Here is a 72,089-nt window from a genome sequence, read left to right on the forward strand (position 1 = left end):
CCAACTGACCTTACCCCTGTAACCAACACACACATTTCACTCAGTTGGCTCCATGCCCTCCACACTTTCTACTGTCATGCGGTCCTGTGAAATATCTCCTGCAAAATAACTGCGAAGCAGTCATATTACCAAAATGGTTGTTTGCCTACATATGAGACAGCATGTAAGTAAAGATCAGGTTTACTGACTTCTCAGTCCCTATGCCATCCTGTTTTTTTCTTCTTCTAGGCAAACTATGACAAACATGCAAAAGGATAAATGGATCTCCCGAACAACAGATCAAGTGTTTCTGAGTTCATCTTGCTGGGCCTTTCCAATTCTCAAGAAATTCAAATATTCTTTTTTGCAATCTTCTTTCTTGTCTATGTAGCCATCATAGTAGGAAACCTCCTCATTGTGATCTCTGTAATAATTGACAACCATCTTCACTCCCCCATGTATTTCTTTCTGGCAAATTTATCATTTTTTGACTTATGTCTTTCTTCTGCTACAACTCCCAAAGTGATTGAAGACTTCCTTAGAAAACACAAGACCATCTCCTTATGGGGCTGCATGGCCCAGATGTTTTTGGTACACTTCTTTGGGGGTGGAGAGATGTCTCTTCTGATAGCTATGGCCATGGATAGGTATGTTGCCATATGTAAACCCTTGCACTATAAGACCATCATGAATCGCAGGGCTCTTATTGTACTTCTACTGCTCTCATGGGCAGTTGGGTTCATACATACCACAAGCCAGATGGTTTTCACCGCCGGTTTACCTTTCTGTGGTCCCAACATTGTGGACAGCATTTTCTGTGACCTTCCCCTGGTCATCAAGCTTGCCTGCACTGACACCTATATCCTAGAGCTCTTGGTGATTGCAAACAGTGGACTCCTCTCCCTGGTCTGCTTCATTTTCTTGCTCATATCCTATATTGTCATGCTGGTCACCATCTGGCAGCACTCCTCCAGGGCATCCTCCAAGGCAGTGTCCACACTATCTGCTCACATCACTGTGGTCACTCTCTTCTTTGGTCCCACTATCTTCATCTATGCTTTCCCATTCAGTAGTTACTCTGTAGATAAGTTTCTTTCTGTGTTTTACTCTATAATCACCCCCCTCCTTAATCCAATTATTTATACTCTGAGGAATCAGGAAATGAAAGCAGCCATTAAGAGACTCAGCAGCCAGCATCTTGGTTCCTGGCTCACTTCCTAAGTAACGTCTATAACAACTGATTATTTGTCATCTCTGCTATTTGGGGATTTTGAGTCTTACATATTTATTGGAATAATTACAATGAAAATGTTAAATACTATTTATTTCCCTCAAAATTCATAGAACCATTAATGTCAGTTTTATTAAACATTTAATGGAAAATATTCATTAACACAGATTCTATATATAAATAAATGTGCATTCACTAATTCCTTGTCAGGATTTAAGGAAGCAACCCTGTTGAATGTTTAAAACACCTAATTATAAATATTCTTACAAAAATTTCATATAGTTTTAATGACTCAGTATGTAAAAATAGGTAACTTTAGTATGACAACACATTATATGGTGTTTAACATCAATTTTTCCCTAAAACTGTATTTAGTATCATAATAGGTGTTAAAATATCTGTCATTATATGTCAAACCATATGAAGTCTTCACAGAGGAATTGCGATTTGAATGAGGGTTACTTTCTCACCCTATAGCCTCAGTATACTACATATTTAGTAGAAGGTAAAAATATGCCTAAAAATAAATATTTTCAACATATCTCTGAGTACTTGAATAGTTTTCAAAGAATCACTATCAACTGAAGTTTTAAAAATTAAACCATGAGGTGCATCTGAGTGGCTCAGTGGGTTAAAGCCTCTGCCTTCGGCTCAGGTCATGATCCCGGAGTCCTGGGATCGAGTCCCACATCGGGCTCCCTGCTCGGAAGCGAGCCTGCTTCCCTTCCTCTCTCTCTGCCTGCCTCTCTGCCTACTTGTGATCTCTATCTGTCAAATAAATAAATAAAATCTTTAAAAAAAATAAAAAATTAAAATTAAAATTAAACCATGAACTGCTTAGTGTATCTTGCTCTACCAGATCACATGGACACTCATTTTTTTAAAAGTTAATTAATTAATTATTTATTTATTTAGAGAGAGAGAGAGAGAGAGACAGCAAGAGAGGGAATACAAGCAAGGAGAGTGGAAGAGGGAGAAGCCTCTGAGCAGGGAGCCTGATATGGGGCTTAATCCCAGAAGCCTGGGATCATGACCTGAGCTGAAGGCAGAGGCTTTAACCCACTGAGCCACCCAGGCGCCCCATGGCCCCTCACTCAATGCTTTTTCAACTGAATGTCATCATTCACGAAACATTAAAAAAATATTTACTAGGTACCAATCATTGTCCAATGCAATATAGATACATGGTTATAGATATAGACCTGGTTCCTGTTCTGGAGAGAGTAACCAAGGGGAAGGATCTATGTTAGGGGCTGTGGTCTCAGAAGACCACTTTAAAGGGATACATTGATACAAACCAGTTAAGAAAACTTCAGAATTATAGATTTGAGCAAAGAAAAGAGCCTTCCAGACAAAAGGGCCAGTGTAAACAGACACTGTAAAGTGAGCGTTTGTTAAGTATTAAAGGTAGACTTTGGTGAGGGAGATTGATGAATAAAAGGGAGAAGATCTATGCTGAGATTTTATAGAAAAGAAAACCAGAATTTTCAGGCCTAGTAGATTTCTCTTTATTGTCAACGTAAAGCCGCTAATGTGTTTTGAGAATAAGGAGGATGGGATCCAACATACATTATATTATGGTATTCCTCTGTCCTCTTAAGTGGAGAATATAACGTAGGTAAAGTGAAAGCAGAGGGAATAGTTAATGGACTGTTTAAGGTAGGAAGCCTGAATTTATTAATAATACAAATATTGAGTTTGTGGAATCTATAAAGACTTCCAAAGACAATTAGAAAATCTAAAATTATTTTAACATCTTGGGGACCAAGATGGCTTTTTTGATGTCTTTTTAATATATTTTTAAATGTCTCAGTTTTAAAAATATTTTAACATTTTGTTTTATTATGAAAACTTTTGAGTATAGTTCACACACACATTACATTAGTTTCAGGTATACAGCATAGTGATTTGAGAAATTTTATGTATTATGTTACTATGCTTACCAGAAGTATAACTCCATCTGTCACCATACAACACCATTACAATATCATTGACTATATTCCTTATGCTGTGACTTTTATTCCTGTGACTTGTTCTTTCCATAACTGAAAGCCTGTATCTCCCACTCACCTTCACCTTCCTGTCTTCCCAACTTCCTCACCTCTGGCAACCATCAGTTTGTTCTCTGTATTTACATATCTAATTCTGCTTTTTGGTTTTTTGTTCATTTGTATCATTTTTTGGATTCCACACATGCGTGATGCCATATGGTATTTATTTTTCTCTGACTCATTTCACCTAACATAACACCCTCTAGGTTCATCCATGTTGTTGCAAATGCAGTATTTCATTCTTTTTATGACTGAGTAATATACCATTGTGTATATATACTATATCTTTCTTACCCATTCATCTAGCGATGAACACTGGTTACTTCATATCTTGGCTATTGTGAACAGTGTGTCAATAAATGTAGGGGTGCATATATATCTTTTCAAATTAGCATTTTCATTTTCTTTAGCTAAATTGCTGGATCATACTGTAATTCTATTGCTGGATCATACTGTAATTCTATTTTAATTTTTTTGCGGAATCTCCATAGTGTTTCTCTTAGTGGCTGTACCAATTACATTCCCACCAACAGAAGAGTTCCTTATTTTCCACACCCCCACCAATACTATGTTTTGTCTTGTGATTCTAGACATTCTGACAAATGTAAGGTGGGTGATATGTCATTGTGGTTTTGATTTGCACTTCCCTAATGATTATCATATTGGGCATCTGTGCATGAGTCTGTTGACCATCTGTATGGCTTCCTTTGAAAAATATATCAATGCAGGACCTTTGTCCATTTTTATTCAGATTGTTTGTTTTTGTTTTTGTTTTTTTCTTTTTTGGTGTTGACTTATATGCATTCTTTATATATTTTAGATATTAACCCATTATTAGATATATCACTCCCAAATATCTTCCCCCAGTCATTAGGTTACTTTTTTGTATTGCTGATGGTTTCCTTTGCTGTGTAAAAGTTTTAAAATATACCTTGAATATCAAACTTACATATTTTCCCTCCTTATCCCTTTTTCTTCCTTTTTAAGTATATCTGTCCTATTTGAGTTTGGCACTAGACCATGTACTCCTAACAGTTCAGCTTTGTTTTGAAAAATTCTATGCATACCACCCTTATCAACTGATTTGGGTAATCAAGTCAGGACATACAATATCGGTCTAATATTATTTTCCTAATTTCCATATTAAAGAATCCTTTTCTTTCTTGCAAAAATCTCAAATGCCACACTACACTGTGGCATATATCTCCTTAGCAAATTTTTTTTTAAAGATTTTATTTATTTGACATATGGAGATCACAAGTAGGCAGAGAAGCAGGCAGAGAGAGAGAGGAGGAAGCAGGCTCCCTGCTGAACAGAGAGCCCAATGCGGGGCTCGATTCCAGGACTCGATCCCAGGACTCTGGGATCATGACCTGAGCCGAAGGCAGAGGCTTTAGCCCACTGAGTCACCCAGGCGCCCCAGCAAAATATGTTTTAAAGACTTATTTTTCATGGCAATTCTAGTTGCTAATGGCTGCAGGGGTAAAATAAATTTTAAAAACTGTTAACTAAATTGAATTTAAATTAAAAAAATTCCTAGGCTCAGTCAGAAAGAATGAGAAACCTATTGGGAATGTCTTCTATAGACTTTGGAAATGAATGTGGCACCACATTTATCATACATTTACTCCCCTTACTTTCTTGTAATCTTTTCAAGAGTATTCCAGTTAGACAAACATGGAATAGCTATAATACAAGGGACACAGAAAAATTTCTGTGGCAAATGAACTCATGAGCAATCACACATTGTCACACTGCTAGCCTTTATTTTATTTATCTATATTGTTTTACTATAAAATTTTTACTATAGTTGCCTCCATGATCTTTCTTTCATAGTCTTGAGTCATCAAGTTCTATATAATTGTAAAGGATGAAAGGATTCTAAATGTTTAGAATGGTTGGTTGAATGCTAAACTCCACTAACTCATCATTTATTGCTTACCATGATGAAAGCCTCTCCTTGCTCATTCTTTGTGTGTGCTGGCTTACTTGCTCTCTTTCTCTCCTCTCTCTGTTCTCTCCCCTTCTATGGTAAAATGAGGTTTTTTTCCGCTATTAACTGGTCTCTAGTATATAAATTTCCTTATATGCCTTGCTCACTGTAGATTATTTTAATTTTACTTGAATAAATGCATTCAGTTACTAATTATAAATATTCATATTGATGAAATCTAATTAATAGAATTATAATTTCCTCAAGTCTATCATTTATGATAGATCATTTTCTATAAGTGTGCATATCCTTCCCCAACCAAAACACTTGAGTTAGTGGTTTTTCTGGAAAGCACTTACTAGAGAAAGTTCATGTGGCTGATACACTTGGCAAATTACAATCCAGTTAAATAATGAGCGAAGTCCTTGTTCTGAACTCTTGGGAACACCACCATGTTTATTTCAGCAATTCCCTTTAGGGAACTGGTCACCAGCCTTCATTTTATTTATGTTTCTTGTCCTTGTCCTTTTTTCTGTTTTTGTTTTTGTGCCTTCAAATTATTGTCCTGTATATTCATGAAGGCAAAAAAGATAAACAATATATATTCAGGATCTAACTGTTTCTGCACATCTTTGAAGAGGCCACTCCTCAGAACCGGTAGGTTTAAATGGCAGTGCTAACAAAAAACTACAATTGTATTTTTTAATAAAGGAGGAGTTCTTTTATAAGAAACTTAGAACTGAATGCAAGCAATATTATTCTGATCATGAGGGCAACAGTAAAAGATCATTTTGGTCAACTAGCAATTTTACAATGTATCTACTTTCACTAAGAACAAGAGCCACATTCCTGATTTGAGGGGTCAGTTTTATAGTTCAAGTTTGTATTCTGGGATTATAAACAAATTAGTTATCACTATGGGATAAAAAGGCAAAATGATTTAGAATATTAAAAGAATGGAAAAATTAGGTTCCTCCTTGGCTAAGTATAGCATCTGTGATAAATCTGAAACATAAAATAATAAAGTCTCATAGCAAGAAAATAAGAAACATCAATTTCATATTACTTATCTATGCTACTACTTTCCTACACTGAGTATTTATTTCAACACAGAAAACACATGAAATAAATAAGATAAATGATTAATTTAATTCAATTAAAAATTTTTTTTCCCCTCAAGTACACTTATTTTGTTCACCAAAGTCATTTAAACTTTCATTCAATATGATTACCTAATTGTGCTGCTAATAAATTTCTTTGGTAATTTTGCAACCCAAGGACTATTTCCTATTCTTCTAAACACACTGGACTTTTTTCTACTTACATTTAAAGCAATTAATTTTAATATTTTAAATTTGATCAATATGTGAGAACAAAGCCTTTTTTACATCTTAAATGCTGAGCCTTTTTCTATTAAATGTACAAGTTAACTTTTTAACTAGAAAATATTTATAATGGTTATTCCAACAGCAAATCTGATTTTTCCATTCCAAACATTTTTTGTGATGAGTGAATATTACCCTGGCATGGGTTATCTAATCTCTACATGACTTAACTCTCTCATAAAAAAGACTCATAAAAAAACCCTCATGATCAATACAAACTGTACAACTCTTATTCTTATTAAAAGTTATGTATGTATTTCTACATACACTGTTTAAATATTTTTGCGTAAATGTATAGAAAAGACATTATTACTAAATATAGACACTCAGTACTGGACATCAATTTTTTTCCCTAGGCAAGCCACCAAAGTTGAAAAGAGGGCACTGATTTTTCATCCTTAAGTCACATAAATGTCACAGAAAGGGCTAGGCTCTCCAATCACAGGTTATCCGTTCTCAGACAAAGTTCCTGCTAGAGAGAAACCAAACCACGCTTGATTCTTGTTTCTCTTTTAATAAAATTTTCAGTGTGGTTGGCTTTGCTTTTTTAATTCACATTTATTCATTCAATTATTTTTTATTTCTTTTCAGTTCACTGTATTTGTATAATATACACCACTCAAAAGTTTAAATTTTCCATTTGAGGTTTAATTGGCTCAAGTTAGGAAGAATTTTCTTTTCATTCTCTAATTTATTTCTACTTGTCTCTGAGTAGAAAAAATATATTTTAAAGATATTTCATCTTTGATCATATGTACAAATTGTCATATTGAATGATTTCATTTATAATAACATATTTTAATCCATCTATATGTACACTTAGCTGTATATATTTTATACAGAGATTCATGAAATTCCAAAATATCCTAAATTAATAAATATTGGTTTTTGCTTATTATTTTCCAATTTTGCTTATTGAACTATAAAAATTACTTTTATAATTCTCGAGATTTTTTCCTTTAGTATTTTTGAGTCTGAGGACTGCACTGTTTTGAAACTACACATAACTAGTATGTGACTCAATTACTACATGAAATAGAACGCCAATGATGGTAATAAGTCTTTATAATGAAGACAAATAGGTAATTATATCATTAAATTTAATAGAGAAAACATTCATTTAGACTAAGTCTTTTTTATCAAGTCTTCCATAGTAAAATTCTTCTGTGGTTCTTATTGGTTTGGGTAACTTTATAATCACCAAAAATGAGATAATGCTAAAGACAGAATTTTGTGAATGCACATACATAGTACCTGTGGGTATACAATGAAATACACAAATGTAGTCCATATATGTTATCCTTGGGAGTCTCATAATAATCTGTGAGGTTGAAGAGTAGGTATTGCTTTATGTATATAGAAAAATAAATAAATGTTTAAAAAATTAAGACCGTATTTCCCTAGTAAATGTAGAGGCCAGGACTAGAATGTAAATCTTGACTCTTGGTTCAAGGTTTTTTGTTTTTGTTTTTCCCTTATTCTGATAGTTGGGCTAAATAACAACATCTGAGTATTTTATGAACTATTAAGTTAAAAAAATGTATATTCAGAGTAGATTTTCCACAATCTGTTCTGGGGCTCCAGAACTAGAACATGGTATATGTATTTGTGTTTATGTGTGTATGTATGATTCTGTAACTACATCTGTGTCTTTGGTGTGTGTCACTAATAGTTTTTAAAAAAGAAGAAAACAGGAAAAAAAAAGCTGGGACCAAAAGATCTAAATCAAAATGAAAAAGTATTCTTCTCCTATCCCCCTAACCCCCCATGTTGCTTCTCCATGTCCTCATATCAGGGAGATCATATGATAGTTGTCTTTCTCCGATTGACTTATTTCACTAAGCATGATACGCTCTAGTTCCATCCACGTCCTCGCAAAAGGCAAGATTTCATTTCTTTTGATGGCTGGATAGTATTCCATTGTGTATATATACCACATCTTCTTTATCCATTCATCTGTTGATGGACATCTAGGTTCTTTCCATAGTCTGGCTATTGTAGACATTGCTGCTATAAACATTCGGGTACACGTGCCCCTTCGGATCACTATGTTTGTATCTTTAGGGTATAGGGGAAGAATAAATGAAACAAGATGGGATTGGGAGGGAGACAAACCATAAATGACTCTTAATCCCACAAAACAAACTGGGGGTTGCTGGGGGGAGGTGGGATTGGGAGAGGGGGAGGGGGCTATGGACATTGGGGAGAGGAGGCGAACCATAAGAGACTATGGACTCTGAAAAACAACCTGAGGGTTTTGAAGGGTCAGGGGTGGGAGGTTGGGGGAACAGGTGGTGGGGAATAGGGAGGGCACATATTGCATGGAGCACTGGGTGTTGTGCAAAAACAATGAATACTGTTACGCTGAAAAAAATAAATAAAATCGGAAAAAAATGTAAAAAAAATGAAAAAGTATATAAAAGCGATCAGTGTCAGCTCAATATGGGAATACACACAAGGTAGAAGTGGCAAAGATACATGAGCCAGTGTAAGAGTCAAGAAGAAGTCTGCACACAAGTATGAAATATCAGAGAAAAGCAGTGGGTACAAAAGAAGATAAGCATGTAGGAACCAAGGAAACATTTACTTGTAAAAAATCTAATGGTTGGTCATAGTCCACCTATAAACTGATTGCAAAGGGACAAGAAAGCAAACTTCAGCCAAGAACCTAGCAACAAGAGACTGATGCAAATAGGCAAAAAGGCTAAACAGCAAAGGTCAGCAGTTTTGTCCAGAAACCAAGGTATTTAAGACAAAGAGCTCTACAGAAGAACAAAGAGGAGGTGGTAGTTGAGGAGGAGGACGAGGTGTAGGAGGGGGTGGAAGAGGTAGAGAGAGAGGAGGAGGAGGGGAAGGAGAGGAGAAGAGAAGAAAGGGAGAGGGGAAAAAAAAGACAGGAAAGAAACAAACAAGGAGGGAAAACAGGGAAGAGGAGGAAAAGGGGGAAGAGGTGAAAGGAAGGGGAGGGGAAAGGAGGAGAGAGGAGGGTAAGGGAAGTGAGAGGACAAAGGAGAGAGGAGAGGAGAGGAGGGGAAAAGAAAAAAGGAAATCTATACACTGAGAAATATTTATGTTCCTGTGCAGAAACTGGGAAGTTTGTTTTATTATAGTTTTTGTGGGGGAGGGTAAGAACACACCACAGGCTATAGCCAGTTTAAAGCTTCAGGAAGAATTTGCTAAATTTCTGAAATTATTTGCTGGGTGGGAATATAATTCAAGTCACATGCACTTATCTATTTCAAATTACAGCAGGGGAAAGGGGTAAAAGATAAAATAATAGGCACCACAGTTTAATGACTATGTTTCTATACACTTGAACTAACTCATTTGACTAACAGCCTTTTGGCTCTTGGACCACTTGACCCATTGAACTCATTGCTCATAAACTCAGGATAAAAACAACAAATCAAAGTGGAGACAATCTGTGCCTGCAAACTATGTTTAAAAATTTTATGATAAACTTCTCATCTTTTATGACTTTTCTTACTGAAAAAAAAACAGTAATGTGAATGTTGCATGAATTAATCAATTAAAATGTATTTTTCAGAAATGTCCATCTTCTCTCTTTGTATATGAATCAAATACAGCTTTCTATATGGCCATATCTTCAAAATTATCACAGGTTAAACTGTCACTTTTTCCAGATTTTCTACATTTTAACGACTTTCTGAAAACCCCTACATAGACTAGATGAATAAAATGAATAGCTCAATGGTAACGGAGTTTGTTTTGTTAGGACTCACCAAAACGTGGGAACTTGAAATTTTCTTTTTTTTCATATTTTTGTTGGCCTATGTAGCAATTATGGCAGGAAACCTTCTCATCGTGGTCACTGTAACCTTTGACTCACTTCTGTACTCCACACCAATGTACTTCCTTCTTGGAAATCTCTCCTTCCTGGATATGTCTATTTCCACAATCACAACCCCTAAGATGGTCACAGATTTCCTCAGGGAGAATAAAACTATTTCTTTGTGGGGCTGTATGGCTCAGATGTTCCTCCTCCACTTTTTAGGCGGCAGCGAGATGACTCTTCTCACAGTCATGGCTGTTGATCGATACATTGCAATATGCAAACCTCTTCACTACACATCCATCATGAATCGCCAGGTCCTCGTGGGCTCTGTGCTGCTCTCGTGGGCTGTTGGTTTTGTGCATACGATGAGCCAGATGGTTTTTACTATCACCTTGCCTTTTTGTGGCCCCAACATAGTAGACGATATTTTTTGTGACCTTCCCCGTGTTTTAAAACTTGCCTGCACTGAGACCTACATTCTGGAGTTGCTGGTAACTGTTGACAGTGGACTGTTGTCTTTCGTCTGCTTCATACTCCTGCTCATTTCCTACACTGTTATTCTGGTAACTGTCCGACGTCGATCCTCTGGTGGACTCTCCAAGGCCCTGTCCACACTGTCTGCTCACATTACTGTGGTCACTCTGTTTTTTGGACCAATTATCTTCATTTACGCTTGGCCATCTAGTGGCTTTTCAGTGGATAAATTTCTTTCTGTGTTTTATTCAATTATTACACCTTTACTGAACCCCATCATTTATACTCTGAGAAATCAGGAGATGAAAGCAGCCATTAGTAGACTGAGGACCAAACATATCCTCAGAATAAACTGGTATTAATTTGTTTTGTTTGTAGATTTTTAAAAATATTCATAATGTATACTGAATTTATCAAATGTTCACTTCATTACGTTTATATGATATGTTTGGTTTCTTTCCAACTATACTTATTTTAGTTGAAATTTAATCCAGTTGGAGTTAATAATATTTTTAATGTAATAAAGAGTTAAAGAGGAAAAAAAAAAACCTGACCCACTAACTGTAGTCGAACAACCAGAAATGTTAAAGACTAAATTCCATTAAGTAAAGAGAAATCGCAGTCTGGGAGTGCAGAAAGTGTTGTAGGGATCCCCTGGGTCACACTAGGAGAGAAAGTTTCCCTCCCAGGACTACATTTGGAAGGAAGTATATTGCCTCTTCAAGGACAAAAGACCTTGTAGGTGCCCCTAAATAGTCTTTCATTGGCAGGGGCATGCACAGAGGTTGGATAACCTGGTTGCTGCTTTTCTCTGTGCTACACCGTAGATTCTGTGCACTGCACAGAAACTGGACCATTTTTTCTAAGACAAAGGACACCAGACACAGCATGGGCAGGCTTTTCTCTGGAGGAAAGGAATGGGTCTGCACTGTACCACGTCCCTTAAGATTTGGTCTTGAAACCCAGACTCCAGCCAAAGATAAAACCCAGGAGAGCTCTTAATGCTCAGTGAATTGATGGCCTTGGCTATTCTTTAAGGGCTTCCTTATCAGCAGGGGGTGTGAGATCCCCGTCTTTGGTCAAGAGTGGGATGGCACAATTTCTGTCCTCACCACCAATACTTCAGGACTTTGGAGAGCAACAGAGTGGCCCTAAGTGAAAGTGGGACCCCTTTATACCAAACCCTGTGCCTCTGTGTCTCTCAAGTGCATATATCCTAGGGCAGGTTTGACCCTAAGCCAGTGTGATGTGTCTCTCTCCCAGAAGGCCAGCACAAGCAGGACCCCTTCTTCTGCTGGATCTAAGCTATATTTGCTGTTCTCTTTTCGAGCCGCTTTAGGTGTAAGGTTAGGTTGTATATTTGAGACTTTTCTTGCTTCTTGAAGAAGGCCTGTATTGCTATATACTTCCCCCTTAGGAACGCCATTGCTGCATCCCAAAGGTTTTTGATTATCATCTTTTCATTTTCATTTGCCTCCATCTATTTTTTTTTTTTTTTTGTTGTTGTCTGGAAACACAAATTGTGCTTAATTACTTTTTTATTACTCCATTTCGCTATTTACTTCTTTTATTTTCTTTTTTTTTTCCATTTTATTTATTTTTTCAGCGTAACAGTATTCATTCTTTTTGCACAACACCCAGTGCTCCATGCAAAACGTGCCCTCCCCATTACCCACCACCTGTTCCCCCAACCTCCCACCCCTGACCCTTCAAAACCCTCAGGTTGTTTTTCAGAGTCCATAGTCTCTTATGGTTCACCTCCCCTCCCCAATGTCCATAGCCCGCTCCCCCTCTCCCAATCCCACCTCCCCCCAGCAACCCCCAGTTTGTTTTGTGAGATTAAGAGTCATTTATGGTTTGTCTCCCTCCCAATCCCATCTTGTTTCATTTATTCTTCTCCTATCCCCCTACCCCCCCATGTTGCTTCTCCATGTCCTCATATCAGGGAGATCATATGATAGTTGTCTTTCTCCGATTGACTTATTTCACTAAGCATGATACACTCTAGTTCCATCCACGTCGTCGCAAATGGCAAGATTTCATTTCTTTTGATGGCTGCATAGTATTCCATTGTGTATATATACCACCTCTTCTTTATCCATTCATCTGTTGATGGACATCTAGGTTCTTTCCATAGTCTGGCTATTGTAGACATTGCTGCTATAAACATTCGGGTACACGTGCCCCTTCGGATCACTATGTTTGTATCTTTAGGGTAAATACCCAGTAGTGCAATTGCTGGGTCATAGGGTAGTTCTATTTTCAACATTTTGAGGAACCTCCATGCTGTTTTCCAGAGTGGTTGGACCAGCTTGCATTCCCACCAACAGTGGAGGAGGGTTCCCCTTTCTCCACATCCTCTCCAGCATCTGTCATTTCCTGACTTGTTAATTTTAGCCATTCTGACGGGTGTGAGGTGATATCTCATTGTGGTTTTGATTTGTATTTCCCTGATGCTGAGTGACGTGGAGCACTTTTTCATGTGTCTGTTGGCCATCTGGATGTCTTCTTTGCAGAAATGTCTGTTCATGTCCTCTGCCCATTTCTTGATTGGATTGTTTGTTCTTTGGGTGTTGAGTTTGCTAAGTTCCTTATAGATTTTGGATACTAGCCCTTTATCTGATATGTCGTTTGCAAATATCTTCTCCCATTCTGTCAGTTGTCTTTTGGTTTTGTAAACTGTTTCCTTTGCTGTGCAAAAGCTTTTGATCTTGATGAAATCCCAATAAAGTTGGTGGCATCACAATTCCGGACTTCAAGCTCTATTACAAAGCTGTCATCATCAAGACAGCATGGTACTGGCACAAAAACAGACACATAGATCAGTGGAACAGAATAGAGAGCCCAGAAATCGACCCTCAACTCTATGGTCAACTCATCTTCGACAAAGCAGGAAAGAATGTCCAATGGAAAAAAGACAGCCTCTTCAATAAATGGTGCTGGGAAAATTGGACAGCCACATGCAGAAAAATGAAATTGGACCACTTCCTTACACCACACACGAAAATAGACTCCAAATGGATGAAGGACCTCAATGTGAGAAAGGAATCCATCAAAATCCTTGAGGAGAATGCAGGCAGCAACCTCTTCGACCTCAGCCGTAGGAACATCTTCCTAGGAACAACGGCAAAGGCAAGGGAAGCAAGGGCAAAAATGAACTATTGGGCCTCCATCTATTTTTTAAATTCTCCTTTAGTTTCCTGCTTAACCCATTCATAACTTTTTTTTTTAAATTTCCACTTAGTTCTTTTTTTTTTTTTTTTGGATTTTTTTTTTCAGCATAACAGTATTCATTGTTTTTGCACAACACCCAGTGCTCCATGCAAAACGTGCCCTCCCTATTACCCACGACCTGTTCCCCCAACCTCCCACCCCTGACCCTTCAAAACCCTCAGATTGTTTTTCAGAGTCCATAGTCTCTTATGGTTCGCCTCCCCTTCCCAATGTCCATAGCCCCCTCCCCCTCTCCCAATCCCACCTCCCCCCAGCAACCCCCAGTTTGTTTTGTGAGATTAAGAGTCATTTATGGTTTGTCTCCCTCCCAATCCCATCTTGTTTCATTTATTCTTCTCCTATCCCCCTAACCCCCCATGTTGCTTCTCCATGTCCTCATATCAGGGAGATCATATGATAGTTGTCTTTCTCCAATTGACTTATTTCACTAAGCATGATATGCTCTAGTTCCATCCACGTCGTCGCAAATGGCAAGATTTCATTTCTTTTGATGGCTGCATAGTATTCCATTGTGTATATATACCACATCTTCTTTATCCATTCATCTGTTGATGGACATCTAGGTTCTTTCCATAGTTTGGCTATTGTAGACATTGCTGCTATATGGCCAATAGACACATGAAAAAGTGCTCCACGTCACTCGGCATCAGGGAAATACAAATCAAAACCACAATGAGATATCTCCTCACACCAGTCGGAATGGCTAAAATTAACAAGTCAGGAAATGACAGATGCTGGCGAGGATGCGGAGAAAGGGGAACCCTCCTCCACTGTTGGTGGGAATGCAAGCTGGTGCAACCACTCTGGAAAACAGCATGGAGGTTCCTCAAAATGTTGAAAATAGAAATACCCTATGACCCAGCAATTGCACTACTGGGTATTTACCCTAAAGATACAGACGTAGGGATCCGAAGGGGCACGTGTACCCTAACCAAAGAGGCTAAGAATCTATACACAGAAAATTATAAAGTACTCATGAAAGAAATTGAGGAAGACACAAAGAAATGGAAAAATGTTCCATGCTCCTGGATTGGAAGAATAAATATTGTGAAAATGTCCATGCTACCTAAAGCAATCTACACATTTAATGCAATCCCTATCAAAATACCATCCATTTTTTTCAAAGAAATGGAACAAATAATCCTAAAATTTATATGGAACCAGAAAAGACCTCGAATAGCCAAGGGAATATTGAAAAAGAAAGCCAAAGTTGGTGGCATCACAATTCCGGACTTCATGCTCTATTACAAAGCTGTCATCATCAAGAAAACATGGTACTGGCACAAAAACAGACACATCGATCAGTGGAACAGAATAGAGAGCCCAGAAATCGACCCTCAACTCTATGGTCAACTAATCTTCAACAAAGCAGGAAAGAATGTCCAATGGAAAAAAGACAGCCTCTTCAATAAATGGTGCTGGGAAAATTGGACAGCCACATGCAGAAAAATGAAATTGGACCACTTCCTTACACCACACACGAAAATAGACTCCAAATGGATGAAGGACCTCAATGTGGGAAAGGAATCCATCAAAATCCTTGAGGAGAATGCAGGCAGCAACCTCTTCGACCTCAGCCACAGCAACATCTTCCTAGGAACAACGGCAAAGGCAAGGGAAGCAAGGGCAAAAATGAACTTTTGGGATTTCATCAAGATCAAAAGCTTTTGCACAGCAAAGGAAACAGTTAACAAAACCAAAAGACAACTGACAGAATGGGAGAAGATATTTGCAAACCACTTAGATTTTTTAATGTTTTTCTTTTTAATTTTTTCCCAGAGGTTTGATGTTATTTTTTATTTAAATTTAATTAGCCAAGGTACAGTACCTTATTAGCTTTTGATATAATGTTCAAATGATTCATTAGTTGAGTATAACACCCAATGCTCATCATATAACATGCCCTCTTTAGTTCTGTTTTTAAAAAATATTTTTATTCTTAGAGAGCATATAAGTGGGCAGAGGGAGAGGGTGAGAGAAATTCTCTCACAGATTCTGCACTTAATGCACAGTCCAATGTGGGGCAGGATTTCATGGCCCCGAGATCATGACCTGAGCTGAAATCAAAATTCAAGACACTTAACTGACTGAACCACGTAAGCAACCCAACTCATTCATTCTTTAGTAAGATGTTCATTAATCTCCATGTATTTGTGACACTTTGAATTTTTTCTTGAAGTTGACTTCAAGTTTCATAGCACTGTGGTCTGAAAGTATGCATGGTATCATCTCAATCTTTTTGTAGGGGTCAAGGCCTGATATGTGACCCTTTAAAATGTGATCTATTCTGGAGAATGCTCCATGTGCACTCAAAGAGAATGTATATTCTGCTGCTTTAGAATGAAATGCTCTGTATATATCTGTTAATATAGTCCACTGTGTCATTCAAGGCCCTTGTTTCCTCTTTGATCATCTACTTAGATCATCTGTCCATTGCTATGAGTGGGGTGTTAAAGTTCCCTACTATTACTGTATTATTATCAATGAGTTTAAGTTTGTTATTAACCAATTTATATATTTGGCTGCTCCCAGGTTAGTGGCAAAAATATTTACAATTGCTAGATCTTCTTGCTGGAAAACACCTTTATAATGATATAGTATGCTTCTTCATTTCTTATTAAAGTCTTTGGTTTAAAATCTAGTTTGTCTGATGTAAGGATGGATACTCCAGCTTTCTTTTGATGTCCATTAGCATGATAAATGGCTCTCTACTTTCAATCTGGAGGAGTCATTGAGTCTAAAATGAGTCTTCTATGAGGAGTCAAGATGGTGGGGAAGTAGGAGGAGGTGCCGTTTCAACCTGTGCCCTAAAGTGAGCTGATTACCTACCAAAGAACTCCGATCACCCATGAAATCAGCCTGAGAACAGAATTATACACATCTGGATCGCTACATGAGCAGAAGACACCAGTGGGCAAGTAAAGCGGAGTGGGAACATTGGAGTGATATTGGAAGATAAACAAAAGGGGGAGGGAGCCACCAGAGGAGACCGATTGGAAAGTAATACCCCAATATGAGAGTGCCCTGTGTCTGGGGACCAGCATTAGCTTGGAGTCTGGTTGAAAGCACTCAAAAAAAAAAAAAAAAAAAAAGCAAAGGATTGCAGGGGGAAATTGTGGGAATAAGGGAGGTTAGGGACAGTGGCTTAAGGCCCCGGACCCAGGACAGCCTCCCCTGGCACTGAGCCAGAGAGAATGCGGCGGAGAAACCAGGTCTTGGTCCCTGATCTGCCAGCACGCCTGAGCCACCAGCGGCCCGAGAATGCTTGGGGTCCGGCTCCTGTGAGGCGCTGGGAGCCTCACCAGATGGCGTTCCTGAGACACGCACGCAGCACACCCTCCCTGAGAGAGGTGGGGGCAGGCAATAGCCTGGCGCTCTTAGACCCCTGCCAAGGGATCAGAGCCTAAAAGGCACACACCCCACACCCTCCCCTGGGAGAGGTTCTCACACGCGCTAGCCGGGAGCTCTCAAACCTGGAAAAACCAGGCATTCCCAGTCCAGGCCATCAGCGATCACTCCTTGGAACCTCTCTGGCGGTCTGGAGCTGCCCAGACAGCCACCGCTGCCATGGTTGTGGGTACAAGGAGGAGATCCTGCATCCCCAGGGACTGTGATACAGAACCTACACTGCCAGCAGCTCTGTAGAGCATTCTGAGGCTTCTCTCTGAGAGGGAGGTTGGGGTGCAGTTTGCTTTCCTCTAAACCTCCAAAAACCATCAAAAGCTGGCAAGGCGAGAGAAAACATATGAACAAACATAAAAACCTCAGAGAACAAAAGCCTGAAAAAAACAGTTTCCTCAGAGCCCACCCCCTTGAGGGGGGCAGGAAGATTTAACTCAGGGAACATCATTGACTGAAAAATCCACGTGGCAGGCCCCTCCCCCAGAAAACCAACCAGGAAGGAAAAAAAAAAAAAAAAAAAAAGACGGCAAGAGAACAACCACCACTACTTCATAAATACAACTTTTATTTTTAACTCGTTACCACTATTCTGGTTCATTTTTTTATACATATAGATAATTTTTTAACCTATTTACCATCACAGTGAGATGTCCAGTACATCAAATTCCTTAATAACCTTCTAACCTGAAATTTTTGATACATATACCCATGTTTTCCTTTTGCTTTTCTATTTTTTTAATTTTTTTAAGTTTAGCTTAGTCTAGTTTATTCTTTTTTAATTTTTATTTTCTAATATGCATATAGAGTTAAACTTCAAGGTAATCCCCTTCCCCAATCAATGCTACCCCTATAGGTAAACCAATTTTTAATCCCCCTTTATCTTAGGAAAGTTGAGTCCTTTAACACAGAAATCAAGATATATCCAGGAAGAATCAAAATAACCTTATTTGCCCACACTGAGAATTTATAACCACTCTCCCATCTTTTCCTTCTGCCAGTGTTTCTGTGTATCTGTGTTTGTCCTGATAATATATAAATCTTATACTTGGGGTACTTTTTGACAAGGTTCTTCCTTTTTTTGCACATATATATATATATATATATATATATATATATATATATATATATTTTTTTTTTTTTCCTCTTGTAATATACTTTTATCAGTCTTTTTGTTTGTATATTTTTGTGTGTATACTTCATAACTCGTACCTTGGGGCCCATTTGGGCTGAGCCTTCTCTTTTATCTTGCTTTTTCCCCTGTATCTCTCTCTTTTTTTTTCCTTTTTCTTTTCTTTTTTCTCTCATTTGGGTGGGGAATCCAGATTGCACAGAAGCGTTCCAGGGTGCACCTTGACTGCACCACAGTCGATACATCCAGCTGCATCCTTTCAGTCATCTCTTACCAAAATGACTAGGAGGAGGAATGCCCAACAGAAGAAAAATACAGAGGATGGACCTTCTGCAACAGAGCTAATGGCTATCAACATAGACAATATGTTGGAAAAGGAATTCAGGCTAACAATTATCCAGGCAATAGCTAGGTTGGAGAAAGCCATGGATGACCAAACAGAATTGATTAGGGCAGAACTGAAAGCCACCAGGGATGATGTTCACAATGCTCTCAATGAGTTCCAATCTAATCTAAATTCTCTAAAAGCTAGGGTAACTGAGACAGAAGATAGAATTAGTGATCTGGAGGACAAACAGATAGAGTTAAAGATCAGGTGGAAGCCTGGAACAAACAGCTCAGAAGCCATGAAAAGAGAATCAGGGAAATAAATGATGCCATGAAATGTTCCAATGTCAGAATTATTGAAATCCCTGAAGGGGAGGAGAAAGAAAGAAGTCTAGAAGATATAGTGGAACAAGTTGTCTATGAACATTTTCCCAATCTCATGAATGGAACCAGCATTCATGTACTAGAGGCAGAACAGTTACCCACCAAGATTTTAGATTCTTGAAAGTCCTCATGACACCTGATAGTTAGAATGAAGAATTACAATTGTAGGCAGAACCTCTTCAAAGCACCTAGGACAAAGAAACTCCTTACCTACAGAGGAAAGCCCATTAGAATAACATCAGGCCTGTCCACAGAGACCTGGCAAGCCAGGAAGGGCTGGCAAAATATATTCAGAGTACTAAATGAGAAGAACATGCAGCCAAGAATACTTTATCCAGCAAGACTGACATTCAAAATGGATGGAGAGATAAAGAGTTTCCAAGACCAGCAAGACTTAAAAGACTATGCCACCATCAAGCCAGCACTGCAGGAAATATTAAGGGGGTTCTATAAAAGAGAAAAAAATCCTAAGAATATCATTGAACAGAAATATATGGAGACAATCTACAGACAGAAAAACTTCAAAGGTAATGCTATGTCAGTAAAAACATATCTATCAATAATCACTCTCAATGTGAATAGCCTAAATGCACCCATAAAATGACACAGGGTTGCAGATTGGATAAAATGACAGGACCCATCCATATGTTGTGTACAAGAGACCCATTTTTAACCTAAAGATACACTCAGACTGAAAGTGAAGGGATGGAGAAGCATCTTTCATGCCAATGGGCCTCAAAAGAAGGCCCGGGTAGTGATTCTCATATCACATAAATTAGATTTTAAACTAAAGACTATAGTCAGCGATACAGAAGGACACTACATAATTCTTTTTTTTTTTAATTAATTTATTTATTTTCAGCGTAACAGTACTCATTGTTTTTGCACCACACCCAGTGCTCCATGCAATACGTGCCCTCCCTATTACCCTCCACCTGGTTCCCCAACCTCCCACCCCCCACCCCTTCAAAAACCCTCAGGCTGTTTTTCAGAGTCCATAGTCTCTCATGGTTTATCTCCCTTTCCAAGTTCCGACAACTCCCTTCTCCTCTCCATCTCCCCATGTCCTCCGTGTTCTTTGCTATGCTCCACAAATAAGTGAAACCATATGATACTTGACTCTCTCTGCTTGACTTATTTCACTGAGCATCATCTCTTCCAGTCCCGTCCACGTTGCTACAAAAGTTGGGTATTCATCCTTTCTGATGGAGGCATAATACTCCATCGTGTATATGGACCACATCTTCCTTATCCATTCATCCGTTGAAGGGCATCTTGGTTCTTTCCACAGTTTGGGGACCGTGGCCATTGCTGCAATAAACATTGGGGTACAGGTGGCTCTTATTTTCACTACATCTGTATCTTTGGGATAAATACCCAGCAGTGCAATTGCAGGGTCATAGGAAAGCTCTATTTTTAATTTCTTGAGGAATCTCCCCACTGTTCTCCAAAGTGGCTGCACCAACTTGCATTCCCACCAATAGTGTAAGAGGGTTCCCCTTTCTCCACATCCTTTCCAACACATGTTGTTTCCTGCCTTGCTAATTTTGACCATTCTAACTGGTGTAAGGTGATATCTCAATGAGGTTTTAATTTGAATCTCCCTGATGGCTAGTGATGATGAACATTTTCTCATGTGTCTGATAGCCATTTGTATGTCCTCATTGGAGAAGACACTACATAATTTTTAAAGGGACTATCCACCAAAATGATCTAACAAATGTATATATCTACACCCCCAATATGGGAGCAGCCAATTACATAAGAAAACTATTAATCAAGATAAAGAGTCATATTGATATGAATACAATAATAGTTGGAGATCTTAACACTCTTCTACAAGTAATAGACAGATCATCAAAGCAGAAAATCAATAAATAAATAAGAGCATTGAATGACACATTGGACCAGATGGACCTCATAGACATATACAGAACATTCTACCCTAAAACCACAGAATACTCATTCTTATCAAGTGCAAATGGAACCTTCTCCAGAATAGACCACATACTGGGTCACAAATCAGGACTCAACCAATACCAACAGACTGACATTATTCCCTGCATATTCTCAGATCACAATGCTTTGAAACTGGCGCTCAATCACAAGGAAAAGTTCGTAAGGATCTCAAACAGCTGGAAGCTAAAGACCACCTTGCTTAAGAATTCTTGGATAAACCAGGAGATCAAAGAAGAACTTAAACAATTCATAGAAACCAATGAGAATGAAGACACTTTGGTCCTAAAACCTACGGGATACAGCAAAGGTGGTTCTAAGGGGGAAATACAGAGCCATCCAAGCCTCCCTCAAAAAAAATTGAAAAATCCAGAATACACCAGCTGTCTCTATACCTTAAAGAACTGGAGAATCAACAACAAATCAAACCAACTCCACATGCAAGAAGGGAAATAATCAAGATTAGAGCAGAGATCAATGAGGTAGAAACCAGAGATACAATAGAACGTATCAATGAAATTAGAAACTGGTTTTTTTAAAGAATCAATAAGATCGACAAACCATTGGCCACACTAATCCAAAAGAAAAGAGAGAAAGCCCAAATTAATAAAATTATGATTGAAAAGGTAGAGATCAAAATTAACACCAAGGAAATAGAAACAATCATCAGAAATTATTGCTAAGTTATATGCCAATAAGCTAAGCAACCTAGATGAAATGGATGCATTCGTGGAAAACTATAAACTTGAACCAGGAAGAAATTGACAACTTGCATAGACAGATATCTAGTAATGAGATTGAAGCAGTGATCAAAAACCTCCCAAAAAACAAGAGCCCAGGACCTGATGGACTCTATGGGGAATTCTACCAAACTTTCAAAGAAGAAATAACACCAAATCTCCTGAAGCTGTTTCAAAAAATTGAAGCAGAAGCAAAACCTCCAGACTCTTTTTAAGAAGCCAGCATTACCTTGATCCCCAAACCAGGTAAAGACCCTACCAAAAAGGAGAATTTCAGACCAATATCACTGATGAATATGGATTGTAAGATTCTCAACAAGATCCTAGCAAACAGAATCCATCAGCACATTAAAAAGATTATCTCCCATTACCAGGTGGGATTCATCCCTGGGTTGCAAGGATAGTTCAACGTTCGCAAATCAATCCATGTGATAGAACAAATCAACAAGAGAAGAGAAAAGAACCACATGGTCCTCTCAATTGATGCAGAAAAATCATTTGACAAAATCCAGCATCCGTTCCTGATTAAAACGGTTCAAAGTATAGGAATAGAGGGAACATGCCTGAACTCCATAAAATCTATCTATGAAAGACCCACAGCAAATATCATCCTCAATGGGAAAAAGCTTGTAGCCTTCCCATTGAGATTAGGAACACGACAAGGATGCCCATTCTCACCACTCTTGTTCAACATAGTATTAGAAGTCCTAACAACAGCAATAAGAAAACAAAGAGAAATAAAAGGTATCTAAATTGGCAATGATGAAGTCAAACTCTCTCTCTTCGCAGATGCCATGATTCTTTATATGGAAAACCCCAAAGACTCCACCCCCAAACTACTAGAACTCATACAGCAATTCAGTAACATGGCAGGATACAACGTCAATGTACAGAAATCAGTGGCTTTCTTATACACTAACAATGAAAATACAGAAAGGGAAATTAGAGAATCGATTCCATTTGCTAAAGCACCAAGAACCATAAGATACCTGGGAATAAACCGAACCAAAGAGGTAAAGGATCTGTACTCGACGAACTACAGAACACTCATGAAAGAAATCGAAGAAGACGCAAAAAGATGGAAGACCATCACATGCTCTTGTTTCAGAAGAATAAACATTGTTAAAATGTCTATACTTTCTAGAGCAATTTATACTTTTAATGCCATTCCAATCAAAATTCCACCAGTATTTTTCAAAGAGCTAGAGCTAATAACCCTAAAATTTGTATGGAATCAGAAGAGACCCCAAATTGCTAAGGAAATGTTGAAAAACAAAAATAAAACTGGCGGCATCACGTTACCAGTTTTCAATCTATACTACAAAGCTGTGATCACCAAGACAGCATGGTACTGGCATAAAAACAGACACATAGACCAGTGGAACAGAGTAGAGAGCCCAGATATGGACCCTCAACTCTATGGTCAAATAATCTTCAACAAAACAGTAAAAAATATACAGTGGACAAAAGACAGTCTCTTCAATAAATGGTGCTGGGAAAACTGGACAGCTATATGTAGAAGAATGAAACTAGACCATTCTCTTACACTATACACAAAGATAAAATCGAAATGGATAAAATACCTCAACGTGAGACAGGAATCCATCAGAATCCGAGAGGAGAACATAGGCAGTAACCTCTTCGATATCAGCCACAGCAACTTCTTTCAAGTTATGTCTCCAAAGGCCAAGGAAACAAAAGTGAAAATGAACTTTTGGGACTAAACCACATTGAGATATCAACTTACACCAGTTAGAATGACCAAAATTAGCAAGACAGGAAACAACGTGTGTTGGAGAGGATGTGGAGAAAGGGGAACCCTCTTACACTCTTGGTGGGAATGCAAGTTGGTGCAGCCACTTTGGAGAATAGTGGGGAGATTCCTCAAGAAATTAAAAATAGAGCTTCCCTATGACCCTGCAATTGCACTGCTGGCTATTTGATACAGATGTAGTGAAAAGAAGAGCCATCTGTACCCCAATGTTTATTGCAGCAATGGCCACGGTCCCCAAACTGTGGAAAGAACCAAGATGCCCTTCAACGGATGAATGGATAAGGAAGATGTGGTCCATATACACGATGGAGTATTATGCCTCCATCAGAAAGGATGAATACCCAACTTTTGTAACAACATGGACGGGACTGGAAGAGATGATGCTCAGTGAAATAAGTCAAGCAGAGAGAGTCAAGTATCATATGGTTTCACTTATCTGTGGAGAATAACAAAGAACATGGAGGACATGGGGAGATGGAGAGGGGAAGGGAGTTGAGCGAAATTGGAAGGGGAGGTGAACCATGAGACACTATGGACTCTGAAAAACAGCCTGAGGGTTTTGAAGGGGTGGGGGGTGGGAGGTTGGGGAACCAGGTGGTGAGTAATAGGGAGGACACGTATTGCATGGAGCACTAGGTGTGGTGCAAAAACAATGAATACTCTTATGCTGGAAAGAAATTTTTTTAAAAGTGGAAAAAAAATAAAATGAGTATTGTAAGCAGCATATTGGTGGGTCTGGTTTTTGTTTTGTTTTGTTTTGTTTCTAAATATATTCTGATGCCCTATGGCTTCTGTTTGGAAGATTTAGTCCATTTACATTCAGAGTTAATTACTGAAAGATATGAATTTTGTGCCATTGTATCACCTCTAAAGCAGCTCCCCTTGAAGACTATCTTTGTTCCTTTCTAGTCTTTGTTACTTTTGATCTCTCTTTCCTACTCTAAGTTCCCCCTTTAATATTTCCTGAAGGTTCAGTGTTCACAAACTCCTTTAGTTTTTGCTTATCTTAGAAAATTTTTGCTCTCCTTCTATTCTGAATGACAGCCTTGCTGAATAAAATATTCTTGTCTGCATATTTTTCCCATTTAGCACCTTAAATATATTATGCCACTTGTCTTCTGGCCTGCTAGGTCTGTGCAGATGGGTCTGCTGTCTGTCTTATGTGTCTGCCATTATAAGTTAAGGACTTTTTCTCTGGAGCTTCTTTTAGGATTTTCTCCTTTTTGAAAGTTTCACTATGATGTGTCATGATGTTGACTTGTTTTTGTTGTTTTATGGGTAGTTCTCTGTTCCTTTTGGGCCTGAATGCCTATTTCCTTCCCCAGATTAGGGACGTTCTCAGCTATTATTTGTTCAAATAAACCTTCTGCCCTTTCCCCCCACCCCAGCTCTTCCTCTTCTGGAACTCCTATAACACAGATACTATCTCGATCTATGGAATCACTGAGTCCCCTAAATCTAAAAAGAGGTCATACACTGTCCAGGGCCTGGGACTTCAGTAAGTGTTTCTGGTGTATGTTGTGTGCACTCTGCTGTTGTGTTGTGGCTTTTCTTTCCCATTCTTCTGTCCTGTACGGAGTTCTTCCTTGCTTATAGTGGGGAGTATTTGGACCTTTAACTAGGTGTGCTTTGATTTTTTAAAAATATTTTATTTATTTATTTGAGAGAAAGAGAGACAGCAAGAGAGGGAACACAAGCAGGGGGAGTGTGAGAGGGAGAAGCGGGCCTCCCACCAAGCAGGGAGCCCAATGCAGGGCTCAATCCCAGGATCCTGGGATTAGGACCTGAGTCAAAGGCAGAAGCTTAACAACTGAGTCACCCAAGCACCCCTGATTTGTTAATATAAGTCTTGCATCTGCCACACTCTTTTTCTCTAATTGTTCAGATTCCTTTCTTAATTCTCATATTTCTAGTTGTTCAAAATAGTTTGATGTTTATCCAACTGTCTGAGGAGCAAGGAAAGCTCAGGGTCCCCCTAGTACCTCACCATTTAACTCTCTCCCTTCTAGTATTTTCTTTCTAAATTCTTGACTGCAATTCTCTTCAAATAGTCGCCATTCTAAATGTATTTAATATTTCCCTTTAAATATGCCAATTTCTTCATAATATAGGAACCACTGTTCTATGAATATACATGATTTAATTTACAAAATGCCATTGTATGTCCTTCCCCTCTAAATATAATTCACACTGTTTTATAGAGAGAGAACTTGTACTTCAAAGCATTGCTATTATTCAGTAGTACAAATAAACTCACTTTACTGTCTATTCACCAAATGAGGGACAGCTTAACTGCTTGTGAATTGCTATTACCATAAATGATTTCATGATTAATAACTGTCCAATAGCCCTATGTAGGTGTTAGAATTTCTCTAAGATAAATACCCAGAAGTGAAAAAAACTGGACAATAAAGCATTTATCCACTTATTTTCACTAAATATTTCAGACTGCTTTTCAGAATGACTCTAATTCCACCTACAGAGCAGGATACATTGTTCATATCCCCTCCACAAAATTTTACATAATTTGCCTTCTTAAATATTTGTTTCCATATAAAATAAGACCATGTTGATTTAATTCACCTTCTTTTTGTTATCAATGAATTTGGAGCCCCTATCATACATATTAGCTTTTCAGCTTTTCTATGAACTACTCCTGTAAGATCTTGGTCCACATAAAATGGGTTTTCTGTGCTCTTCTTGTTGATTTGCATCCTGTGCATCTGCCCAGTTCAATACAGTAGCTAGTAACATATGTCTGTTTAAATACTAATTAGAATAAATAAAAATAAATAACACTGAAATTTAAGTTACTCACACCAGTCTCATTCTGGGATTCAATAGTTATATGTGAACAGTGGCTACAATATTGAATAAGAGACATAAAACATTTTCATAAATACTTTCATCATTATAGAAAATTCCTTTGGGCAGCAGTCATCTAGATATTGATCACTTACTAATTTAATATATTACAAATATTTCTGTTGAATTTGTCATTTATATACCAATCTCTAGTTTCCTTGATAGCAAAAAATAAAGGTTTACTATTTGTATTCTGAAATTTAATTAAAAGCTTACCTTTTCATTTTTAAAAGATTTGTTTATAAGATATCCTTCCTAAAACAAAAATCACAAAAATATTCCTCAACATTTTCTTATTATCATATCACATTTTTCATATTTTGTTGTTAAATATTTCTGGATATAGTGAACACTGATAAGTGTTAGTTCTTTCTTCAGAAACTATCAATTCAGAAATAAAATGTTAGTTCCTACATTCTTACATTCCTACACTAAAGAACACATACAAGATTATCTTAGAGATCCTGAGGTATGGTTCCAGATGACTAAAATAAGCAAATATTACAATAAAGAGAATCACAAGAATTTTGTTTCCCAGTGCATATAAAAACTATGTTTATACTAAAGACTATTCAGTGTGCAATATAATTATGTCTAAAGAAAACAATGTCTATACCTTACTTTAAAAAGCCACTGCTAAAAAAATAATAACCATTATCTGAGCTTTCAGCAAGTTTTAATATTTGTGCTGGTGGATGGTCTTACTTGCATGTTGATGGCTGCTGACTGATCAAGGTGGTAGTTGCTGAAGGCTGGGGTGGCTGTAGCAATTTCTTAAAATAATACAATACTGAAATTTGTTACATCAACTAACTCTTTCATTACCAAACTCTTCATAGCATGCAATTCTGTTTGATAGAATTTTTCCCATAATAAGACTTCTTTCAAAATTGGAGCCAATTCTTCCTAACTCTGCTGCTTTATCAACTAAGTTTATGTAATATTCTAAATCCTTTGTTGTCATTTCCATAACCTTCAGAGTAGGTTATGTAGATCTTTATCAAGAATACACAGTAGATAAAGTGGATCTTTACCAGCAGTAGACCCTCATATCTAAAGAAACCACTTTCTTTGTTCATCTAAAAGAAGCAACTCCTCATCTTCTGAAGTTTTATCAAGATTGCAGCAATTCAGTCACTTTTTTAGGCCCCACTTATAATTCTATTTCTTTTGCTATTTGTATAATATCTACACTTCCCCCACTGAAATCTTGAACCCCTCAAAGTTATCCATGAGGGTTGGAATCACCCTCTTCCAAATATATGTTCAGGTTGCTCTTTTGACCTCTTCCCATGAATCACAGATATTCTTAATGGGATAAAGAATGGTGAATAATTTCCCAAAAGTTTTCAATTGATGTTGTCCAGATCCAGCAGAAGAATCAATATCTACAGTAGCTATAGCCTTATACAGTGTATTTCTTAAATATTAAAACTTGACACAGAGGGGAGGAGGGTGGCGGATGGGTAACCAGGTGATGGGTATTAAGGAGGGCACATGCAGTTATGAGGACTGGGTGATATATGCAACTAGTGAATTGTCGGACACTACATCAAAAACTAATGATATACTATATGCTGGCTAATTGAACATGATAATAAAAAAAGACTTTAAATTGCAATTACTCCTTATCTGTGAGCTGCAGAATGGATGTTGCATTACCAGGCATGAAAAAAACATCAATCTCATTGGACATTCCACCAGAGATCTTGGGTGACCCAGTGCATTTTCAATAAACAGTAATATATTGAAAGGAATCTGCTTTTCTGAGGAGTTGGTCTCCACATGGACTTAAAAGATTCAGTAAACAATATTGTAAGCACTGTCTTCGGGCTTTGCTGTTATATTTACAGAGCAAAAGCAGAGTAGATTTAGCATAATTCTTAAGGGCCCTAGGATTTTCAGAATGATAACTGAGCCTAGGCTTCAAATTAAATTTGCCTACATTAGCCACTGACAGGAAATTACGCCTGTCCTTTGAAGTTTTGAAGCCAGGCACTGACTTTCCCTTTCCAACTATGAAAGTCCTAGATAGCATCTTTCCATATAAGACTGTTTCATCTACATTAAGAATCTACAGTTTAGTGTAGCCCCCTTTATTAATTATCTTAGTTAGATCTTCTAGTTAACTGCATTACAGCTTCCACAATAGCACTTGATGCTTCACCTTCTACTTTTATGTTATAGAGTTAACATAACATAGGGAAGTTTCTTCCCTAAACCTCATGAGCCTGCTTCTGCTAGCTTCAGGTATTTTTGCTGCAGCTTCATCATCTCTCTCAGCCTTCCTAGAATTGAAGAGATTTAGGGCCTTGCTGTGGATTAGGCTTTGACTTAAGGGACTGTTGAGGCTGGTTTGATCTTCTCACCAAACCACTAGAACTCTCCATATGGGCAAGAAGGTGGTTTCACTTTCTTCTATCTATGTGTTCTTGGGAGTAGCACCTTTAATTTCTTTCACAAGGTTTTCTTTTGCATTCATAACTTGGTAAAGTATTTGGCACAAGAGGCCTAGCTTTTGACTTATCTGTTTCTAATATGCCTTCCTCACTAAGCTTAATCATTTCTAGCTTTTAATTTAAGGTGATAGATGTGTGACCCTCTTTTTTTTTTAAACTGGAATAGTTAAAGGTCATTGTAGGGTTATTAACTGGCCTAATATCAACATTGTTTGGTCTCATGGAATAGGGACTCCTAAGTAGAGAGATAAAAATGGGGGAACAGTCAGTTGGTGGCAGTCAGAACACAAACACTTATCAATTAAGATTGCCATCTTAAATGGGTATAGAACCCCAGAAAAATTACAGTAGAGGTAACAAAGATCAATGATCTCAGATCACCATAATAAATATAATGAAAAATTTTATTGAAAAAATTACCAAAATGTGAGGCTCCTGAAAGGCTCAGTCAGTTAAGTGTCTGCTTTCAGCTCAGGTCATGATCCCAGAGTCCTGGGATCAAGCCCCGCATAAGGCTCTCTGTTCAGTGGGGAGTCTGCTTCTCCTTCTCCCTCTGCCTGCCATTCAAACTTCTTGTGCTCTCTCTGTCAAATAATGAACAAAATCTTGAGGAAAAGAAAAAAAAAAAAAGACTGAAGCCACAGTCTTTAAAAAGATTACCAAAATACAATGGAGACAAAAAGTAAGCAGCTGTTGTTGGGAAAATGGTCACAGTACACTTCCTCAATGCAGTGTTGCCACAAACCTTCAATTTGCAAAATACACAGTAATTCCAAAGTACAATAAACAAGGTATACCTGTATAAATGAGTTTAGAGACTTATATTTAGGGATCTAACTAGAGAAATGTGACCAAGATCTAAGGTAATAGACTTATGATTGAAAGTGAAAACAATAAAGTAATGGTTGTCAACCAGAGACAATTCTGTCCCCCAGGGACATTTGGCAATCTCTGGAGACATTTTTGGTAGCCACAGTGAAGAGAAAAAATGTTCATCATCACTAGCCATCAGGGAGATTCAAATTAAGCCCACACTGAGATACCACCTTACACCAATTAGTGTATTTGTACACTAATAATTACACCAATTAGAATGACCAAATTTGGGAAGCCGGGGTGGCTCAGTGGGTTATGCCTCTGCCTTTGGCTGAGCTTATGATCTTGGGGTCCTGGGATCACGCCCTGCATCAAGCTCTGTACTCAGCAGGGAGCCTGCTTCTCCCTCGCTGCCTGCCTCTCTGCCTACTTGTGATCTCTCTCTCTCTCTGTGTCAAATAAATAAATAAAATCTTAAAAAAAAAATGAATGGCCAAAATTAACAAGACAGGAAACAACATGTGTTGGAGAGGATGTGGAAAAAGGGGAACCCTCTTACACTGTTGATGGGAACTTAAGTTTGTGCAGCCACTTTGGAAAATGGTGTGGAGATTCCTTAAGAAATTAAAAATAAAGCTACCCTATGACTCTGCAATTGCACTATTGAATATTTACCCCAAAGATACTGATGTAGTGAAAAGAAGGGCCATCTGTACTCCAATGTTCCTAGCAGCAATGGCCACAGTCGCCAAACTGTGGATAAAACCAAGATGCCCTTCGACAGACTAATGGATAAACAAGATATGGTCCATATATACTATGGAGTATTATGCCTCCATCAGAAAGGATGAATACCCAACTTTTTATCCACATGGACGGGACTGGAAGAGATTATGCTGAGTGAAATAAGTCATGCAGAGAGAGTCAATTATCAGATAGTTCCACTTACTTGTGGAGCAAAGGAATAACACAGAGGACATGGGGAGATGGAGCAGAGAAGTGAGTTGGGGGAAATTGGAAGGGGAGATGAACCATGAGAGACTATGGGTTCTGAGAAGCAAACTGAGGGTTTTGGAGGGGAGGGGGATGGGGGTTCATAGCCCATCATAGTGGGTATTATAGAGGGCACATATTGCATGGAGCACTGGGTGTGGTGCATAAGAAAATGAATGTTGGAACACTGAAAATAAATAATATAAAATAAAATGGTAAAAAAATTTAAAAATACAGTAGTGGATTATAAAAAACATTTTTTAATGATTTTGAGTTGCCACAGATACTTGTTTTGAAGTGCATATGCTAGTTGGCAGGACCAAGACTCTTCAGAAGGGAAGTCACTGTGCACAGCCACACTTGAAGTGGATCCTCTATGATAGCCAGTTAGGGTAAGGGAGTATAGACAGGTAATATGGGACACATACAAAATGTGTCAACCAAAATATCTGTGTTAATTGTTGTTATATTTTATTTTATTTATTTATATTTTTATATATTTATTATTTATATTAAGATTTTATTTTATTTTTTATTTTATAAAATTTCTATATGTAAATATTTCTAATTACACTTAATGTCTACAAAGTAAGATTATACTATGCAAAGTGCATTGTAACCTGCTTTTTTTTTTTTTTTCATTTAAATAATGAAATAAGACCACTCCCTTTGCTAGATCTTTCTCCTTCACTTACTGGGTAGAACTGAAATGGAACTTTTGGTCTCCATGGCACATGACAGATATGTGGCTATTTGTAAACCCCTACATTGTGCAACCATCATGAACAGAAAGGTGTGTGTTCTGCTGGTAGTGACCTCATGATTCTTAAGTCCTCATTTAGGGCTTCAGATACTCTGTTGTGAATTTGCTTTTCTGCGGTCCCAATGTGGTGGACAGCATTTCCTGTGATCTCCCTCTGGTTACTAAGCTTGCCTGCATAGATACCTACAGATTGTCATTGTTGCCAGCAGTGGGATGATCTCTCTGAGCTGGTTCATGATTTTGCTTATCTCCTACAGTCTGTTCCTCATAACCATTAAGAGTCACTCTTCTACCAGAAATCCAAAGCTCATTCCACTTTGATCACATCACAGTGGTGATTCTCTTTCTTGGCCCATGCATCTTCACCTGTATCTGTCCCTTCAGCAAGTTCCTTGCTGTATTTTACGCCACTGTTACCCCATCTTGAACTTAATTATCTATACTGTGAAACAAAGAAATGAAGACAGCCATGAAGAAATTCTGTCATGATTTTGTGAGTTCAAGAGAGAATAGTTAGATTAAAATTTAATTTTTAAAGGAAACTTTAGATCTTTTAAAAATTGTTATTGATCTGATACAGAGTATATAAGACATAAAAAAAAGTCAGATCTTCAAGGATATTTTGAATCTAGTACCAACAACAACAAAAAAATAAATTAATGGCTTTAGATATTTTTTATGATTCCAACTAATTATAAAAATTGTCCATTAAAAATTCACTCATAGAGATGCCTGGGTGGCTCAGTCTGTTAAGTGTCTGCCTTTGGCTCAGGTCATGATCCTCAGGTCCTTAGATTGAATCTCACATCTGGCTCCCTGCTCTCTCTCTCTGCCTGCTCCTTCCCCTGCTTGTGTTTGCTCACTTTCTCTCTCTCTATGACAACAAATCAATAAAATCCTGAAAAAAAAAACCTCACCTGTATTTAAGATATATCAAATATATGCTTTATTTGGGTATTAGAATGGCATTGGTTGAAAGGGAAAATAAAGCAAATCTCCAGAAAGTCTACCACATTTTTCTGTATAGTCAGAATGATTTGGCACTTACTGTGCACCCAAGGTTGGTTCTCTGTCTCCTCAATAATTTTAATGTCTGAGTCAGCACTTACACATGGTGCTTCCTAAGAAAACAGTAACGAGTTTCAGTATCTATGGATATACTGTCACAGTACACTCATTTTTCTTCTGCCTCCAAAATGAGTTTTCATAGATACTTTTAAGGCTCCTACTATCATTAAAATTTATTTCCATCTTCTCACTCCAAAATTTCTCAGTTTCAGAATCTGTGTCCCTGACTCAAAAAAAAAAAAAAAAGTTACCAAACTCAGGATACACCCATGGTTTCCTTAGAGTAAACTGAATTTACAATATGATATTAAATAATAAATTATATTTTGCATGTTATCATTCTCCAGGAAACTAATGTAACGACATTTGGATATCATCACATCACTACTAATTCCCACTGATAAGACACAGTTCAGTGGAGTTTCTGTAGCTGTGAATTTGAATAGATTCATTCACAACTTGTCATTAGTCCTCTCTGTAAAACATCATTGACACATGAAATTAAAAAAAAAAGCGGCTATAAGAAGTTTTGTTTGTTTGTTTGTTTGAGAGAGGAGGGCAGGGTAAGGGCGGATGGGGAGAGAGAATTCTGAAGCAGACTTCCCACTAAGTGCAAAGCCCAAGACAGGGTTTGCTCTCAGGATCCTGAGATCATGACCAGAGCTTAAATCAAAGGCGCTTAACTGAGCCACCCAGGTACCCCAAGAAGTTGTGTTTTATCTTTTCAACAAGTCTAATGTAGACACAAGTAGAGTCTTGACAACAAAAGAAGATCAATAGGTATTTTTAGATAATTTTCTCCAATTTACATATCATATAACCTCAATCACAAAAGCCAGAATTTAATGATTACAAAAAAAACTTGAAATCATGGGGAAGAAATTTAAGGTAGTGGCAGCAAATGTAGTTACAGAGCAAAAGGAAATAGGAAAATAACCCTGTGTATTCACTCGATGAAAACTAATAATGTGAACAACACAATAACCAAATGTTTTATTTAACTTTAATGATGTCAAGTTGAGAACAAGACAATGTTTATAATAGGTAAGTCTATTATACAATGGTCAAACTGTCTCAAAATGTATTTCTGATAAATTCCAAATTTCTCAGAGATTATTTCCTTATGTTCCATTGTGGAGTGGAGCCATGAGGCCCTGTGCAGTGTGGCAGTCACTGGTGTCATCTGCCTACCACCAGCTCCTTCACCTGCAGGTTTGTGCACTTGCCTGGCCTGCCCACGCTGCTCCCACAGCAGCTTCAGCAACTGGGCCAAGAACAGTGTGTAAAGTAGCTGAGCTAGGACTTTCGGAGGAATAGAGCAGCCCCTTTCACTTCTCCTCAAGAACATCCCCTTGGGGGCTCCTGGGTGGCTCAGTGGTTTAAGCTGCTGCCTTCAGCTCAGGTCATGATCTCAGGGTCCTGGGATCGAGTCCTGCATAGGGCTCTCTGCTTGGCAGGGAGCCTGCTTCCTCCTCTCTCTCTCTCTCTGCCTGCTTCTCTCCCTACTTGTGATCTCTATCTGTCAAATAAATAAATAAAATCTTAAAAAAAAAAAAAAAGAACATCCCCTTGGTAAGCCTCCTGAACGTCTACAATTGCTCATGTACCTGAGTAGCCACAGATCAAAGCCACATTGAGACCAAAGCAACCATGAAAGGCTACCTTGAACTTAAGCCAGTTGCCAGACTGCCTGAACAACTGTGATGTGGTAGTTATTCCAGTAGCAGTCTTGAGAAAACCAGGCATGACACAGGATGTTTGTTCCAGACCAATGCCACAGTTGTGGATACCCTGACTACTGGCTGTGCCCAGCATTGCCCTGAGGCCATGATCTGCACCACTTCAAATTTGATTAACTCCACCATCCCAATCACAACAGCATTTTCAAGAAACATGGAATATACAATCCCAATAAAATCTTTGGGGTGACAACCCTGGGCATTGTCAGAACCAACACTAATTATAGAACTGAAGAGATTTGGATCCAATTCAAGAGATTTGGATCAGTGTTCCTGTCACTGGTGGCCATGCTGAGAAACCATCATACATCAACCACTCTAAAAATGGGCCTTCCCCAGGACCAGCTGACAGGTGTCATTGGGAGGATCCAGGAGGCCAGGACCAAGGTAGTAAAGGCCACAGATGCAGCAGGCTCTGACCACACCGTCTGTGGGGTATGCTGGAGCCCAATATGTCTTCTCCCTTGTGGATGCAATGAATGGTAAGGAAGGAGTTGTGGAATGTTTATTAAGTCCCAAGAAATGGAGTGTCCCTATTTCTCCACACCATTACTGCTGAGGGAAAAGGGCATCAAAAAGAATCTAGGCATCAGCACCACTTTCCTTTCCCAGAGAAGATAATAGCCAAAGCCATCTCTGAGCTGAAGGTGTCCATAAAAAAATGAGAAGCGTTCATGAAGAACATGAAATGAGAAAGCAGTTAGTGAGTAGTCTATTTCCCTAACTTATTAAGGCATCATGTCACTATAAAGACACATCAGACCCCTTTGTGTTTCAGTTGTGTTAATGATGAGTATTGTATTAACGTTGCTGTACCTTCCAAATCACAAGTCAATAAATAAAATAAATAAAATCTTTAAAATAATAAATAAATGAATAAAATCTTTAAAAAAAGAAGATAAAGCCTACTTTATCTTCTTTTTTTAAAGATTTTATTTATTTTATTTAACAGACAGAGATCACAAGCAGGCAGAGAGGCAGGCAGGGGTCGGGGGGTGAAGCAGGCTCCCCACTGAGCAGACAGCCCAAGGCAGGGCTGGATCCCAGGACCCTGAGATCATGACCTGAGCCAAAGGCAGAGGCTTTAACCCACTGAGCCACCCAGGCACCCTGGCTTTATCTTCTTTAAAATGAAACAAACAAATAAACAAACAAAAATACAGGCACACATACAGAAATGTAGACATATTTGCTGATGTGTTCAATGGGGCCTGAAAGAGTCCCTTGCCCAAAATCTTCACTCAGTATAGCTTGTCACAGGACCTGAAATTCCACTATATTTTTTCATTCTTTTAGTGAAAAAACCATTTGCTTTTAATAAATTCATTATTTAAATATACAAAAATACAAATGGTAACATATTTGCTTGTTTTCAGTCATGCATATCATATCATGAATGAGTTTAATTATTCTCTTCTATGAAAACCAGCTGAGGTCAAACCCTTGCAGAAATGGTGGCCTGATAGGGCTAGATACTAAGAAAAGACAGGGAAAAGATAGAGAAAGATGGGGAAAATGGACTAGGAAGCACAAAGATTTTACGTATTTTCTAACTTTTTTAGACAAGCTTTGCTCATACTATAATGAATTGAAAAGCACTGGCCAAGAGGTGAGAACAACTTTGAAGTTCTATTTGTGTAACAGAAAAATGGGTCTAACTGTAAGAAACTGCATGTGAATATCTGGGGTCCTAGCGAGAATCCCAGACTGCAGGCACTGCTACTCAGCACATTCACATTAAAATTTACTGATTACAGCTGACCCTTGAACAGCATGGCTTTGAACTGCCTGGGCCCACTATATGCCAATTTCTTTTGAAAAATACAGTACACTACTATAAATATATGTTCTCTTCCTTATGGCATTTTCTTGTGTTTAGCTTACTTTATTGTAAGAATATAGTATATAATGCACAAGACATACAAGATACATGTTAATCAACATTTTATGTTATTGGTAAGGCTTCCAGTCAACACTAGGCTACTAGTTGTTAGGTTTTGGAACACTCGAAATTATACATGGATTTTTGACTATGCAGGGGGTTAGCACCCTTAATCCCTGCTTTAAGGGTCAACAATATTATATTGTCTCTATTTCACACAAAGACTTTGCAAATATTGATAGAAGCTCAATACATAATCACCAACATCTGTAAAACATAAGTGGATAAGCAAATTGTGACATATCCATATGTTGAGCAATAAAAAGGAATAAAATAGGATTTGAAAATCATCTTCCAAGAGGAACAGCAAGAAAACTGGAAAAAGTTTTCAGACAAAAGTACCCAAAACAAAAGAAAAGCTTTAAACTTTTTCAAGTCTAAGAAAAATAACCAGAGGGCATACAACAGATTGAGAAATATTTATTCAAGAATCTCAGTAATAACAGAGGGAGTCTCTGACATTAAGCCAGAGTCTGTGCCTATTTCTCCCAGCTCTCTGCTGTGAAAGTTCTCTGCTACACAAGTGCTGACTCTCATAAGGAAAAGCAGCTGCCATTATCCCTCCAAGCTCCAGAACTGAGACAAAGAGATTATATCCCAGGTAGTATAAAGGTTGGCCATGATAACTGATGGCTCCCATCTCCCCAACTTGGCTCTGGTTCCACAGTGTGGAGATCTGCCCATGGTGTGGAGATCTGCCCAGGGTGAGCATTGCAGGAAAGAGAAGCATGGAAGCCCTGTCTGAGAAAGGTGATTTTATTTGGAGAACAATGCAAAAACTCTATGTGCAGGGCCTACTATTTGACATGATCAGGGTCAAAGTGGAAATATCTCTAATGATCCTATAAAAATAATATATATATATATATATATATTAAAGGAATACTACGGAAAACTATGTACCAAAAATTAGATAACTCATATGAAAGGGACAGATGCCTAAAAATATACCAATAATAGAAAATCTAAAGACACATATAAGAAATAGACATTGTTAGCATTTTTTTTAAACTTCCCAAAGGAAAACTCCAGGCTCTGATAGCTTCATTGGTAAATTCTGCCAAATGTTTAAAGAAATAGGACCAATTCCTCAAAAACTCTTCCAAGAAATGGAGAAATAGGAAACATTTCACAACTCATTCTATGAGGGCAATTTTACCCTGATACCAAAGCCAGACAAAGACAGCACAAAAATAAAACAAAACAAATAAACAAACAAACAAGCAAACAAACAAACAAAAAAACTATAGACCAATACTTCTCACCAATGAACATTCAACTATACACTACAGAACAGAAACACATTTTAAATGTAAAGACATAGATAGGTTAAATCTGTGAGGATGAAGGAGGAGAACAAAGTCAAAGAACAGACACTACTCAAGTTCAGAACTTAACTATAAAGCTACAGTAACAAAAATAATGTGGTATTAACATATATCAATGGGATGAGAAAGAAGGTCCAGAAATAGACTCACATAAATTTAGGCAACTGATCTTTGAAAGGAGCAAAGATAATGCAGGGGAGCAAAGAGAGTCTATTCCACAAATGCTACTTGAGCAACTGGACATCCATGTGCGAAAAAACAGAGAGAGAGAAGAAGGGAAAGAGAGAAAAAGAGAAAAGAAAAGAAAAGAAAAGAAAAGAAAAAGAGAAACCAACATAAACCTTACACTTTTCACAAAATTTAACCCAAAAGGATCACAGACCTTTTGTGAAGTGAAAAATATAAATCTCCTAGAAGATAACATAGGAAAAAGTCTAGATGACATTGTGTGTGACAGTTACTTTTAAAATACACCACCAAAGGCACAATCCATGAAAGAAATAAATGACAAGCTGTACTGCATGGAAATTTGAACATTTTCTCTGCAAATGACAATGCCAAGAGAATGAGAAGAAAAGTCACACTGGGAAAAAAAATATTTACAAGAGACCTATCTGATAAAGTGTTGCTATCCAGTATACTCAAAGATATCTTTGAACTCAACAACAAAGAAACAACCTGATTAAAAAAAGATCAGCAAGACACCTGATTAAAAACCTCACTAAAGAATACAGGGGTGCCTGGGTGGCTCAGTCAGTTAAACCTCTGCCTTTGGCTCAGATTATGATCCCAGAGTCCTGGGATCGAGCCCCATATCGAGCAGGGAGCCTTCTTCTCCCTCTCCAGCTGCCCTGTGCTTGTGTTCCCTCTCTTGCTATCTCTTTGTCATAAATAAATAAAATCTTTTAAAAAAGAATATATACAGATGACAAATAAGCATGTGAAAAGATGTTCAGCATCATGTATCATCAAAGAATTAAAAATTAAAACTAGATCCGCTATAAACCTACTGGGATTACTAAATCTAAAACAATGATAACATCAAATGCTGGCAAGGATATGGGGCAACAGGGACACTAATCCTGATGGGAATCCAAAATGGTACATCTACTTTGGAAGACAATTTGACAGTTGCTTACAAAACTAAATAAACACTTAACATTCAGTCCACCAACTGTGCTGCTTAGCATTTACCCAAATCCATTGGAACAAAAACTTCCGTACTGAAGATCTCCTTCAGAAGGTGAATGGATAGGGGCGCCTGGGTGATTTAGTGGTTAAGCCTCTGCCTTCGGCTCAGGTCATGATCTCAGGGTCCTGGGATCGAGCCCCGCACTGGGCTCTCTGCTAAGCAGGGAGCCTGCTTCCTTTCCCTCTCTCTGCTTGCCTCTCTGCCTACTTGTGATCTCTCTGTCAAATAAATAAAAAATCTTTAAAAAACTAAACAACAACAACAAAAGAAGGTGAATGGATAAATAGACCATGGTATGTCCAGACAATGAAATATTATTCAGTGCTAAAAGGAAATAAACTATCCGGCTACAAAAAGACATGTAAGAAACTGAAATGCATATAACTAAGGGGAAAAACCAAATGTATGTTGTATGATTCCAACTATATGCCATTCTGGAAAAGGTCAAACTAGGCAATCCATAAAATCAGTAGTTGCCAGAGATTGCACTATTTGGTATTTACCTCAAAGATACAGATGTACTGAAAAGAAGGGCCATCTGTACCCCAATGATCATAGCAGGATTGGTCACAGTTGCCAAACTGTGGAAAGAACCAAGATGCCCTTCAACAGTTGAATGGATAAAGAAGATGTGGTCCTTATATACTATGGAGTATTATGCCTCCAACAGAAAGGATGAATACCCAACTTTTGTATCAACATGGATGGGACTAGAAGAGATTATGCTAAGTGAAATAAGTCAAGCAGAGAGAGTCAATTATCATATGGTTTCTCTTATTTGTGGAGCAAAGGAATAACACGGAGGACACGGGGAGATGGAACGGAGAAGTAAGTTGGGGAAAATTGGAGGGGGGGATGAAAGATGAGAGACTGTGGACTCTGAGAAACAAACTGAGAGTTTTGGAGGGGAGGTAAGTGAGGGGTTGGGTAAGCCTGGTAGTGGGTATTATGAAGGACACATATTGCATGGAGCACTGGGTGTGGTACATAAACAATGAATTCTGGAACACTGAAGAAAAAAAATTAGTAGTTGCCAGGGATTAAGAAAGAGGGGAAAGTAAATAGGCAGAGCACATATGATTTCAGGTTAGTGAAACTATTCTGTATGATACTACAATGGTGAATACATGTTATTATATATTTGTCATAACCTATAGTATATACAACATCAAAAGTGAACTCTAATATAAACAATTGATTTTGAATGAAAGTGATATGTCAGTGTGGGTTCACTGATTGGAAAGATGTATCACTGTGGTATCAAATGTTGACCATGAGGGAAGTTGTGCATATGGTGGGCACTCAGGAGGTATATGAAAACTCTATGTATGTTCCACTAAATTTTGCTGTAAATCTAAAACTATTCTAAAGGAAAAGGCTATTTTAAAAAAATCAAAAAAATAAAAGGACAGAAAAATATAGAAAAGATATATCATATGAACACAGATCAAAAGAAATCATCAGAGGCCATTTTATTATCAAAGTACATTTCAGAGCAAAGAATAATACCAGGGATAAGAATGTCATTTCATGGGGTGCTTGGGTGGCTCAGGCAGTTCAGTGTCTCCTGTAGGCTCAGGTCGAGATCCCAGAATCCTGGGACTGAAGCCACCTCCCCCTGCCACCCAGGTCCTGTGCTCAGTGGGGAATCTGCTTCTCCCTCTCTCCTTTTGCCCCTACCTCACTTAGGCTCTTATATGTGTTCTTTTTCTCAAATAAACAAAATCTTTTAAAAAAATGTCATTTAATATTGAGAAAGAAATCAATTAATCAGGAAGTAGAAAGACAGACTCTTCAATAAATGGTGCTGGGAAAACTGGACAGTGGTATGTAGAAGAATGAAATTCGACCAATCTCTTACACTGTACACAAAGATAAACTCAAAATGTATAAAGAACTCAATGTGAGACAGGAATCCATCAGAATCCTAGAGAAGAACATAGGCAGTAACCTCTTCGATATCAGCCACAGCAACTTTTTTCAAGATATGTCTCCAAAAGCAAAGGAAACAAAAGCAAAAATGAACTTTTGGGACTTCATCAAGATCAAAAGCTTCTGCACAGCAAAGGAAACAGTCAACAAAACAAAAAGGCAACCCACGGAATGGGAGAAGATATTTGCAAATGACAGTACAGACAAAAGGTTGATATCCAGGATCTATAAAGAACTCCTCAAACTCAACACATGCAAAACAGATAATCATATCAAAAATGGGCAGAAGATATGAACAGACACTTCTCCAATGAAGACATACAAATGGCTATCAGACACATGAAAAAATGCTCATCATCACTAGCCATCGGGGAGATTCAAATTAAAACCACATTGAGATATCACCTTACACCAGTTAGAATGGCCAAAATTAGCAAGACAGGAAACAACATGTGTTGGAGAGGATGTGGAGAAAGGGGAACCCTCTTACACTCTTGGTGGGATTCCAAGTTGGTGCTGCCACTTTGAAGAACAGTGTGGAGATTCATCAAGAAATTAAGAATAGAGCTTCCCTATGACCCTGCATTTGCACTGCTGGGTATTTACCCCAAAGATACAGATGTAGTGAAAAGAAGAGCCATCTGTACCCCAATGTTTATAGAAGCAATGGCCATGGTCACCAAACTATGGAAAGAACCAAAATGCCCTTCAACGGAGGAATGGCTAAGGAAGATGTGGTCCATATACACGACGGAGTATTATGCCTCCATCAGAAAGGATGAATACCCAACATTTGTAGCAACATGGACGGGACTGGAAGAGATTATGCTGAGTGAAATAAGTCAAGCAGAGAGAGTCAAGTATCATATGGTTTCACTTATTTGTGGGGCATAACAAATAACATGGAGGACATGGGGAGATGGAGAGGAGAGGGAGTTGAGGGAAACTGGAAGGGGAGATGAACCATGAGAGACTATGGACTCTGAAAAACAACCAGAGGGTTTTGAAGGGGCAGGGGATGGGAGGTTGGGGAACCAGGTGGTGAGTAATAGGGAGGGCATGTATTGCATGGAGCACTGGGTGTGGTGCAAAGACAATGAATACTGTTATGTTGAAAAGAAATTTAAAAAAAAGTGAAAAAATTTTAAAAATGTCATTTCATATTGAGAAAGAAATCAATTAATCAGGAAGTAGTAACAATTTAATTATTTATGTCCCTCATAACAGAATTTAAAGTAAAAACTGAAAGAGTTGCAAGGAGAAATATTTTTTAAAATATAATCAGCAAATTGGAGGGGGAGGTCATACAGAGGATGTGACCACCAGTTCACCCATGAGCTGGACCAGGGCAATTGGAGGTTTCTCACCACCTACCCTGTCCTTGGAATGTGCATTACTTGCCTACCCTACTCCCAGAAGTTACCTGAAGGATACAGCCTTTAGAGAGTGATGTGGTGTTGACACTGTCTGGACAGTATACATGGATGAACCCACTTGAGGCCTCTAAATTAACTTAAAGATTTGGACAGTGGGTACAGAGATCTACTCATCTTGCAGCCACCCATGATGGTGGTTATAGAACACACTGGTCAAGATATGACTTCCCTTGCAACTAGCACTAAAACCTTACTGGAATTTGATGACATAAATTTAGTTAGATAATAAGATTGCAGAAGACATCTTCTTGGTACTTATATGTTAAATGATAAAAATTTAAAACTTCACTAATGTTTAATGCATAGCTGCTTTATATGTGATTTTTCTTATCTCCTTGTTCTGATTTCTAGAATATGGAAAGGTTATTCCCAAGAGATGTCCAACAGAAATTATTATCATAATTCTTGTCCTACCCAGAATACAGAATAGGAAAATTTCACCCAAGGGATTCTTCTAGTGGTGAATATATGTCAGGCTGAGGGAAAGTGCTTCTACAGATACTGTCTCCACCCAACTGTGGATGTCATCTCAAGCATACATCAGAAGAGAAGAGGAAAAAGCAATCTAGTCTTAGAAAAAATTTGTGTTTGGTAAGCTATCTCGTGTTCCCTGTGACTTTCTTCTTTAATTTTTAAAATATCTGTATGCATCTGTATTGCCCATGCCCACCCACGGCAACTTAAGTGTGGCTTGTTTAACTTCTGACCTTTAAAGTGGGTAGTACAGGGGCACCTGGGTGGCTCAGTGGGTTAAACCTCTGCCTTCGGCTCAGATCATGATCTCACAATCCTGGGATCGAGTCCCGCATCGGGTTCTCTGCTTGGCAGGGAGCCTGCTTCCTCCTCTCTCTCTGCCTGCCTCTCTGCCTACTTGTGATCTCTGTCAAATAAATAAATAAATTCTTTTTAAAAAAATAAAGAGGGTAATACAGTTTTTCTCCTCCCATCCTATTCCTATGGGAGCTTCTATGGTTCCATTAACAAAGGTGTACAGACCACCATCATGCAACCCCACAGAGATGTTCTCAGGTCTGTTTTAGATCTCTGTTCTTTGATGGCTACTGGATACTAGCAACTTCCAGCTATCTTGGCTCAAGTGGATCTTGCTATTTAAGAGGATTAAGTTTTTCATATCGGTTAGAGTATTATATGCTAAGATAACTTTTGACATAGAGATAGAAGTAAAAACAGTTATATATCCAGTGAGAAATGATATAATTCAGTTACTAGAGAAGTAAGATAAAACTACAACCTGAAAGAAAAGGAAGGCATCTTAAGCTAGTAGAAGGAACTTGCACTTTCTCCCTGTGCATCTCACCCAGTGTGTATCTCAGGCAATTCATTAAATTATTTGAGTCCAAGTTTCTTTTGTAAAAACATAAATGTTGAGAATCTCAGTTTTAGGATGATTATTGTTTAAAAAATCTTAGTGGATGAACATTGAGTCTAGAAGACCAAGAAAAATGTGTTGCCATATTTAATACTCCTAAAAAAGTAGCTGAATTTGTCTCCTTTCTCTGATTTCTCAATTTTACTAATCCCAAGGTTATCATTACTCCCTTTGTGAAAATTCTCCAAGTTAAAGTTAAGAATTTCAGAGGTGCTTTAATAAAATGTGCTACTGCCTCATGTATGGTTTCTTAAAATGTGAATAATCCCTCTCAGACAAAAGCAGAAGTGAAAAGTAAAAAAGATACAAAGCTACTGAAAGGAGGTAGCAGGTCTGAACTTCTTTTGCATCTGTATAACCTGCTAAGAGTGTGCTTGTTAATTTAGAAAAAAATGTTAAGAGGTATTTTTTTTAAAGGTGGTACCATATGGTAACTAACATAAAAAAAAAAAAAGGTGGTACCATATATTTTATTGACATAAAGTCATTGGGTATTCACTAAGATTGTCCAGTAAGCTCTGGACATTGTACTGCTTTAAGTTGCACTTTAATCAACAAAAAAAGGAAAAAAAAAACCTAGTATTTATTAATCATGCACTGAGTACCCAAAAATTTTAAGTGCTGTCTGTATATTTTCTGACTCTTCATCACAACATGTCTATTATTAGATTGAGTGCTCTCTTTTCACAGATGGGGGAAATGGAAATAGAAATACATTTAGTTCAAGGTCACAAGGTCAACAAGTATTACAGTTAGATTTCAGATCAGATCAGACTGATTAAAAAGTCCATAGTCACTCTACTAGTTGTCCTAATTACTGGATAAATATTAACATGTTTATAATTAATGCACCAATACTATGGAATTTTAATTTCAAAACTCATTAAAAAACAGTAGGATTTTTTATTGGTAAATTGTTTCCTAGCAATGTACATATTGCTATTAGCTATCTTCTATATCATTTATTACAACACACAAAGAATTAGTTATTGACAACTAATCGCAGAAAGGGATTTGTTTTTACAAAAATTAAGTGTCAACGTGAAGTTGAAATTGTTTAAGTTTCTCAGGGGACATAAATATATTAGGTGTAATATCAGGATACTTTCTTTAGAAATCAAGTCCCTACTATGGAAGATATATTTATTTTTAAGTTGTGAGAATACTAACACATTTCCCCAGCAAATGAGTGCTTTGCTTAATTCTTTAGGAATATCTTCTTCATTTCTATCCTATGCTTCTGAGTTCTTAGCACAAGGAAAGGGGAAAATAGTGCTTATGATGAGGTAATGGTTTTTCACTACTCACCTGCTCTCTTTGGCACTAACCTTAAGATTTCAAGGGTAAAAAAGGAAGAGACACATTAAAAAGTGAAAGAAAAAGGAAAGGGAAAGAAATAGTAAAAGAAGAGAGATATAAAACTATCTTTTTATCATCCAATGAGAAAAGGACTCAGTGTACTTAAGGATGAATATAAACAATGTCATTATTATACTTATATAGTATTTGTACAAAATAAGAAATTATAAATATTTATTGGGGTGCCTGGGTGGCTCTGTGGGATAAAGCCTCTGCCTTCCACTCAGGTCATGATCCCAGGATCCTGGGATCAAGCTCTGCATTGGGCTCTCTGCTCAGTGGGAAGACTGCTTCCCCCTCTCTCTGTCTCTGCCTACCTCTCTGCCTGCTTGTGATCTCTGCCTGTCAAATAAATAAATAAATAAATAAATAAATAAAATCTTTAAAAAAAGAAATTATAAATATTTACATATGATATTTAGAGGTATATAACTGATGATCTCTGAAATTTTATCTTTGTGCTCACTCAGAGCTAACAGTCAAAGATGTACTTTACTTCCACAAGTCTACAATTTATTTACATCCTAGAAATGACACATAGATATTTCAAACTTGTATGGCATTATTTGCAAACCTAGGGATTTCTTAGCATCTATGAATAGATAGCTGACCCTTCAAAAATGGAGTCAAAAATTTGTGTACAACTTTTGAATCATCCAAAATTTAACAACTAATAGCCTACTGTTGATCAAAAATCTCTACTGACAACAAAAATATTTTGTATATGTATTATATATTGAATTACCACAATGAAGCTAGAAAAAGGAAAACGTTATTTAAAAAGTCATAAGAAAAAATATACTTATAGTACTGTACCTACTGAAAAAAATCAGCATATAAAAAAAGCCCGCACAGTTCACCTGGGTTGTTCATAACACCTGTGTTGTTCGAAAGTCAACTGTAAATGAACACAAATATTTTATATTGATAAATTTGAATATTTATTATATTTTGGTTATATATTTGCTATCATTCAGATTTCACATTAGACTCTGAGTCGGAGTTATCTTCCTCTTTGGTTAATCCCTTTCTCAGAGAAGTCTCCAAATTTTTTTCTAATACATTTAGTTCACTAAATGCATTTCATTTCATTGTGATCTTGATAATAAATTATGTTCCTGATTTTGCATTTGAATTATCATGCCAAGATATTATAAGGCTTTTTATAACTTCTCTCCAACAGATTGTTCCAATACATATTTATAGTAATAAAATAGTTTTATGACATTTTATAAGGAATAAAATAGTTTCATGACATTCAACGGAGGTTTGAAGGAATCATTATGCATAATACAATGAAACTGTAATTTCGTACCATGTCAATTGCTCTGGATTTGATACCTGCTCACTATAATTTTCTTAAATAGATGACTTAAATTTTAGTTATTTCATGCAATGGTTATTGGTAGTACCCCACTCAGATACTTTTTACTGGAGTGGTGGACTGAAGCTATTTCCAGATGACACCACAACTACTTTTTCTTCTTCTTCTTCTTCTTCTTCTTCTTCTTCTTCTTCTTCTTCTTCTTCTTCTTCTTCTTCTTCTTCTTCTTCTTCTTCTTCTTCTTCTTCTTCTTCTTCTTCTTCTTCTTCTTCTTCTTCTTCTTCTTCTTCTTCTTCTTCTTCTTCTTCTTCTTCTTCTTCTTCTTCTTCTTCTTCTTCTTTCTTCTTCTTCTTCTTCTTCTTCTTTCTTCTTCTTCTTCTTCTTCTTCTTCTTCTTCCTCCTCTTCCTCTTCTTCTTCTTCTTCTTCTTCTTCTTCTTCTTCTTCTTCTTCTTCTTCTTCTTCTTCTTCTTCTTCTTCTTTCTTCTTCTTCTTCTTCTTCTTCCTTCTTTTGTATTTTCTTTAGCTGTGCTGCTTTCCTCACTCACTTCTTATAAGAACACCCTCTCAATAAGTCATTTACATGACAATCCCATCTCAGACTTTGCTTTTTGGAAAGCCAATCTTAGACATTTTGCTTTTTTTAAAAGGCATAATGGTGTGAATATTTTGTCAAGATTTGTCTTCCAAGTTATATTTTCACTTTCAGATATAAATGCTCATTTTCAATGAAACTTAACTTTCAGAAATTAAATTTCAACTGAATTCTAAAAATTAAGTACCCTTTCCAGTGCCACTAATTGACAATCTATCCTTCTCTCTAGGTTATTTCAGAGGACACACTGAATAAAATGGATAAAGGAAATGTGTCTATAGTGTCAGAATTTGTGCTTCTGGGACTTTGCCACTCATGGAATATGCAGATCTTATTCTTAATAATATTTTTAATACTTTACCTGATTATCATATCTGGAAATATTTTCATTATGATGCTAATCATCACTGACCCCCATCTTCATTGCCCCATGTACTTCTTGTTGGCCAACCTGTCCTTTGTTGATATGTGGCTTTCTTCAGTCACCACTCCAAAGATGATCACAGACTTTCTTAGGGAGAACAAGACTATTTCCTTTGGAGGGTGTATGTGCCAGATCCTCTATGTACATTTTGTTGGAGGGGGTGAGATGGTGCTGTTAGTGGTAATGGCTTATGACCGCTTTGTAGCCATCTGCAAGCCACTGCACTATTCAACTATTATGAGCCTGCAAAAATGCACTGGGCTGGTGGTGACTTCCTGGACCATCGGCTTTGTGCATGCCATGAGTCAAATGGCTGTGATTGTGCAATTGCCCTTCTGTGGCCCCAGGGAAATTGACAGCTTCTTCTGTGACATACCCCTGGTAATCAAGCTTGCCTGCATAGATTCCTACAATTTGGGAATATTAATGAACACTGACAGTGGGGTTCTGGCCATGACCTGCTTTATTCTGTTGTTGATATCCTATACCTATATTCTTCTTACTATCCGCCAAAGCTCTAAAGCTGGTGCATCTAAGGCACTATCTACCTGTACTGCCCACATCACAGTGGTGGTGCTTTTCTTTGGGCCTTGCATCTTCATCTACGTGTGGCCACTCAGCATCACCTGGGTGGACAAATTTCTTGCTGTGTTTTACTCTGTTATTACACCACTCCTAAACCCAGCTATTTATACCCTGAGAAATAAAGAGATAAAAGATGCCATGAAAAGATTCAGACATTACTACATGGATTCCAAGGGAAATACTTAATGCCCAGAAAACTTACTGTAAGCACTTCAAATTGATAATACACTGACCTTGTAAAATAGGTTGAAAATCTAGGAATTCAGTTTATTTCTATATGTTATGGCTGTCTCCAAGAGCAGGAATAGGGTTAATATAATTTTAAAAATCACATTTATTTACTCAACTAGTAGAACACCACCAAAATATATTCTTAAAACCCAAACATTAGTGATCCTTCTTTCTTTATTTTTTTTGCCTTTAATTTATTTATTTTTTCAGCATAACAGTATTCATTGTTTTTGCACAACACCCAGTGCTCCATGCAAAACGTGCCCTCCCTATTACCCACCACCTGTTCCCCAACCTCCCACCCCTGACCCTTCAAAACCCTCAGGTTGTTTTTCAGAGTCCATAGTCTCTTATGGTTAGCCTCCCCTTCCAATTTTTTTTTTTTATACACATATAATGTATTTTTATCCCCAGGGGTACAGGTCTGTGAATCGCCAGGTTTACACACTTCACAGCACTCATGATAGCACATACCCTCCCCCAATGTCCATAACCCCCTCCCCCTCTCCCAACCCTACCTCCCCCCAGCAACCCCCAGTTTGTTTTGTGAGATTAAGAGTCATTTAGGGTTTGTCTCCCTCCCAATCCCATCTTGTTTAATTCGACCACTTCCTTACACCACACACGAAAATAGACTCAAAATGGATGAAGGACCTCAATGTGAGAAAGGAATCCATCAAAATCCTTGAGAAGAATGCAGGCAGCAACCTCTTCGACCTCAGCCGCAGCAACATCTTCCTAGGAACAATAACAAAGGCAAGGGAAGCAAGGGCAAAAATGAACTATTGGGATTTCATCAAGATCAAAAGCTTTTGCACAGCAAAGGAAACAGTTCACAAAACCAAAAGACAACTGACAGAATGGGAGAAGATATTTGCAAACGACATATCAGATAAAGGGCTAGTATCCAAAATCTATAAGGAACTTAGCTAACTCAACACCCAAAGAACAAACAATCCAATCAAGAAATGGGCAGAGGACATGAACAGACATTTCTGCAAAGAAGACATCCAGATGGCCAACAGACACATGAAAAAGTGCTCCACGTCACTCGGCATCAGGGAAATACAAATCAAAACCACAATGAGATATCACCTCACACCAGTCAGAATGGCTAAAATTAACAAGTCAGGAAATGACAGATGCTGGCGAGGATGTGGAGAAAGGGGAACCCTCCTCCACTGTTGGTGGGAATGCAAGCTGGTGCAACCACTCTGGAAAACAGCATGGAGGTTCCTCAAAATGTTGAAAATAGAACTACCCTATGACCCAGCAATTGCACTACTGGGTATTTACCCTAAAAATACAAACGCAGTGATCCGAAGGGGCACGTGTACCCGAATGTTTATAGCAGCAATGTCTACAATAGCCAAACTATGGAAAGAACCTAGATGTCCATCAACAGATGAATGGATAAAGAAGAGGTGGTATATATACACAATGGAATACTATGCAGCCATCAAAAGAAATGAAATCTTGCCATTTGCGACGACGTGGATGGAACTAGAGGGTATCATGCTTAGTGAAATAAGTCAATTGGAGAAAGACAACTATCATATGATCTCCCTGATATGAGGACATGGAGAAGCAACATGGGGGGTTAGGGGGATAGGAGAAGAATAAATGAAAGTGATCCTTCTTTCTGAGGGAATTATCTAATCAGCCTTCCTGTGCCTTTAACTATGTTAAATGAAAACCTAAAATTCATTGCACAAAGCCATCCACCCATCCTGATGGATAGTGTATCTTAATAAACCTTCTCCTAACTTTATTTGAGAAGTATTCCTCTGACATTGACTTCTTGGGGAGGGGAGGCGAACCATAAGAGACTATGGACTCTGAAAAACAACCTGAGGGTTTTGAAGGGTCAGGGGTGGGAGGTTGGGGCAACCTGAGGGTTTTGAAGGGTCAAGGGTGGGAGGTTGGGGGAACAGGTGGTGGGTAATGGGGAGGGCACGTTTTGCATGGAGCACTGGGTGTTGTGCAAAAAGAATGAATACTGTTACGCTGAAAAAATAAATAAAATGGAAAAAAAAAAGTTCCTTTAACCCTAAAAAAAAAAAAAAAAAAAAAAAAAAAAGACTTCTTCCCTCAAAACTTCACCTAACCTCTTGTCAAGAGGCAACTGAATTATTTTTTAACTTAACTTCCTACTCATATACTATGAGGAAGGTGTGGGAGAAAAAAATAGAGATAATGCAATGAAAGTGGAAAATATGTAGGGAATAGGAATGGAGGGTATTCTGTGTTTCATTTCCATTAACTCAGTACCCATAAAAAATGGTAAAAGCTACAATTTCCCTTGGCTATCTTAGTCTTAAGAACTAATATTTATTATGCCTTATACTGTTATTAACCATTTGTGTGAAAGTCATGAAATGTAAGCTCAACGGCAAGAGCCATGCTTTTGCCTGATTAATTTCTTAAATGGCAGTACCTAATACATGGGTTAATATATAGTAAACAATAGATTTTAATGAACATATAAAGGACAGTTTTTCCATTCAAAATTCATAACATGTATTGATTATGGCATACTGATGTGCAGTCTTTTGTCATTAAAAAAATTCCTAGGTTTCAACTTACAACTAAAATTTACCTTCTTTCTTGCAGAATTATAAATTAAGTGGATTGAAATTCATTTCTAAGAATCAACAATAAAAGTCATAAAATAAGTATTTGATACATGTACAGTTTTTTTTCTCTTAACATGGAAACAAAATACAACAAAGTGACAAAAATAATGCACTTATCCTTGAATGTCTACCCTATGCCTTTGTGTTATATACATTAATTTAAATGTTATTATTATTTCCAATGTATGACTAAGAAAATGAGACTCATATATGTGAATTAAAGTTCCTCAAGATAACACAGCCTTATTTTTTTCTTCACTCAGGATTCAAAGATCAATTTTAATTCCAAGACTGTTCATTTAATAAATAACACTACCCAATATGATAGAAAATTATTTCCAACAAAGAAAGTGAAGAGTAAAATATGTCAAGAATACCAGAGTATTTCTATTAACCTAACAAAATAAATAATATATTGGAAATAGCATAATTTACAATCAATTTGACCACGCAATATAAACTGGGACTGAGAGAAACATCACCTAAAGACAAGCCCACACACAAATGATAGAAAAGTATTTAGAGTCAACCATTTAGTTGTCTCTATCTTGGCCTGTAGGCTCAATTCATTCTCATGAGTACACCATTCATTCACTATACTATCACCACTGTATGGTTTTAAGCAATCTTTTTTTCTGCCCAGAATACTGAGAATCTTTTTTCTCTGTCTATCCTTATTAGGTAAACCTGAGTGTTACATATGATTTTTACTGATTTCCTAATATTACAAAAGTATAAGGGTTTAAGAATATAATCTGCCATAACAAAATCCAAGATCTACATGCTCTCAACTCAAACGTTTTAGTCACTTTCTTCCATGCTATCCAAGTTTAGTATTTACGTATTTATCTCCTTAATTCTGACTGGCTGCTATTGGAATCATTTTCACAGACATTAATCTAGAGGACTTATAGTTATAGTTATGCATACTCTCTAGTCAAACTAAATGGCCAATGATCAGTCTTAATTTCCATTTAATGAAAATATCGTCTACTCTGGTGGAAGCATATCTTCCTTAGGCACAAAGACCTCCAACACAGTAGAGCTTAGAGCGATACAGAAGAGAAGCAAAAATTTTTGAGTGAGTTGTTATGTGTAACAGTGAGAGGATCTACCATTTCTACAGTTTGATACCCAAATTCAGAGAATAAAGATCTCATCTTTGAAAAGAGCCATAAAGTCTTCAGTATACCATTCTACCATTCTATTAGACCATTTGTTTGTGAGTGAACAAGTGTTAATATCAGTGCATTCCATGGTCATGAGACCACTGCTGAACTTGTTTGGTTATAAAATAAATTCCCTGATCAGATGCAGTGTTATACAGAATACCACCATTGCGATAAAGCATTTTTAAAATCTATGGATGGTAGAGTAGCCTATGATATTTAGTTAGGAAAAAACTGCATACCCATAATACATGTTCATTTCAGTGGTCAAAATTGTACTTCTTCAACAATGGGAATGTCTCAACACATTTTTTTAAGAAGTTATTTATTTGATATAGAGAGAGAGAGGATAAGCAGTGTGCAGCAGAAGGAGAAGGAGAAAGAGGCTCCTCACTGAGCAAGAAGCCCAATGCAGGACTGGATCCCAGGACCCTGTGATCATGACCTGAGCCCAAGGCAGATGCTTAACTGACTAAGCCACCCAGGAACACTCTCAGTAAAATTAACTTACCACCAGGACATTGGCGGATCCCCACAGTAAATTGTGCCACTTAGTTGCTCAACATTAAAGGGGCAAATCATACTAACAGCCAGATCAAGCTTTGTAAGGAATTCCAGGTTGTGTAGCAATGAATGATCTCCAACCCTGGTCATTTTGCATAGGAACTCATTTGTCAAGCACTGAGACGGCTGAAGAAAGAGGTTAACGTGGTCATAATTTGTTATTTGTCTATCTTACTTCTAAAATTTCCTCTCTAGTAGATGCCCAGAAGTATATATTCACATGGGACGTCTATATTTTCATAACCTGTGCCCATTCTGAGAGATGTATCACCAGAACTCTCCCCCAGGAATTCTCTGTCAGTAGACTTCCAATTCTATTGATTATAAGCCCTGACTATCTAATCACACCATTAGTAACTATTCATGGACAAATATATATCCATGCTTCTAGTCAAACAAAGTGGACAACCAAAGGTACTGCTTGAAATTCTTCCCAATGGGGGAATTTCTCCCATTTGACATTTGACAGAAGGAACCAGACAAGAAGAACCCTCCTGAGATCATAAACCTGGGAAACAGGAAGGCTATTTATGTGCTGAGCTGCACCCACTCAAGAGTAATAAGGCCAGCTTGAAAGCATCTCCCAAGCCAATGAAAGATGAAGGTTCATAGGCACGGGGATTGAAGCACAACTTCTGAAGAAACACTGCCTGAAAAATAAGCCACTCTGATCTAGAAGCAAATCCTAGGAAGCCAGCGTTTAAAAAACAAAACAACAACAAAAAAATCACATACATTTATGGAAGTTTGGAAGGCTCTAAGCATGTTAAATCCAAATATGTTTCCACTTCTTACAAAGCAATGCCCTTAATTTCACAAATTAAATTGTAATTCTGCAAGCAACAAAATTAAATCTTGTGGTTGATTTCAGCAAGATTACACCTGTAACTACAAAAACAAGATATTTAAAAGCTGCCATAAGGTTTTTCTAGTTCTCGGATTGTAACTTGAAATGAATTTCTAAAAATCTGAGTTTGTCATTTCTTTCTATAAGTATTCAGAAGAATCCATCACACACTGTGCTCCTTATCTGCAATTAATGTTATTATTAAGTAACAAAATGACCAAGTACAACAGCCACACTTGCTTCAGTTGGCACTTCAATACAATCAACACAATTATTCATAAGGCCACTACTTGTTGGTAATGGGCTTACTAGCATGCCATTTCACGTTGACAAGAATTTCAGACTGAGTCCATTCCCAAGCACAAGACCAAGCTAATTCCCAAACCCCATCCTTAAGGATCTACTTCCTGGGACCATTCTGTTACAAATTTATGAATTAGGAGACAAAAGACATATCTGTTCTTTCAATAAAATAATATCATTTAAAGATGTATAAGCAGGTAATGAATAATGAAAAATAATAAACTTTTTAAAACACTAAGAGGTCATTTTAAAAGCAGCCAAAGGACAAAAAAGAGGGGGGGGCTCAGGGCTGGAGGAATAAAGGGGAGAATCCAGCATTATTAAAACTTAGAAGCTTAGAAAAGAACTCCACAGACTTGAAACTAAGACCTATGAAAAGAGGTCTGTAGCTGGTGCTACTTCTCTGAAACAGTTTCTGTAGAATATCAATTCATTCTCATAACATGTTACAGATATAATGTGTAACTTTTGTAAAACATTTAGCAGTGTCTTACACATAGTAAACATATATACTACAACAGCTACCAGAGGTCATCCATTATTGTTAGCATAAAGTTCGAAACTTGATGTTTTTCAAGATCTAAAGGCCCTGCATAAGGTGGTTTCTTTCTACAGAAACATCCCCAAAATGCTCTCCTCATCATCATCTCAGTTTCTTCAGGCCATGGATAAAGAACACAAACAAATAAAAACAACAACCACAGTTGATACAATCCAATATATAGCATATTCCCAAAGAACATATATATTTATTATTTGCTGTCTGTTAATTCCAGGCAATGGTTTCTTTAAAACAAAACCCAAAGCACAATCCACAAAGAATAAAACAGATACACTGGACTTCATCTAAACTATTTGTGTGTCAAAGAATACACTCAAGAAAGTGGAAATAAAACGTACAAATGAGAGGAAGTAGTGAGGAAGAGTGATATCTCTGATGAGGGTCTCGTAGTCCATTGAATGGTGGCCCTCAAAAAAGATGTGTCTATATACTGCATCACAACTTCTAAAACTGTTAATGTGACCTTAATTTGAAAAAAGAAAAAGTCTTTGCAAATGTAATAAGTGTTTTGAGATAACATTATTTTGGAGAAAGTAGGTAGGCTCTAAATCTAGTAACAATTATCCAAATAAGAGACAAAGGAGCAAAGTTAAAGAATACAGAGGGTAAGACCATGTGAAGATGTAAATCCAGGATGAAGTTATGTAGTCACAAGTCACAGAATACCTGGAGCCAGCAGATGCTGGAAGTGGCAAGGAAGGATTCTTCCCTAGAGCCTTAGGAGGGAGCATAGCCCTGCCAATGCATTGATTTCAAACTTCTAGCTTCGAAAATTGCATTGACTTTCTGTTTTAAACTACGAAGATGATGGTAATTTGTTATGGCAGCCCTAGAAAATGAATACAGGTCTAAAAATAAAGAACACTTAAAACTCAACAATAAAAACAATCTAATTTTAAAATCAATGCGATATTTGAAAATACATTTCTCTTGAGAAGTTAAACAAATGGCCAACCAAGAAGCACATGAAAAGATGTAACATCATTAGTCACTAAAGGAATACAAATCAAAAACTGCAATGTAATCTCACTTCACATCCACTGGTTTGGCCATAATAAAAAATAATAAAATAACAAGTACTGGTGACAACATGGAGAAATGGGAATGGGCATACACTGCTGGTGGGAATGGAAAATGGTGCAGCCCCTGTGTAAATAATCTCACAGTTCCTCAAAACGCTAAACATAAAGTTACAATGTGACACATAGTTATATAACTACTATATATAACCCATATAAGCTCCACTCAAGAGAGCTGAAAACAGGTGTTCAACAAAAAATTGTGCACAAATAAGTGAGACCATATGACATGTTACACCGAAAATAAATAAATTTTAAAAACACGTATTTAAAAAAAAGAAAAAGAAAAAGGGGGGCACCTGGGTCACTCAGTGAGTTAAAGCCTCTGCCTTCAGCTCAGGTCATGATCCCAGGGTCCTGGAATCGAGCCCAGCATCGGGCTCTCTGCTCAGCGGGGAGTCCGCTTCCTCCTCTCTCTCTGCCTGCCTCTCTGCCTACTTTGATCTCTGTCTGTCAAATAAATAAATAAAACATTAATAAAAAGAAAAAGGATAAAATGAAAAAAAAATTGTGCATAAATGTTTGTAGAAACACTTTCACAACAGCCAAAGGTAGAGAAAACCCAAACTTTCACCAACTGATGAATGGATAAACAAAATGTGGCATTTTCACATAATGGAATATTATTTAGCCATAAAAGAAATGAAATTCTTATACATACTACAAAATAGATGAAACTTCAAAACATTATGCTCAGTGAAAGAAGCCACACACTCAAAAAACTATGTAAGATTCCATTTATATAAAATGTCCAGAAAAGTCAAATCCATAGAGACAGAAAGTAGATTCACGGTTGCCAGGAGGTAAGAGGAGAAGGGAACTGGGATTGACTATTAAAAGGTATGAGGTTTATTTTCAGTAATGAAAATGTCCTAAGAAATAGAAAATAGGAAGAGTTACCTTGGTCAAAAGTTATAAAATCTTTACTATTAGGCACTATGTGCTTTTAAGAATTCATTCATTCAATGAGTTTTCATTACCCACCTACTGAACATACTATTAAAATACTATACATATACTATGTCAAGTTCTGGTATAAAAGTCCCACCCGCCTTCAGGAAGTATACTCCTTAGTGAAGGAACTACATTAAACAACCAATCACTGGTGTTTCCAGTTATGTTACATGTATATTTGAAAAATGTATTGTATTATTATTCTATAAAATCTGATCAATATTCATAGACCCAAAATATCTACCTTTATATAATTGTATTATTTGAAAAAATTTTTTTCTGCTTCTCCTTCTCCTTCTAGCCCTCCACCCTACTTGTGCTCTCTTGTGCATGCTCTCTTAAATAAATAAATAAATAAATAAAATCTTTTAAAAAATGAAGTTCCTTATTTTTTTTTTTAATCCAAGTAACTCTATTTTTTATGTACTATTTTTGTTTATGTTTTTGTTTGAGGGGACTTTTTTTTTCTATGTTATTCACCATACAGTACATCATTAGTGCTCCATGCAATACGTGCCCTCCTTAATACCCAACACTAGGCTAACCCATGCCCCCAATCCCCACCCCTCTGAAACCCTCAGTTTGTTTCCTGTACTCCATAGTCTCTAATAGTTTGTCTCCCCCTTCATTTTTCCCTTCCTTCTCCTAATGTCCTCCATGCTATTCCTTATATTTCACATATAAGTTACACTATATGACAATTGTCTTTCTCTGTTTATTTCACTTAGTATAATTTCCCCCAGTTCCATCCATGTCAGTGCAAAAGGTGGGTTTTCAACCTTGATGATGGCTGAGTAATATTCCATTGTAAATATGGACCACATCTTCTCTATCCATTCGTCTGTTGAAGGGCATCCCGGCTCCTTCCACAGTTTGACTATTGTGGACACTGCTGTTATGAATACTGGGGTGCATGTGCTAAGATACCTTAGAATAAACCTAACCGAAGAGGTAAATGATCTATACTCCGGGAAATACAGAACACTCATGAAAGAAATCAAAGATGACAGAAAAAGATAGAAAAACATTCCATGCTCATGGATCGGAAGAATAAATATTGCTAAAATGTCTATGCTGCCCAGAGCAATCTATACTTTTAATGCCATCCTGATCAAAATACCATCAGCATTTTTCAAAGTGCTGAAACAAACAATCCTAAAATGTGTATGGAACCAGAAAAGACCCTGAATTGTCAAGGAAATGCAGAAAAAGAAAAACAAAGCTGAGGGCATCACGTTTCCTGATTTCAAGCTATATTACAAAGTTGTAATCACCAAGACAGCATGGCAATAGCATAAAAACGGACACACAGATCAATGGAACAGAGTAGAGAGCCTGGATATGGACCCTCAACTTTATGGTCAAATAATCTCATACAAAGCAGGAAAAAATATTCAGTGGAAAAAAAGACAGTCTCTTCAATAAATGGTTCTGGGAAAATTAGACAGGTACATACAACAGAAGAATGAAACTCAACCACTCTCCTACACAAAACATAAACTCACAAAAACATAAACTCAAAATGGATGAAAGACCTCAATGTGAGACAGGAATCCATCAAAATCCTAAAGGAGAACATAAACAGTAACCTCTTTAACATCAGTTACAACAACTTCTTTCAAGACACATCTCCAAAGGCAAGGGAAACAAAAGCTAAAATGAATTTTTCGGACTTCAAGATAAAAGGCTTCTTCATAGCAAAGGAAACAAGTCAACAAAATAGCATTTCTTTTATGTATCTTTCCCTTTCTTTTATTTTAGCCAACCTATAGTGTGACATTCAAAGGGAGTTTCTTATAGCTTATACTTGGATGTTATTTTATCCATTCTGGCAATCTCTGCCTTTTAATTGGTATATTAATTAAGACCATTTATATAAATGATATGCTTGGGCTTAAGTATTTTTATTTTCAACTGTTGATTTCCCACTTGACCTGTCTCAGATTGAACACTAATAGGCATTAGTAAGCAATACATTTGTCTTACTTTGTTTATACTCTTGCTTTTGCTTTGCTTCTTTGTTATTATTAACATGTCCTTTATAATATTGTCTCCTTTATTTGCCATTCTTAATTTTTTGAGATTTATTTTTTTTGGTATAAAACTTTATAACTTATTTTATCATCTATCTTTCTGTAATACGCTTAGTTACCTCACACACATACACAAATGGGCTTCAATTTTTGGGTTGCCAGTTCCATTATATTTTCTGACTCCTACCTACTGCTGATGAGAAAAGTCAACAAACCATTCCAGTTTTTACCTATCTTCCCCATTAAAAATGTTTAATCAGAGAATTAACCCTTCCATACTATTTTTTCATGTGTAGTTTCATCTTTAGATCTTAGGTTTGTAATACAATATATTAAATTCTAAGCAACAGAATAGCTGAAGGGTCTCCTAATAGTTCTTAATTGCATGGAGAATCCTCTAGAAATCTTACACATAAAACATGCTATAAAAGCTTACAGATGTCTTTTGGTTTTGTTAACTGTTTCCTTTGCTGTGCAAAAGCTTTTGATCTTGATGAAATCCCAATAGTTCATTTTTGCCCTTGCTTCCCTTGCCTTTGCCGATGTTCCTAGGAAGATGTTGCTGTAGCTGAGGTCGAAGAGGTTGCTGCCTGCATTCTCCTCAAGGATTTTGATGGATTCCTTTCTCACATTGAGGTCCTTCATCCATTTGGAGTCTATTTTCATGTGTGGTGTAAGGAAGTGGTCCAATTTCATTTTTCTGCATGTGGCTGTCCAATTTTCCCAGCACCATTTATTGAAGAGGCTGTCTTTTTTCCATTGGACATTCTTTCCTACTTTGTCAAAGATTAGTTGACCATAGAGTTGAGAGTCTATTTCTGGGCTCTCTAAAAAAGACAACTGACAGAATGGGAGAAGATATTTGCAAACGACATATCAGATAAAGGGCTAGTATCCAAAATTTATAAGGAACTTAGCTAACTCAACACCCAAAGAACAAACAATCCAATCAAGAAATGGGCAGAGGACATGAACAGACATTTCTGCAAAGAAGACATCCAGATGGCCAACAGACACATGAAAAAGTGCTCCACATCACTCGGCATCAGGGAAATACAAATCAAAACCACAATGAGATATCACCTCACACCCGTCAGAATGGCTAAAATGAACAAGTCAGGAAATGACAGATGCTGGCGAGGATGCGGAGAAAGGACAACCCTCCTCCACTGTTGGTGGGAATGCAAGCTGGTGCAACCACTCTGGAAAACAGCATGGAGGTTCCTCAAAATGTTGAAAATAGAACTACCCTATGACCCAGCAATTGCACTACTGGATATTTACCCTAAAGATACAAACGCAGTGATCCGAAGGGGCACGTGTACCCGAATGTTTATAGCAGCAATGTCTACAATAGCCAAACTATGGAAAGAACCTAGATGTCCATCAACAGATGAATGGATAAAGAAGAGGTGGTATATATACACAATGGAATACTATGCAGCCATCAAAAGAAATGAAATCTTGCCATTTGCGATGACGTGGATGGAACTAGAGGGTATCATGCTTAGTGAAATAAGTCAATTGGAGAAAGACAACTATCATATGATCTCCCTGATATGAGGACGTGGAGATGCAAATGGGGGGTTAGGGGGATAGTAGAAGAATAAATGAAACAAGATGGGATTGGGAGGGAGACAAACCATAAATGACTCTTAAACTCAGAAAACAAACTGGGGTTGCTGGGGAGAGGTGGTGTTGGGAGAGGGGGAGGGGGTTATGGACATTGGGGAGGGTATGTGCTATGGTGAGTGCTGTGAAGCGTGTAAACCTGGCGATTCACAGACCTGTACCCCTGGGAATAAAAATACATTATATGTTTATAAAAAAAAAAATTGGAAGGTGAGGCAAACCATAAGAGACTATGGACTCTGAAAAACAGCCTGAGGGTTTTGAAGGGGCGGGGGTGGGTGGTTGGGGGAACCAGGTGGTGGGTAATAGGGAGGGCACGTATTGCATGGAGCACTGGGTGTTGTGCAAAAACAATGAGTACTGTTACACTGAAAAAAATAAATAAATTTTAAAAAATCTTACAGATGTAAAATCACTTTCTTTCACCCTTATATACTTGAAAAATAGATTGGCTATACATTATTTTTTTCCATTTAAATTCAATTAGTCAACATATAGTACCTTATTAGTTTCAGATGTAGAGTTCAAGAATTCATCAGTTGTATATAACACCCAGTGCTCATTACATCACATGCACTTCTTAATGTCCATCACCTGGTTATCCCATCTCCCACCAACCTCCCCTCCAGCAACCCTCGGTTTTCCTCCTAGAGTTAAGAGTCTCTCATGTTTTTTTTTTTTCCCTCTCTGATGACATACGTTAATTTTTAAAGATTTTTAAAAATTTATTTAATAGACAGCGATCACAAGTAGGCAAAGAGGCAGACAGAGAGAGGTGGGGAGGGGGGGAGCAGGCTCCCCACTGAGCAGAGAGCCCAATATGGGCCTCAATCCCAGGACCCTGAGATCATGACCTGAGCTGAAGGCAGAGGTTTTAACCTACTGAGCCACCCAGGTGTCCAACATACATTGATTTTTATATCACATTTTATTTCCTTGAATCTTTTGGAAATGTAGCTCTATTGACACCTTTCTTTGTATACTACTATCAAGAAGTCAGATGCCAATATGATTTGCTCTCCTATTTAGGTTGTTCAGGTATTTTGATGGGAGGCTCAGAAGATACTATATTTTATTTATTTATTTATTTATTTATTTATTTATTTTTAAAGAATTTATTTATTTATTCAACAGAGAGAGATTACAAGTAGGCAGAGTCAGGCAGAGAGAGAGAAGGAAGCAGGCTCCCCGCTGCGCAGAGAGCCCGATGTGGGGCTCGATCCCAGGACCCTGAGATCATGACCTGAGCTGAAGGCAGAGGCTTTAACCCACTGAGTCACCCAGGTGCCCCTTATTTATTTATTTTTTTATTATTTTTTAAACAGTATTTTTTTAAAGATTTTTATTTATTTATTTATTTGACAGACAGAGATAACAAGTAGGCAGAGAGGCAGGCAGAGAGACAGAGGAGGAAGCAGGCTCCCCGCTGAGCAGAGAGCCCGATGCGGGGCTTGATCCCAGGACCCTGAAATCATGACCTGAGCCGAAGGCAGAGGCTTTAACCCACTGAGCCACCCAGGTGCCCAGAAGATACTATATTTTAAATATGTAAAAATTTTATTAGGCTATGCCTTGGAACTAAACATACCAATTATCCCAAGTTCACTGCAAGCTATTTCATTATATAGATTCTGGCCTTTTATTTGACACATTAATAAAAGTTTGAAATGTTAATTCTGTTATATTGTCTCATTTTCAAATTATAGAAATACTGAGAATCACTTGTCTGGTTCTATACAACTTTCTAAAAAAAAAATCTCCATATTTAATGAGGTTTAATTTTCTTGGTTCTTTTAATATTTTTATCCTGTATCCTTCATTGTAATTTTGGCCATTCTGTTCTTCTTTGGGTATCTAGTAGCTGATTCCTCATTGATTGATGCCCAGCAAAATTATCTTTAGAGCAAACTAATAACTCCAACCAGTGTCCTTTATACTTCATTTCTTCACAATAAGACAAACCTCACACAAATTTTAATAGCTGAAGTTTGAGTGATTTCACAATGTTTCATACTGCAACATATAATAATATGACTTTGGAGTTAGACTGAATTAAGTATTTTATTCCCTGAATAACCCAGGAGCATAAGGGAACATATGTATGATTCCAAAATTTCAAGCAAGTGAAAACTTGCCCAGATCTATTCTGTAAAGTCTCTTGTTTATTGTTTTTTTTTTTGTTTTTTGTTTTTTTCCCCCGTTTTTTTTTTGGAAAAGGAGTTTGTGGGGTTTTTTTGTTTTTCATCATGATAAGTATACTTTTTAATCATTCATCTCCCACCCACCTTTCCTCTGGTAACCATCTGTTCATTCTCTACAGTTTAAAGAGTCTATTTCTTGGTTGTCTCTTTTTTTTCCCTTTTGCTCATTTGTTCCCTACATTCCATATATAAATGAGATAATATTATATTTGTGTTTCTCTAACTGACTTATTTCACTTAGCATTATACTCTCTAGTTCTGTCCAGGTTGTTGCAACTAGTGGGATTTCATTCTTTTTGATGGCCATATAATATTCCATTGTAATATATACCACATCTTATTTACCCATTCATTTATCAAATGAAACCTGGACTGCTTTGATAGTTTGGTTAATGTAAATTATAATTTAGTTTTTTTTTTGTTTTTGTTTTTGTTTTAAATTTTATTCCATTTTATTTATTTTTTCAGCGTAACAGTAGTCATTCTTTTTGCACAACACCCAGTGCTCCATGCAAAACATGCCCTCCCCATTACCCACCACCTGTTCCCCCAACCTCCCACCCCTGACCCTTCAAAACCCTCAGGTTGTTTTTCAGAGTCCATAGTCTCTTATGGTTCGCCTCCCCTCCCCAATGTCCATAGCCCGCTCCCCCTCTCCCAATCCCACCTCCCCCCAGCAACCCCCAGTTTGTTTTGTGAGATTAAGTCATTTATGGTTTATCTCCCTCCCAATCCCATCTTGTTTCATTTATTCTTCTCCTATCCCCCTACCCCCCCATGTTGCTTCTCCATGTCCTCATATCAGGGAGATCATATGATAGTTGTCTTTCTCCGATTGACTTATTTCACTTGTTCAAATTTTTTTCTCTGAGTTTCAGTTGGCCTTTACTCTTTATTGCTAAATTTTTAGTCATTTTCAGTCTAAGATTTTGAATTTCTGTTTCAGATGTTCTTATATATCTTGTACTGCAGATTTAATGGTATTTCATTTATGATTCAATATCATCATATATTTTTCTCTGCTTTATGGCTGGAAGCAATCTCAGCTTGTACCCAGGTTCCAAAAGAAATAGATTTTAACAGATAATTAAACCGACATTTCAGGTTGCCTCATAAATAACTCTCATTAAATTTTCAAATTGGGGAATTGTGCCTAAAAAACTCACGAGTTTTAGCCTCAGAAGGAATATTTATCTTTAAAGCTAGAAGATAGGGGTGCCTGGGTGGCTCAGTGGGTTAAGCTGCTGCCTTCGGCTCAGGTCATGATCTCAGGGTCCTGGGATCGAGTCCCGCATCCGGCTCTCTGCTCAGCAGCGAGCCTGCTTCCCTCTCTCTCTCTCTGCCTGCCTCTCAGTCTACTTGTGATCTCTCTCTGTCAAATAAATAAATAAAAAAAAAATCTTAAAGCTAGAAGATATATCATGTTTAATTTTTAACCATGAAAGGAGGAGAAATTATGGAAGATATTTCCTTCTGCACAATCATAGATTATAAACAAGAAACACAATATGAAATACATAGGGAAGCAAATTCCATCTCATTATAAGCAAAAAAAAAAAATTCAGCAAGTAAACTTTTTCAAAAGGCATTGTTTTGCTTCATTGGGTAATAAACTGTCAGGGCCACAAACCTAGAAGCAGAGGCTTAATGCTTGAGCATGGAGTGGTGTTCAGGAATGCATTGTATCCATGGTTGAGCGATACTGGATAGGAGTTCCTTCTTTTTAATTTAACTTTTCTAAATCCCATTACCATTCTACTCTTTTTAATGAACATAATTTCTTAATTCATATCTTTTTACTGTCACTATATATTTAAAGGGATTAGTTAAAAGCAAAGTTGTGAGGAAAAAAGAAATAACTTTGCCCCCTTAGCAACCAGATGCTAATATGATTTCAAACACTAATAACTTTAACTATTTGTTTATCCACTATATTATTTTCTGCATATATAAGTGAGATAATATTTAATCTATGACAAAAATTGTATTCATATAATTGAGTATATCTATTAACATAAATAAAGGAAAATAACAGAATCTTGAATTAATATAAGAAAATACTGATTTGCTTGCCAAAAATAACTTACAAGAACCAATCATTCTCTTTATATGAGAATATTTTTCAACTCAGTGACAGAGAAAAGTATCAGCTACACCAGTAGCTGTGCAAATACACCTTGAAATTCATAAAACTTTCCAAGATTCTATAGACTAGTCAATATGTAAGCCACACAAAAAGTGTACTTTCAGAATTTCAAAATCTTAAAAAATATAAAATACATACATACATACACACACACATACATGTATAATCACACTATTGGCCATTAACATGGAATAAATTATCCAAGATTTTTGAGCTGCTTAAATAAAGAAAATAAATTATCTGAAGACAGTATATAACCATTTAATACTGTGTATATGGTATTGCATACAGAAGGCACCACTTGTTTTCTCCTGAGCTTTTTGAAAATTATCTTTAAACTCCGTCTCTTCATTGCCATCTTCATGTCCTTCTTCCTTGATGTATAGATAAAAGTATTCAGAATGGGTGTAATCTTAAGGTCCAAAATGAAAAGAATCTTATCCACTGCCATGGTGGGAAATGGCCACATATAAACAAAGATACATGGTCCATAAAACAAAAGGAGCACAGTGATAGTAGCTAAAAGAGTAGAAAAGGCCTTAGACAAACCACCTGAGGGACGTTTCCAAACAGTGATCAGGATGAAGATATAGGAGATAAGCAATGAGAAGATGCCCATGGAAACGAACTCACTGATGGAAGTAAGTATGAATTCCATTCTATAGGTGTCTCTGCATGCCAATTTGATAAACCAAGGAAGGTCACAGTAAAAGCTATCTATTTCACTGGGACCACAAAAAGACAAATGGCCAACAAAAGCTAACAAGGCCATTAAATGAATGAGGCCAACAGCCCAAGCACCAGACAGAAGTAAAATGCACATCTTCAGGCTCATGATAGGTAGTGGAGGGGCTTACATATGGCCACACATATTGGTTCAGGGCCATGGTGATGAACAGCACCATTTCTTGATCCACCCAGGACATGGAGCACAAATATTTGGATGACATCCCTGAAAGGATATGGTTTTGTGCCCAGAGAACTGGTCATTAGTCATCTTAGGAACTGTTAAGGTAGAAAAACACAAATCAATAAATGAGAGACCGGCTTAAAGGAAGTACATGGGGGAATGTAAAGGAGGTTTCCCAGAATGATTTTTACATAAAACACAGGAGAGAAAGCAAGGGGAAAATGCTGCACTGGTCTACACATACAGGAATACAAACCAGGAATACAAATTAAGACCCTTCAGAGTAATTTGCACCATATACTGGCTTTGTCTAATGATACCTAAAAGATAAGAATCAAAATAATAAACAAAGAATTGATCAAAAATTATTAAAAACACACATTTAGGTTTTTATTAAATCTGATTTTAGGAAGAGTAACATCAGTAACAGCCATAAGGTGTTTTTAAAAAATAATGTGTTAACTTACCCAGTCTGCTGATGTACTTAATGAGCTTAACTAATATTCCTAATAAGCACCTACGATTTGCTTAGTACTATGTCAAGTTCTGAGGTAAAACACTGATCTTGACTTCAGGAGGTTTACAGGCTAATGGTGGAACTAGACAATAACAGGTTTAAATACAAACAAAACTCATAATTGATTTAAAGAAATGAACTAGGGAGAATGTATTTCTTAAGCAGAACCATAAAACTGCAAGTGTCACTTCCTTAGTCAAGATCCTCTGGGCCCTCCTAATAGAGGAGGGGGAAATACCAGAAAACCCAATGGTGGGATATACATTTCTTTCTATGAAAGTCTCCCTAAGCTCTTCTTTTTGAAACTGCAGTTGAGATCAAAGAGGAAGAGAGAGAAATGAAAAAAATTATCTTCCCATGTATAGGAATGGAATTTTACTTCAAATGGTAATCCTTAAATTTGGGGCTCCCCTTTGAGAATTTAGCATTTAGAAATTACATTAAATGTTTCTTTACACAAAATAATTTGATTTAAAAACTATTTAATATTGATGTTAAAGAAAAACATTGATATTTCACAGAGAAATAAAAGAGGAAGCTGCTGATCCCTTAATGACTGTAGGTAAAGAAGAAATGTTTTAGAGGCCTTCAACTTCAAAGCAACTTCTCAGTAACTGACTCTTCTGTCCATAAACAACATATTTTATGAGGTCACAGTTTTTGATTTACTATATCCTCATGATGTATTTCTGAGAATGCATCCTGGTCCATTAAGAGAGATTAATCACATAAGCAAATCCTTCTAACCGAGTCTTAATAACAACTACACCTGCAGATAGATAATGTCAACAATAATCCAGTAGTTCTCAGTCAGGGTTATAAATAAGGATTACCTAAAGCAGCTTAGTGTAAAAAGCACATTTCTGGATTCATTCCCAGAATTCTAATTCAGAAAAGCAATGATGGATCCACGTTCTTTGCATTCTGAAAAGCATCCCAAGTGATTTTAAGGTAGGCAGTCTTCAAATCACACTTTGAAGAACACTTTATTCTGTATTTTAATTACCTTATTTCAAAACAGGAAAATGAGTTTCATAAACACTTTCTCAAAATTCACAGAAGTTCCTCCATTTAAAATCTATGGCTACCTGTGCACTGACAGTGACAAATTACCTACAGAAGCTCATAGTTCCCAGAAAACTGGTGACATTACTCACTCAAGTTTCATTAACATATCAAGGAGGCATGTTTATCCACTCCAGACAACAAAACTCCTGAAGTGCCAGCACAAGAGCCCACATCCATCCTCAAGGATCTGGCCAGAGCAGGACAGAGAGCTGAGCAGAGACTGGGAATGAGACAAGAGCCATGGGTACTTCTAAAAAGTCAGAAACACTTATGGGATCTAGCATCTATTTCAGCATTTACAACAGGACTGGTTGGTTCTGTGCTAAACATGCTGTGTGTGTGTGCGTGTGTGTGTACGTAATAATAGGACAAATACAGCATCCTCAGAAATCAGAGAAAAACTGAAGTAATAAGGGAAGCCTTACCTAACCATGAGGACTGGATTAAGTTCCCCTCTCCTATGCTCTCAGAGATTATGTTTATCTTGATCATAACAATCATCTGACAGCTTATTTTGTGACCATTTCCTTGCTTTTATTCCACTATGGAGAGAATGTCTGTTCTTAAATTATCTATGTCCACTACAAGCTTTGTTCATATAATCTGAAATACAGCTGGTGTTTGAAATTAATTGAATAAAATGTATAAACAGGATTAAGCATATTTTGATAAAAAGTGGCTACGTCTAAAGTCTATGAAGTCAAAAATCAGTATTACACCAATAATAAAAAAGGAAAGAAATCCTAAGGCAGATAGATTTCCTTTTAACTTCTCCTATTCTTTATTATTTTTTTTATTCCATGTTAACCCACTACAAAGCACTGCAGAATCTGAAATGGCTATGATGGGATTATCCTCCCTAAAGAATGCAGTCTCAATTGAAATGGAAGACACTAAAAGACTAGCTCCTTCTCTGAGTCTTGTTCTCAGGAACTCTCTAGAAGCCCTCCATTTTGACATTTTAGTTAAGATGACCTGTAAAACAGCACTCACCACGCCCTCCCTGAAACAACCACAATTTATTTTCCCAGTCAGTTTTGGGACCAGATGGACCACAACTGCTGTCTGACCCGCACGACTCTGAAATCACGCCCCATCCCCAACAGATGGTTGCCCAAGTTCAGGACAAAGTTCAGGAATCCAAAGTTCTCATTCCCTATGTGCATATGCTGTGACAACATCACCACAATACAGGCCCCAGCTACAGGACCCGAGGAAGGAGGGCTATACCAGAAGCCTATCCGGAGAACACTCAAGATGGGCCATTATGTGGGGCCCATCAAGAAGGAGCCTTGCAGGAACATCACACAAAGAGGGGCACTGCAGGAGGACAACACCTGGGGCATGATCTTCCACAAGGCGACCCGACCAGGACGAAGACGTGATCCGGATCTTCAACACGACCCGGCAACACCTCCACCCTGGCGTGCTGACGGCTCACCTACCTGATGGAGATCCAGTGTCCCCGACAAGTGGCCGGTGACATCTACGGAGTCCGCAACAGGAAACAGGCCATGCCTTGCAGGAGTCTCCACTGGCAAGCACACCCACGTTTGCCAGGAAGGCCTCTCTGCCCTTCAAGGAGCTAGTAAGGCACACCTGAGGTCTCACACAGGCAGCCAGGCCTGGCCCCGGTGTGTGCTCGACCAGGGGCCGACCCTGTCCCGAGGCCCTCTGTCCAACACCAACTACCTCGGCTGGTAGAGCAGGAGACACGAAAGCCCGGAGGCCCGAAGGAAGGCACGCCAGTGCCACACCACCTCCTGAACGCTATATTGGCTGCCCTCCCGGCAGCACTCCCATGGCTCGGGCCCAGATTCCCTGCTGTACCTGCACCTGGCTCACCCCAGGCTCCACCACAGCTTGGAGCCCTTGTGTGTTCTTACGGTGCAGACTGGGTGATGCTCTGGCAGACAGGTTTCTAGGATCCACTGCCTGCCTTAGCGCAACATTGACACTTCATGCTCTTTCTTCTGATGTTTATTTCAAGATTTCAAAGGCAACAGAAATGCCCTCCCAGCTGGGCCTTATTTGTCAGGAGGGAGGGGGCGGGGTTTGGGATAACCAACACTTCTTTCCCCCTTTGTTCAGAGGGAAACTCAAAGGTCTCCGCAAGGTATTTTTTTTTTTATTAAATTAATTTATTTATTTTTATTTGCTTATTTACAGCATAACAGTGTTCATTGTTTTAGCATCACACCCAGTGCTCCATGTAGTACTTGCCCTCCCTATTACCCACCACCTGGTTCCTCAACCTCCCACCCCACCCCACCCCCTCCCGCCGCCCCTTCATAACCCTCTGGTTGTTTTTCAGAGTCCACAGTCTCTCATGGTTCATCTCCCCTTCCAGTTTCCCTCAACTCCCTCTCCTCTCCATCTCCCCATGTCCTCCATGTTATTTGTTATGCTCCACAAATAAGTGAGACCATATGATACTTGACTCTCTCTGCTTGACTTATTTTGCTCAGCATAATTTCTTCCAGTCCTGTCCATGTTGCTACAAAAGTTGGGTATTCGTCCTTTCTGATGGAGGCATAATACTCCATTGTGTATATGGACCACATCTTCCTTATCCATTCATCCGTTGAAGGGCATCTTGGTTCTTTCCACAGTTTGGCGACCGTAGCCATTGCTGCAATAAACATTGGGGTACAGATGGCCCTTCTTTTCACTACAACTGTATCTTTGGGGTAAATACCCAGCAGTGCAATTGCAGGGTCATAGGGAAGCTCTATTTTTAATTTCTTCAGGAATCTCCACACTGTTCTCCAAAGTGGCTGCACTAACTTGCATTCCCACCAACAGTGTAAGAGGGTTCCCCTTTCTCCACATCCTCTCCAGCACACGTTGTTTCCTGTCTTGCTAATTTTGGCCATTCTAACTGGTGTTAGGTGGTATCTCAATGTTGTTTTAATTTGAATCTCCCTGATGGCTAGTGATGATGAACATTTTTTCATGTGTCTGATAGCCATTTGTATGTCTTCGTTGGAGAAGTGTCTATTCATATCTTCTGCCCATTTTTTGATATGATTATCTGTTTTGTGTGTGCTGAGTTTGAGAAGTTCTTTGTAGATCCTGGATATCAACCTTTTGTCTATACTGTCATTTACAAATATCTTCTCCCATTCCGTGGGTTGCCTCTTTGTTTTGTTGACTGTTTCCTTTGCTGTGCAGAAGCTTTTGATCTTGAGGAAGTCCCAAAAGTTCATTTTTGCTTTTGTTTCCTTGGCCTTTGGAGACTTATCTTGAAAGAAGTTGCTGTGGCTGATATCGAAGAGGTTACTGCCTATGTTCTCCTCTAGGATTCTGATGGATTTCTGTCTCACGTTGAGGTCTTTTATCCATTTCGAGTTTATCTTTGTGAACGGTGTAAGAGAATGGTCGAGTTTCATTCTTCTACATATCGCTGTCCAGTTTTCCCAGCACCATTTATTGAAGAGACTGTCTTTTTTCCATTGAATATTTTTTCCTGTTTTGTCGAAGATTATTTGACCATAGAGTTGAGGGTCCATATCTGGGCTCTCCACTCTGTTCCACTGGTCTATGTGTCTGTTTTTATGCCAGTACCACGCTGTCTTGGTGATCACAGCTTTGTAGTAAAGCTTGAAATCGGGTAACATGATGCCGCCAGTTTGGTTTTTGTTTTTCAACATTTCCTTAGCAATTCGGGGTCTCTTCTGACTCCATACAAATTTTAGGATTATTTGCTCCAGCTCTTTGAAAAATATCGGTGGAATTTTGATCGTAATGGCATTAAAAGTATAGATTGCTCTAGGCAGTATAGACATTTTAACAATGTTTATTCTTCCAATCCAAGAGCATGGAACAGTCTTCCATCTTTTTGTGTCTTCTTCAATTTCTTTCATGAGTGTTCTGTAGTTCCTCGAGTACAGGTCCTTTACCTCTTTGGTTAGGTTTATGCCCAGGTATCTTATGGTTCTTGGTGCTATAGTAAATGGAATCGATTCTCTAATTTCCCTTTCTGTATTTTCATTGTTAGTGTATAAGAAAGCCACTGATTTCTGTACATTGACTTTGTATCCTGCCACGTTACTGAATCGCTGTATGAGTTCTAGTAGTTTGGGGGTGGAGTCTTTGGGGTTTTCCATATAAAGAATCATGTCATCTGTGAAGAGACACCACCTCCTGAACGCTATATTGGCTGCCCTCCCGGCAGCACCCCCATGGCTCGGGCCCAGATTCCCTGCTGTACCTGCACCTGGCTCACCCCAGGCTCCACCACAGCTTGGAGCCCTTGTGTGTTCTTACGGTGCAGACTGGGTGATGCTCTGGCAGACAGGTTTCTAGGATCCACTGCCTGCCTTAGCGCAACATTGACACTTCATGCTCTTTCTTCTGATGTTTATTTCAAGATTTCAAAGGCAACAGAAATGCCCTCCCAGCTGGGCCTTATTTGTCAGGAGGGAGGGGGCGGGGTTTGGGATAACCAACACTTCTTTCCCCCTTTGTTCAGAGGGAAACTCAAAGGTCTCCGCAAGGTATGTTTTGTTTTTTTTTTTTAATTTATTTTCAGCATAACAGTATTCATTGTTTTTGCACCACACCCAGTGCTCCATGCAACATATGCCCTCCTTAATACCCACCACCTGGCTCCCCCAACCTCCCACCCCCGCCCTTCAAAACCCTCAGGTTGTTTTTCTGAGTCCATAGTCTCTCATGGTTCATCTCCCCTTCCAACTTCCCTCAACTTCCTTCTCCTCTCCATCTCCCCATGTCCTCCATGTTCTTTGTTATGCTCCACAAATAAGTGAAACCATATGATACTTGACTCTCTCTGCTTGACTTATTTCGCTCAGCATAACCTCTTCCAGTCCCATCCATGTTGCTATAAAAGTTGCGTATTCATCTTTTCTAATGGAGGCAAAATACTCCATAGTGTATATGGACCACATCTTCCTTATCCATTCGTCCGTTGAAGGGCATCTTGGTTCTTTCCATAGTTTGGCAACCGTGGACATTGCTGCTATAAACATTGGGGTACTGATAGCCCTTCTTTTCACTACATCTGTATCTTTGGGGTAAATACCCAGTAGTGCAATTGCAGGGTCATAGGAAAGCTCTATTTTTAACTTCTTGAGGAATCTCCACACTGTTTTCCAAAGTGGCTGCACCAACTTGCATTCCCACCAACAGTTTAAGAGGGTTCCCCTTTGTCCACATCCTCTCCAACACACGTTGTTTCCTGTCTTGCTAATTTTGGCCATTCTAACTGG

General features: G+C 37.8%; 3 protein-coding genes and 1 pseudogene across 3 annotated transcripts; all 4 read left to right on the forward strand.

Annotated features, from left to right (window-relative positions):
- The first annotated feature begins 258 nt into the window (after nucleotides 1-258).
- On the forward strand, nucleotides 259-1,200 carry LOC123943558 (olfactory receptor 4K13-like). Its single transcript, XM_046007838.1, has one exon. It carries the CDS (start codon nucleotides 259-261, stop codon nucleotides 1,198-1,200), a length of 942 nt encoding a protein of 313 aa, XP_045863794.1.
- A 9,069-nt stretch (nucleotides 1,201-10,269) lies between these two features.
- LOC123944372 (olfactory receptor 4K13-like) lies at nucleotides 10,270-11,211 on the forward strand. Its single transcript, XM_046009442.1, has one exon. It carries the CDS (start codon nucleotides 10,270-10,272, stop codon nucleotides 11,209-11,211), a length of 942 nt encoding a protein of 313 aa, XP_045865398.1.
- Nucleotides 11,212-33,905: 22,694 nt separating this feature from the next.
- Nucleotides 33,906-35,190, forward strand: LOC123943560 (annotated as a pseudogene).
- Nucleotides 35,191-47,244: 12,054 nt separating this feature from the next.
- Nucleotides 47,245-48,189, forward strand: LOC123944456 (olfactory receptor 4K14-like). The gene has a single exon (XM_046009578.1). The coding sequence runs from the start codon at nucleotides 47,251-47,253 to the stop codon at nucleotides 48,187-48,189; it is 939 nt and encodes a 312-aa protein (XP_045865534.1). The 5' UTR covers nucleotides 47,245-47,250.
- The last annotated feature ends 23,900 nt before the right edge of the window (nucleotides 48,190-72,089 follow it).

The sequence above is a fragment of the Meles meles genome, chromosome 6, assembly GCF_922984935.1.
Source record: "Meles meles chromosome 6, mMelMel3.1 paternal haplotype, whole genome shotgun sequence".
In the NCBI taxonomy this organism is placed as follows: domain Eukaryota; kingdom Metazoa; phylum Chordata; class Mammalia; order Carnivora; family Mustelidae; genus Meles; species Meles meles.

Excerpts from the sequence above, each read along its gene's own strand:
- LOC123943558 (XM_046007838.1), top strand. The coding sequence starts at position 259 with ATGGATCTCCCGAACAACAGATCAAGTGTTTCTGAGTTCATCTTGCTG.
- LOC123944372 (XM_046009442.1), top strand. The coding sequence starts at position 10,270 with ATGAATAAAATGAATAGCTCAATGGTAACGGAGTTTGTTTTGTTAGGA.
- LOC123944456 (XM_046009578.1), top strand. The coding sequence starts at position 47,251 with ATGGATAAAGGAAATGTGTCTATAGTGTCAGAATTTGTGCTTCTGGGA.